Consider the following 72,089-nt stretch of genomic DNA (forward strand, 5'->3'; position numbering starts at 1 on the left):
TTCACTGTAAAATCTTGTTAAACTTTGTTAGAAGATTCATTTGGTCTTTCACCCTCTTGTCAACGATAAAACGCAACTTTATATTCTATCCTTTGGTTACTAAATCACCAGCAAAGACAACTGAATGGTCCCAGCCTATTATAAATAATATATTTCAAAAGGTTGGAAACACTGTTAATGAAAAACTAAATTGGCAACCGTCCCCTCTGCCCCTCCGCTCTCAGCAGATAAAGGCTTTGTTACCCCGGGTGAGCAAATGCCCTCGGCATCTCAGTCCATTCACTCGCTCACGAAAGCCCCAACCGGGCTGTGAGCAGAGAATTCCCCCTCTTCATTGTAGACAAGGGATCCTTTTCACTAAACCACAGGTGCAGGCAGAAGAGAGAACGAGACAAAGCCAAGGCATGAAAGAAGTGAATGAGACATAGAAACTTCCTTAGTTTTGTGTTCCTAAAAAAAAAAATGCTAAAGCAAATGAGGCCTGATTTCTTTTGTGGACTGTGCTTAGCAAAAGAGGACCAGCTTTTCTTCATTCACATGAGCTGTTTGTAGCTTCAAAACCAAGCACCTCCCCCCACCTCTCTCCCCAAGTTCTTTTTTAAAAAGGACTTTCACTAAGGCCTTTCCTGAGGTCTTCTCTGGATACATGCAATTTATTGCAGTGAACCCCAAACCCTTCCCAAATGGGTACTAAACCGCCACACAGCCTCCAGCTCTGTCATGTTCCACTTAAAATACATAAGTTTAATTGCTTATATTTCTTTGTAGCTTTGGCTGGTGTGAAATTCTCACATGCATACCAAGAACATGGCAAATAATAAACCCCCAGTAAATCACAGTACTATTTTTAATCCAATGAGCAAGAGTTATTACTATCGTGTCTCAATATGTTCGATCAGCACCTGCAGAACAAGAGCCAAAGAAAAGGAAAAGGATACATTTATTTGGGAGAGCTGACAGAGGAGCCAAACTGATTTAACCCTTCCTCTGCACCTGATTTTATGTCAGACCCTTTATGATCCCATTAATTCTCCCAACAACACTGTGGCTGGTAGCTCATTTCCACTTTGATGAAATAACTAACTCACAGAAAGATTCCAGAACCTGATCGAGGTTGCATAAATAAGTGGTAGAGCTAAGATGTAATCCAACAACTTGTCAATATTCATTTTGTAGTTTGCAATGCATTTCACACAAAAAGAAAATGGATATGTGCTCTCTCCCTTCCCTGATCCAGCCAGAATACTCAAGCATTTTTATTAGTGACTCACTTAGTCTCACAGCAAACCTGGTGAGGAAATATCAGTACTCTGTAGGTAAGGAGAGCGAGGGTCACAGCTGGTACACAGAGCAGGGTCCCACTGATGCCAAAGGAGAGGGTCAGGGAGGCCTAAGAATTGGCCCAACTCACCCCATCCTCTTACCAGGTTCTTGACTCCACCACAGGAAAGAACTCAAGGGCAGAGTCACAGTAGAAAGTGAGAACAGGTTGAATATAAAGAATAAAAGATACAGATTTCCAGAGACTGAGCAGGGCCCACACCATTATACAAAAGTAAGAAATACGCACTTAAAGTTCAGTACAGAGTGCAGGCTGACTTAAGAGAGTGAGCAGCTGCTTGCTGAAAGTAAGTTTGATTAAAAAAAAAAGAAATACATACTCCATAGGCAGAGTGCAGGCTGGCTCTAGGAGACTGAGCAGCAGCTCTGCCTTCTGCTGGGATTTGGCATCTATAGTTTTGCTATCTAATGAATATTCAATTAAGGGGGTAGTCCCCACTTATGCAACATAGTCTTGCACATGCTCAGTTGGTCTCTATTTGGAGCATGTTCATTGGTCAAATTCTATCACATTCACCAAGCATATTCAAGAATATTCTGTGCTCACTGGCACCCCTAGTGGAAGGTCATTCAAAGAATAAACTCCACTTAACTGAGCATGCTCAGCTACCAGGGTTATATAAGCCTTCTCTACTGAGCATGCCCAGCCACGGGCTTTGCATAAGCCAGCCTCCTGAAGTCTCAATTTCCCCATGTTGGTGTGAAAAATAGGTCTAATTAGCAACAGTAACTTTACTCTAGAGGAGGACCTAGAGGAGGTGCCCAAGATCTTGAGGAGTGGCTTGAAACGCATAGTTGTGTCCTGTAACCCAAGCCCGTGGAAACTGAGCACCCCCTATCTCACAACCTACATCTTTCTGTCCAGTCTGGAGCTTCACATGCTTTTGTTTAAAACCATCTTTCCAACTTCTGTGTAATCATTTTTGTAATATGGGTTAATCATCTCACAAAAGGATGTACTACAGTTGATTCAACCTTTGACATGTGATTAGACATTTAGAGAAATTAAAAATGTTTTCTATTACAAATGCAATGTAATTATTAATATATTTGTGCATGGAGCTTAGTCTGTATATAAGATTACTACTGCAGGCAAAATTTATAAGATCAAGTATTTTTAACTCCAGGGTAACCACTAAAAATGTTAAAAAAACAAAAAACAAAAAAAACTAAGTCAATAGAGGAGACAAAAGGAAATCATATAAAATGCTCAAACATAGAGAAGACAAAAATGAAGCAAACAAGAAACAAAGAACTAATGGAGCAAACATAAAACAGCTAGCAAGATGGGATTAATCCAGCCACAAAATAGAGACTTTCAATGTGAATGGTGTGAATAAATACATTAAATAAAAGACAGAGATGGTCACATTAGGCTGAAAAAAAAAAAGCCAAACCTATGTTTATGTCATTTACAAGAAACTCACTTATAACACCAAGATCAGGGGTTCAGATCCCCATACCAGCCAGCTGCCAAACAGAACAAAACAAAAACAGTAAAAGAATGAAGAAAGATAGACCATGCAAATACTAAACAGAACAAAACTAAAGTAACTATATCAATTTCAAGCAAAGTAGACTTCAGAATAAGGAAGATTTATCAGGGAAGAAGATGTATATTATGTAATAATAAAAAGGTGAATTCTACAAGAAAACAAAACAATCCTAGGCATATGTGTACCAAATAACCAAACTTAAAAGCACAAGGCAAAAACTGGTAGTTCTGAAAGGAGATGTAGAGAAATTTACAATTATAGTTGGAAACTTCAACACTCTCAGTGTTTGATACAAGACATAAGCAAAATCAGCAAGGATATACATCACCTTGTAAATGTAGAAAACCCCTCACACTCATGTATACACTATAGAACTAACTTTGTTTTCTCTTTATAGCTCAGCCTTAATGACCCACTAAGATTGTATCAAAAGCAGACATCCTGTCTTGCCAGATACATCCTGATACATCTCTCAAAGCATCCTGTCTCACAAAGCAGGAAGCAGCTGTCCATCACACTTGAAGACATCCTACATCCTGTATATATCTCTCAAAGCATCCTGTCTCACCTGATACACTTACCTATGTAAACCCCAGCCTCAGTCAATTGGAAAGGCAATTGGACTTTACCCTCTGTCTCCTGGTTGACATCTTCCAAAATAAAAAGTCTTTCCTTTAAGTTCTGTCTGGCAGGTGTGATTGATGATCCTATGGCAGTGAGCTCTCAGACCCACTGTTCACGTTTACCAACCCAAACAACATCATCAGCCAACTTGACATAACTGACTTGAACAGAATACTCCACTATATGCAGAATATGCATTATGCATTATGTTTAAGTGCATATGGAACATTCACCAAGATAGATCACATTTTGGGTCATAAAACAAAGCTCAACAAATTTAAAGGAATAGAAATTATATAAATATGAATGAAATTAAACTAAAAACCAATACTACCAAAAAATAGCTAGAAAATCCATGAACATTTGCAATTAAAAAGTAAAGTACACTTTTAAATAATCCATGGGTCAGAAAAGAAGACTCAAGGGAATTTTTTTTTAAAACTTTGAACTTAATGAAAACAAATCACAAATGCAGAATTCTGTGCAATGCAGCTAAAGCAATACTTAGCAAGAAATGTATAGCCTTAAATGCTTCTATTAGAAAAGAAAAAAATCTAAAATAGGTAACCTAACATTCTTACCTTAAGAAACTACAGAAAGAAAAGCAAATTAAACATAAAGCAAGCAGAAGGAAGGAAATTAGAACAAAAATTAATAAAATCGGATATAGAGAAACAATAGAGAACATCAATAAAAGCAGGAGCTGGTTACTTAACTTCATTAATAAATTTGTTAAACTTCAAGGAAGGCTGATCCAGGAAAAACGAGAGACAAAAGAGAAGGAACAAAATACCAGTATCAGGAATGAGTGAGGATATATCACTACTGAACTCACAGACAATGAAGGGAAAACAGGAACCAACACCAACAGCCTCATGCTACGAATGTGAAAGTATAGATGGAAAAACCCAATTCCTCTTAAACTGAAAATTACCAAAACTCGCTGAAAAGAAATAGGTCACTGGGAGTACATATCTGTATTTCTATTTCATTTATTGCTGGTGTGAGTTTGAATTATGCAGTGAAGGAAGTGCTTTTTACAAGGGTATAGGGAAAATACAGCCAAAAAGTCAAGTTAAGAAACAAGGGGAACAGAGTCAAACAGGATATCTGTGGTTATGCACCTGGGCCCCGGCCCGAGGCAAAGGGCGGATAGTTCCCAGAAATAGACAAGTCAGTTAAAGTTTCAAGAGTGCCCCTCAGCTGTTTCAAGGACTCCCACTTGACCGAAGTTCACCCCTGGCTTGATTCAAACTAACCAATTAAACTCGCTTCTCGCTTCTGTACCCGCGCTTTTTGCTATAAAAAGGACCCAGGAGCTCTACTCGGCGCGCCAGTCTTTCGAAAGACTGAGTCGCCCGGGTACCTGTGTGTTCAATAAACCTCTTGTTTTTGCATCCGAAGCCGTGGTCTCGCTGTTCCTTGGGAGGGTCTCCAAACCAATTGACCGCCTGCTCCTAGGGGTCTTTCATTTGGGGGCTCGTCCGGGATTTGAGACCCCCACCCAGGGACCACCGACCCACCAACGGGAGGTAAGCTGGCCAGCAGTCGTTCTGTGTCTCGTTTCTGTGTCTCGTTTCTGTGTCTAATCCTGTGACTCTGACTGTCTTTCTGAGTGCGCGCATTTTGGTTTCAGTTTGTTCCGGGTTAGTCGCTCTGGGAGCGAAGTGCGGGTAGCGAACAGACGTGTTCGGGGGCTCGCCACCCGGCAATCCTGGGAGACGTCCCAGGATCAGGGGAGGACCAGGGACGCCTGGTGGACCCCTTGGCAGAGGATTATTGTGTTTTGGTCTCACCGCGTCTCGGGAGGCGCGCTCTGCCATCGGACTCTTTCTTCTATTTCTACGGCACTCGGTCTCGTCGCCGTTTCTGGTTTCTTTTTGTCTTAGTTGTGATAGGTCTTTGCGTCGTCGTTCCCCTATTGGAAATTTTCGAGATGGGGCAAGGTGCCCTTACGCCCCTCTCCCTTACTCTAGATCATTGGAAAGATGTCAAAGCCAGGGCTCACAATCTGTCCATGGAGATCAAAAAAGGAAAATGGCAGACTTTCTGTTCGTCTGAGTGGCCCACATTCGGCGTAGGTTGGCCGCCAGAGGGAACCTTTGATCTTACTGTCATTTTTGCAGTTAAAAAGATTGTTTTTCAGGAGACCGGAGGACACCCGGACCAGGTTGCCTATGTCGTGGTATGGCAAGACCTCGCCCAGAATCCCCCTCCCTGGGTGCCACCCTCCAGCAAAGTCGCTGTTGTTTCGGGATCAGAAAATACTCAAAGGCCACCTACAAGGAAGCCTTCCGCCCCTCCCCAACCCCCCGTCCTCCCGACACCAGATGACCTATTTTCTCTCTCTGAAACCCCACCTTACCCGGCGGCTCCGCTGCCCCCTCTGGCCCCTCAGGGAAACAGATCGGCACCAGGCCGAGCGCCCGGTGATCCTAGCCCTGAGGGACCGGCTGCGGGGACTAGGAGCCGCCAACCTCGCAGTCCGAGAGACGGCTCCGGTCCTGACTCCACCGTAGCTTTGCCCCTCCGAGCCATAGGGCCCCCAGCTGAGCCTAATGGCTTGGTCCCTCTACAGTATTGGCCTTTTTCCTCAGCAGATCTTTATAATTGGAAATCTAACCATCCTTCTTTTTCTGAAAAACCAGCAGGACTCACGGGACTTCTTGAGTCCCTTATGTTCTCTCACCAGCCCACTTGGGACGATTGCCAACAGCTACTCCAGATCCTCTTCACCACTGAAGAGCGAGAAAGGATTCTTCTGGAGGCCCGCAAGAACGTTCTCGGGGACAACGGGGCCCCTACACAACTCGAGAACCTCATTAATGAGGCCTTCCCCCTCAATCGACCTCAATGGGATTACAACACGGCCGAAGGTAGGGAGCGTCTTCTGGTCTACCGCCGGACTCTAGTGGCAGGTCTCAAAGGGGCAGCCCGGCGCCCCACCAATTTGGCTAAGGTAAGAGAGGTCTTGCAGGGACCGGTAGAACCCCCCTCGGTTTTCTTGGAACGCCTGATGGAGGCATATAGGAGATACACTCCGTTTGACCCCTCTTCTGAGGGACAGCAGGCGGCAGTTGCAATGGCCTTCATCGGACAGGCAGCCCCAGATATCAAGAAAAAGTTGCAGAGGCTAGAGGGGCTCCAAGATTATTCCTTACAAGATTTAGTGAGAGAGGCAGAAAAGGTGTACCACAAGAGAGAGAGAGAAGAGGAAAAACAAGAAAGAGAAAAAAGAGAGACAGAAGAGAGAGAGAGACGGCGCGATAGGCGCCAAAAAAAAAAAAAAAAACTTGACTAGGATTTTGGCCGCAGTGGTAGGTGAAAGAGGGTCTAGAGATAGGCAGACAGGGAACCTGAGCAACCGGGCAAAGAAAACACCTAGGGATGGAAGACCCCCTCTAGACAAAGACCAATGCGCGTACTGTAAAGAGAAGGGTCACTGGGCAAGAGAATGTCCCCGGAAAAAGAACATCAGAGAAGCCAAGGTTCTATCCCTAGATGACTAGGGGAGTCGGGGTTCGGACCCCCTCCCCGAACCTAGGGTAACACTGACTGTGGAGGGGACCCCCATTGAGTTCCTGGTCGATACCGGGGCTGAACATTCGGTATTGACCCAACCCATGGGAGAAATAGAGCCTAGACGGACAGTTGTAGAAGGAGCGACAGGAAGCAACGTCTACCCCTGGACCACAAAGAGACTTTTAAAAGTTGGATATAAACAAGTAACCCACTCCTTTCTGGTCATACCCGAGTGCCCCGCTCCTCTGTTGGGCAGGGACCTCCTAACCAAACTAAAAGCTCAAATCCAGTTTTCTACAGAGGGCCCACAAGTAACATGGGGAGATCACTCTACCATGTGCCTGGTCCTAAACCTAGAAGAAGAATACCGGCTGTATGAAAAGCCGGCCTCTCCCTCCATCGACCCATCCTGGCTCCAACTTTTTCCCACCGTATGGGCAGAAAAGACAGGTATGGGACTGGCCAATAACGTCCCACCAGTAGTAGTAGAGCTGAAATCGGGTGCCTCACCGGTGGCCGTCCGACAGTATCCAATGACTAAAGAAGCCCGGGAAGGCATCAGACCCCACATCCAAAGGTTCTTAGACCTAGGGGTCTTAGTGCCCTGCCAGTCGCCCTGGAACACCCCTCTGCTACCAGTAAAAAAGCCAGGGACCAATGACTATCGGCCAGTCCAAGACTTGAGAGAAATTAACAAAAGGGTGCAAGACATTCATCCCTCAGTCCCAAACCCATACAGCCTCCTGAGTTCCCTTCCGCCTAGTCACACTTGGTACTCAGTCTTGGATCTCAAGGATGCCTTTTTTTGCCTCAAACTACACCCCAACAGCCAGCCACTGTTCGCGTTCGAGTGGAGAGACCCAGAAAAAGGTAACGCTGGTCAGCTGACCTGGACACGGCTGCCACAGGGGTTCAAAAACTCTCCCACTCTCTTCGACGAGGCCCTCCACCGAGATTTAGCTCCTTTTAGGGCTCTCAACCCCCAGGTCACATTACTCCAATATGTGGACGACCTCCTGGTGGCGGCTCCCACATATGAAGGCTGCAAAAAAGGGACACAGAAGCTCTTGCAGGAACTGAGTAAGTTGGGGTACCGGGTATCAGCTAAAAGGGCCCAGTTATGCCAGAAGGAGGTCACCTATTTGGGGTACCTGCTCAAAGAGGGAAAAAGATGGCTGACCGCGGCCCGGAAAGCTACAGTTATGAAGATCCCCACTCCCACAACCCCCAGGCAGGTCCGCGAATTTCTGGGCACTGCCGGATTCTGCAGGCTCTGGATTCCTGGGTTTGCTTCCCTGGCTGCACCCTTGTACCCTCTGACAAGGGAAAACATTCCTTTTACCTGGACTGAAAAGCATCAAAAGGCTTTCGACCACATAAAAGAAGCCTTGCTGTCTGCCCCCGCTTTGGCTCTCCCAGACCTCACCAAACCGTTTACTCTATACGTAGATGAAAGAGCCGGTGTGGCCCGAGGAGTGCTTACTCAGACCCTAGGACCATGGCGACGGCCAGTAGCTTATCTATCAAAAAAACTGGATCCAGTGGCCAGTGGGTGGCCAACCTGCCTAAAAGCGGTTGCTGCAGTGGCACTCCTCCTCAAAGACGCTGATAAGTTAACCTTGGGGCAAAATGTGACTGTGATTGCTTCCCACAGCCTCGAAAGTATTGTGCGGCAGCCCCCCAATCGGTGGATGACCAATGCCAGAATGACTCATTACCAGAGTTTGCTGCTAAACGAAAGGATATCTTTCGCGCCCCCTGCTGTCCTGAACCCAGCTACCCTACTACCAGTCGAGTCAGAATCCACCCCAGTACACCAATGCTCAGAAATCCTTGCTGAAGAAGCTGGGACTCGACGGGACCTGAAGGACCAGCCATTGCCCGGAGTGCCTGCCTGGTATACAGACGGTAGCAGCTTCATTGTGGAAGGTAAGCGGAGAGCAGGGGCCGCCATCGTAGATGGCAAACGGACGGTATGGGCAAGCAGCCTGCCAGAAGGGACATCAGCCCAGAAGGCCGAGCTAATCGCCTTGACGCAGGCATTACGCCTAGCCGAAGGAAAAAACATCAACATCTACACGGACAGCAGGTCGCCATTATCCACTGCCCGGGCCACCAGAGAGGAAATAACCCTGTGGCGGCCGGGAACCGGAGGGCCGACGAGGCTGCAAAACAAGCCGCCCTGTCGGTCAGGGTGCTAGCAGAAACTATAAAGCTTCAAGAGCCAATCGAGCCTGCTCAAGCTAGGACCAAGCCAAGAGAGCTCACTCCTGACCAGGGAAAAGAATTCATTTAGCGGTTACATCAGCTAACACACTTAGGACCAGAAAAGCTCCTTCAACTAACGAGCCGCACCAGCCTCTCCATCCCGAATCTCCGGTCCACCGTTCAAGAAGTCGCCAATCGGTGTCCGGCTTGTGCCATGACTAATGCGACTACCACCTACCGAGAGACCGGAAAAAGACAACGGGGAGATCGACCCGGCGTATACTGGGAAGTAGACTTTACAGAGGTAAAGCCTGGCCGGTATGGGAACAGGTATCTGCTAGTATTTGTAGATACTTTCTCTGGATGGGTAGAAGCTTTCCCTACCAAAACTGAAACGGCCCTGACTGTATGTAAAAAGATACTAGAAGAAATCCTGCCCCGTTTCGGGATCCCTAAGGTGATCGGGTCAGATAATGGCCCAGCCTTTGTTGCTCAGGTAAGCCAGGGACTGGCCACACAACTGGGAATAAATTGGAAATTACATTGTGCGTATAGGCCCCAGAGCTCAGGTCAAGTAGAGAGAATGAATAGAACCATCAAAGAGACCTTAACTAAATTGGCCTTAGAGACCGGTGGAAAAGACTGGGTGGCCCTCCTTCCCTTAGCGCTGTTCAGAGCCAGGAATACCCCTGGCCAGCTTGGTCTGACCCCTTATGAAATCCTCCACGGGGGACCCCCCCCCATACTTGAGTTGGGAGGAACACTGGGTCCCGATGATAACTTTCTTCCTGTCTTATTTACTCACTTAAAGGCTTTAGAAGTTGTAAAAACCCAGATCTGGGACCAGATCAAGGAGGTATACGAGCCAGGTGCCGTGGCCATCCCTCATCCGTTCCAGGTCGGAGACCAAGTGCTGGTCAGACGCCATCGACCCAGCAACCTTGAGCCTCGGTGGAAAGGCCCGTATCTGGTATTGCTGACCACCCCGACCGCAGTAAAAGTTGATGGCATTGCAGCCTGGGTACATGCTTCTCACCTCAAGCCTGCGCCACCCTCCGTACCAGATGAATCCTGGGAGCTGGAGAGGACTGATAATCCTCTTAAGTTGCGCATTCGGCGGCGGCGGAGCAAGCCTACCAAGTAATAACCCTAACCAGCCCAACACCCTCACCTGGCAGGTACTGTCCCAAACTGGAAAGGTTGTCTGGTTCAAGACAGAAGTCCACCCCCTTTGGACTTGGTGGCCCTCCCTTACCCCTGATATATGTGCCCTGGCGGCGGGTCTCGAGGCTTGGGATATTCCAGAAATTGATGCACCGGCCTCTAAAAGAGTCAGGCCTCCTGACTCAAACTATGAAAATGCTTATAACCAGATCAAATAACTCCCCTTGGTTGACCACCCTACTGTCAACCATCGCCGGGCCCCTATTACTCCTCCTTCTGTTGTTCACCCTTGGGCCCTACGTCATCAATAGACTAGTCCAATTCATCAATGATAGGGTAAGTGCAGTTAAGATTCTGGTCCTTAGGCAAAAATACCAAACCTTAAATGGCGAAGATAACTTTTAATTCCGCTCTAAGATTAGAGCGATCCACAAGAGAAATGGGGGAATGAAGGAAGTGCTTTTTACAAGGGTATAGGGAAAATACAGCCAAAAAGTCAAGTTAAGAAACAAGGGGAACAGAGTCAAACAGGATATCTGTGGTTATGCACCTGGGCCCCGGCCCGAGGCAAAGGGCGGATAGTTCCCAGAAATAGACAAGTCAGTTAAAGTTTCAAGAGTGCCCCTCAGCTGTTTCAAGGACTCCCACTTGACCGAAGTTCACCCCTGGCTTGATTCAAACTAACCAATTAAACTCGCTTCTCGCTTCTGTACCCGCGCTTTTTGCTATAAAAAGGACCCAGGAGCTCTACTCGGCGCGCCAGTCTTTCGAAAGACTGAGTCGCCCGGGTACCTGTGTGTTCAATAAACCTCTTGTTTTTGCATCCGAAGCCGTGGTCTCGCTGTTCCTTGGGAGGGTCTCCCTGAACTGACTGACTACCCACTGCGGGAGTCTTTCAGCAGCTGTTTGGGAAAGTCATCTGGGAGTTTCATATAAGAGCAAACACCTGCTTACAGTATGACCCAACACTCTCTCTTATGATATTTACTCAGGAGGAATGAAAAGTTATATCACACAAAAACCTGCACACAAAAGTTTATAGCAGCTTTATTCATAATTGCTAAAATAGATATATGAATGAAAAAGATATGCACATTCATACAATGGAATGCTGCTAGCAATCAAAATACAGAACTGTTGATTTGTGCAATGACATAGATGAATCTGAACTGCATTTTGCTAACTGCAAGAAGCCAGATCTAAAAGGTTACACGCCATATAATTCAATTTATCCGGCCTTCTGGCAAGTGCTGTAGGGACAGAAAGCAGACGAGTATTTGTCAGGTGTTGGGTGAGGTGGGGGAGGCCTGTTATAAAGAGGCTGCTAGGGCATTTTGGTGATGGAACTTTTTCATTTGTTACTTGCATTAGTTGAGACATGACTACAGTTTTGTCAAAACCCATAAACTCTATGCCATAAAGATTTGACTTAACTATATGCAAATCTTTAAAAAGTCAACCAGAATATCAGGGGTACCAAGGTGTGTGACACAACTACACTAAATGGGTGCAGGAAAGGAAACTGACCTAAGTAACTCTTGGGTTGTGGTGTTTGGCAACACAGTCACTGTAAAGGTTAAAGACAAAAAGAACTTCATTCGAACATTTTCCTCTAGGTGATAAATTTGTTTCTCACTGGGGTATTTGTTAGCAATTCTGAAACAAATTTGCATGTAGACTAGAGTTGAACACATTAGTAAATATATTGTAGATAATGAGAGCTATGCTTCTCACTATCAGACCAAGCAGTTACAAATGAGCATGAGGGAATCTAGAATGAAGCTGTGCTGCCACGCTGGAGTCAGGTTTATCAGTATGAACCCACAGACACACACACACACACACACACACACACACACACACACACAGATTTATATATAGGAATAAGTGTAAGTGTGTGTGTACACGTGGGTTAGTATCCACACACATATTTCTTAGCTCTGTCTGCTGTGAGAGCCCAAATGCATTGACCCCTCAGTAGCAACAAGCACACCTAGAGCCCCACACGTGATTTCTAATGCCCTTCTCCATTCATTCTCCAGTAAAAGAAACCAGGGCCCCTTAGAGCAATGGCTGGTTCCAGAGCTAAGAGAAAATACAGGTGAATCTGAAGGACCATGTGCCACCAGAAAGTGAGGAAGTGCTCAAAGAAACAAACAGGGCATGTCAAAAGGACACGTGAGTCAACTGAAAGATTTCCCCAAGGCCAAAGCTGGAACAACTTAAACAACTACATAAATAGCGATAGTGTTGAATTAAAACCCCCCAAATAAAATTAATAGCCATGAGTCCACACTGGCATAAGAAAGATTAAAGAGATAAATGGAATTAAAAAAGAAAGAAAGAATGAGAGACAGACAGAGGGAGAGAAGGGAATAGATAAATCTTCCTTACAGAAGAATTCCAATTAATAAACTTACTAGGAGTGAGGGAAATAGGAATTACCATTAAAACATCAAAGTAATAACGGCGGCAAACAAGATCTGCTGATACTGCTAAAATGAGTGGGTGGGTGGGACTTTAAGGAGAAACAGGATATTTGTAAAACCTCAGAATATCCTTTCCAAAATATTTATTACTTATGGTTGTCTTAATATGTTAAGAATTTAACAAATGCTTTGAAACTCCCCCATTCTCCTAGGAGGTGGGACTAACTCTTCACCCGTTGAGTGGGGCTGGACTTAGGGGCTCTAATAAGCAGAGCACAGAAAGGGGACAACAGTCATGGGACGGGACAGAGCCCACCTCTGCCAGCTCATCCAGGTGAACATCATGGTAACAACTTGTGTTGACATCATGTCTCCCAAACTGACGTGATGAGAAGGGCACACCATTTCTGCAGTCCTCCTGCCCAAATCCATAGTTGCAGTCTAATCATGGGAAAATGCCAGACAAACCCAAACCGGGAGCATTCTACAACATACTCTACCAGTACTCTTCAACAGCACCACGATCATGAAAGATGAGGACAGATGAAGAATCCATCGCATACCAGAGGGAACTAAGGAGACTTGGAAATTAGGCCTGGCTTAGATCCTGGGACAGAGAAAGGGCACAAGTGGAAAAATTGGTGAAATCAGAATAAAGTCGGCAGTTCTATGACTACTGTTGTACCAGTATTAATTTCTCAGTTTTGATAACTATTCTATGGTAACCTGAAATGTTGATATTAGAGGAAGCAACTCTTGTAAATCTAAAACTATTTCAAAACAAAAAGATTTTAAATAGAGCCGTGATGAACATGGAAGTACAAGTATCCCTTCGACATGATGATTTCCATTCCTTTAGGCGTACAGCCAGTAGTGGGATCGTATGGATCATATGGCAGTTCTACCTGTAATTGTGTGAGAAAACCCCATGCTGTTTTCTATAATGGCTATACCAATCTACAGTCCCACCAACTAAGATATGGAACCAACATAAATGTCCATTGGCAGGCTCCTGGATAAAGAAAATGTGGTATGTAAACACAATGGAATACTACTCAGCCATAAAAAAGAAGGAAATTCTGCCATTCACCGCAACGTGGATGAGCTTGGAGAAAAGTATGTCAAGTAAAATAAGCCAGGAACAGAAAGAGAAATACTGCATGTTCTCACTTCTAAGTCAGAGCTAAACGAGAGAGAGAGAGAGAGAGAGAGAGAGAGAAAGAAGCTGCAATCATAATAATACATTGAACTTTCAAAAGGAGAGAAGAGACCTGTGGTTACTAGAGGTGGGAAGAGAGAAGGAGGGGGGTAAACAAGAAATTGGTTAAGGGCCACAAAGAATGATCATATTTTGTAATGATGAATATACTAATTATCTTGATTTGATCATCACATATTGTACACAGGCATTCAACTCTGTACCCCAAAATATGTATTATGAATTATGTTTCCATTTTAAAATATTGTAAAAAAAAGTAATATGAATGAATCTTTTTGCTAACAATGAATTGAGCTATAAGACAGAAATATTAAGTATTTATGCAATCCATTAATGAATTGGTATTTGTGACCACGATTAGTTCTCATGAAATGTGTCCACGTTTAAAAAATAAATAAAATAAAAAATATTAAAGTATTTTGTAAATTTTACAGTTGAGATGAGGAAAACATTGCTCTTGAAATTTTTACATATTCAAAGAATTTTCATATGTTTGCTATTGTATTTCTACCCTTGTGAAATTTCTGCTCCTACCAGCGTTTTCCTGTGTGTCCAGCTGCATACTTGTGATTGAGATGAGGTTGTGTTAAGGATGAGAGAACACAGACTCTTGAATGAGAAAACCCAAGTCCTAGCTCTATCACTGATACGACTGTATGATCTTGGGCAGAGTACTTAATTATTCAGGCTGTTACCTAATCTGTTAAGTGAAAGAAGCCATTTCTACTGCATCAGACAATTATGGAGACCAAACTGAAATTCCGTCCATTTTTAATATTAGAATGTCTGAAAATTATATTTGTATTAAACATTTTAAAATTTATATAAAATTTATATTTTACTTATATTTTAATTTAAAGTTATATTAAAATATATACAATTTACATTAAAATATATGAAAAGTATAATGTAAAGCCCAGTGATAATTACACAAATCATAGAATCTGGAAATACATGCTGTAGGATACAAGTCTGACTTACAGCATCAGGAACAGTGTTTTCTAACTACACTACTCTGAAGCTCGGTGGTCTGCGATGGCCACCAAGAGCTACCAGGGCACAATAGATCCCACTTTGGAATATTCCAATGTGCATTGGCATGTTAATTGCTCTGAGAATTCTACTGCAGTCAAGGCTAGTTAGTATTACTCAATCCAGCATTATCTAAACTTCTTTGACTAGAATACATCTTTAGCAGATCCTGGCCCTACAGTTCCCAAGACCTGGTCAGTGTACAAGACAGAAGAGTGACTCCGTACCTGCCTGTGGGGGAAGTGGGCATGTGTTTCTTGGAAGTGGAGGTTACTTAATTACTTTAGCAGAAGTTAAGTTTGGTAAAAATCATAGAGGTAGAAGTCACATCTGGACTGGCAAGCACGTCAGATGTCAACTCATGACCTTAGAGGGAGGACACCTATTAGAACATACAATGGGCAAAACCACAATAATTCAGCATAAATTCCTTGGCACTGCCAAGGCCTACATATATTATAATTCCTAGCAATGCCTGGTCTCCCCTGCCTTACCTAATATTCTCTTGGACATATTATTTTTTAGAGTTTAACCATATAGATTTCTTCTTTCTCTCAAATGCAAGTCACTCCTCCCATGTTATTCCTCCCAGTAGATTCATAAGCAAAATCTATTTTTATTTTTATAGGTTTGTTTGTGTCTGAAGTATTGGATAGTTCCTGGAAAAGAAATAAATTCTGGTTGTTTTCAAATCTATGAACTTTCCTGTAGATGTTCCCTGGAGCACTAAGGCTTTTTTTATGTTCTTTAAAAAAAAAAAAAAAAAAAAGGCCTAAGTTTCAGTTGCTTACGTGAGCCAGGCAATGTGGCATTTTAAAGATGCATGTTGTTTTGGGGAAAATGTAGACTGGCTAACACTGAAGGTACATCGACTGGCTGTGCATGGATATTTAGGAAACTGACCATTGGAGCTTTCTATGAAGCAACAAACTAGATCCAATATTTATTATATCAGAAGGAACAAATTTTGGGAGAGAATACAAATTCACTTTTCATTTCCCAGTGATTTGAAGGAGAGAATTGAAAATCATTTCTAATTAGTATTTTACTCATACCACATTTTTTCATGACTTGTGTCTGAATCCTCCTTTTTGGGGGTGGGGGGGTTGAGCCATGTACAAACCGAAAAGTGAACAGTCGTCCAAAAAACACACCTCTGTGGCTGCTCGTGTCCAGTGTGGTGCAGGAGGCTTCAGTGGGCCGAGCAGAGACCCTTGCCCTGGGATGAGCAGGCTTCATGGTGTGCTAGTGGGAGTTTGTGATTAGGGTAGAGAGTCTGGGTTTAAGTCAGGACTCTGTACCCCCACGGGTGGGACCTGCTGCCATTTACTAAGCTCTGAGCCTGAGCTTTCACATCTGTAAAATGGGAATGACTGCCATACCTCACTGGATCGTTGTGGGGGTTGGGAGGAAAATGAAGTATATGGTAAACTGCAAAGGCTCTGACATGTACCAAAAACCTTGAAAATTATCCTCGTTTTTGAAGAGCAATCACTTTTCATAACTATCTCTGCCTTGTTTGAGGTACATTTGGAAGGAACTGGGCCAGCTCTGTAGCCTGGAGTTTGGGGAGGGGGTTCCCAGGGAGGGTCATGGTTCACTGGGAGTTGCTGGGTGGGGAACTGTCAAGTAACCAGAGTGGGGGGCCCGCCACCTTGGAAGCTGAGAAAGGCTGAGCTTCAAGGTCCAGAGAAGAGGTGTCTGGTCTCCAAAAGTCCCACTCAGAAGTTTCTCCAAGGGTGGCAGGGGCCGTAGAAGTGCTGGATGTTGAACATTGGGGAGAGAATGGGAGAGAGCAGGACAATCAACGGCAGATTTATAGAGCGGCTCATGAGGCTTCTGAAGAATGGCCCTTACCGTAGCCTCCCTCCATGACCCTGGAAAGGGTCCTACTAATGGATTCACAGATTTACATATTTGTTGATATTGCAAAATTTTCAAATATCATCTATTTTAGCTTCATTTGGTTAGGGACACTGTCTCTTTCACCCTCAGGCCCTCCCGCACACTTCGGTAGAGTCAGCAGCATTGGTAGGACTGTGGGCACTGGGGAGTTAAAGTGGGGGATACATATACACTGGGTTTAGTGGAAAGGATTTGCGTGGTTCTCAGTCATTTCCTCTTACAATTGGGTTGCCTCTAGCTTTCCTAGAGTAAGAGTGGCTTTTCAGAATCAAACTAACCTCCTCCGGGTCTCTCTCTATGTGTCTGGACCCAAAGATCGAGGCCAGAAGTCACACGGTGACAAGAGCATTTCCTAAGGTGCCTCACGCTTGACATCTGTGCCAGGTGGAGGAGAAAGGAGATGCAAGATGTTCAGAGCAGAGGTAGCTGGGTAAACATTAAGAAGAGAGCTCTACATGCAAGCTTTAGATTCTGGACGTGAGACACAAGAAGCTTTGGGGTCATTTGAAAAGAAGTCCCCCCATCTTGAGAAGAGACTCAACTACACAGTTAACACACACTTCTTATTTCCTTTGTAATGGAAGTCTCATGTTTCTCTATTTTAGTGCCCAAATCTGCAGTATCACCACCACAAGGCATGCCTGTGTGTTAGGTCAATGTTTTATACGATCTAATATATCAAAACGTGCCTCAGATATCAGACACAACTTGTCTGAATGAAGTCAGTTGGGACCACAGGCAAAGATGCTTCCAAATAGCAACACAGAGAAAGCCTGAGAAGCCACAGCCCCTGAGACAAACTCCTGCACCAAGTCTGGTAAGTCGGGATATCACCTGTAAGAGCAATTTTTTAAAATAAATTTATTTTTTTATTTAATTTATCAATATACAATGTAGTTGATTTTCATGTCCCTTTATGGATTCTTCTTTTCTCCTCCCTTGCCCCGCTCCCACTGAACAACATCATATCTGTTCACTTGTCTTAACAAGTTTAAGAAATTGTTGTGAGTGTTGTGTTTTCTTCCCTGCCCCCCCATTTGTTTGTTTGTTTGTTTGTTTTTAGCTCCCACAAATAAGTGAGAACAGTGGTATTTCTCTTTCTGTGCCTGACTTATTTCACGTATTATAATTTTTTCTAAGTTCATCCATGTTGCTGCAAATGATAGTATTTCATTCCTTTTTATAGCAGACCCCAAAAGCACAGGCAACCAGAGGAAAAATAAACAAATAGGATTATATCAAACTAAAAAGCTTCTGCACAGCAAAAGAAACAATTAACAGAGTGAAAAGACAACCAACAGATGGGGAGAAAATATTTGCAAAATATACATCTGGCAAAGGATTAATATCCAGAATATACAAGAAACTCAAAACAACTTTACAGCAAAAAAACCCCAAGTAACCCAATTAAAAAATGGGCAAAGGAGCTGAATAGGCATTTCTCAAAGGGAGATATACAAATGGTCAGCAGACCCATGAAAAAATGCTCAACATCACTCAACATTCGGGAAATGCAAATCAAAACCACACTGAGTATACCATCTCACTCCAGTTAGGATGGCTAATATTCAAAAGACTGAGAATGATAAATGCCGGTGAGGTTGCAGAGAAAAAGAATCCCTCATACACTGCTGATGGGACTGCAAAATGGTGCAGCCTTTATGGAAAATGGTATGAAGGTTCCTCAAACCATTACAGACAGATCTACTATATGACCCATCTATTCCACTGTTGGGAATATACCCAGAGGAATGGAAATTATCATGCCAAAGGGATACCTGTACTCTAATATTTATTGCAGTGCTATTTACAATAGCCAAGCATTGGAACCAGCCCTGTAAGAGTAATTGGATGATACAATTATGTGTCTCAAAACAACACAGCAGTAGCAAAGTTTGGTTTAGATGTTAAGGTGTAATCTGTGATTAATTTTTATATTTTTTAAATTATTGATCCTACCAAAATTCAAATATGATTTGAAGTAAGTATTCTCACTAAAAGAAAATGAGCTGAAAGAAGTGTTTATGGCATTTGTTAGGTTTTTAAAGTTTGTTGACTTTTCTTTCCTCATTCGAAATAAACACTCTAATTTGCACACAATTTTGAATTTGCAATTTCATGTTTGTAATTGTGTGATTTTGTTTTTAAAGAGGATTCCTCAGCATTACATAAGCTTCAGGACTCATGAAACTGGGTTGGCCCAGAGGCTCTTAAAGGCAGGGGTAGGCTCCAGTCATTGAAGCAGGGCTGGATCAGTTAAAAACTGGGCCAAAGCTAAGGCCAAACATTGAGGTTGAGGAGCCTGGAGTTACAGCCCCAGTCCCTGGATGGGGCACTGCAGTGGAGGAAACCTGAAGATAGGTCAGAGAGGGACATGGCCACAACCCGGCTGTGTGAGCATGGGTAACACAGGCCTGACTGCCCTCCCAGACTGCTGTGACCTCCTCTGAGAATGCGAGGGGAAAAGAACCTGCAGGTGGGGATTTGCAGGCAGCCAGCCAGGGAGGGCACCTGCATTAGTCTGCTCGGGCTGCCTTAACAAAGCCCCACAGCTTGGGCAGCTTACACAGAAACTCACCCTCACAGCTCTGGAAGCTGGAAGTCTGAGGTCAAGGTCTGTGCAGGTTGGTTTCTCCTGAGGCCTCTTTCCTTGGCCTGACCCCTTCTCCCTGGGCTCAAGGTCCTCCCCGAGGATGGCCTGGACGTGGGGAACCCACTGGCTGAACTGATGTTCTAGCAGGAGTGCAGGCCTCAGTTCAGGCCACGTAGGAGCCGGGTGATATAGCTGCCCTGTGTTTCTGTGATAACCATTTCTCTTCTCTGTCCCTTTCTTAGCTATCGCTCGATGGTGGCTTTAATTCTGCTCTGCTTCAATCTCCTTTTGGGATGCCCTGTAGCACAGGCTCCCACGCAGGACCACGGATCTGAGGCCCAGCTTCACAAAACCCACCAGGTCCTGGGGAAATATGGACACCCAGCCTCATCAACAATCTCTTAGAAGACCACAGCCAGGTGGACTCGAGCAGTTCCCTTGCTGGACTCCAGATAAAGTCACCTGGTAAGGAGGTAGCTGGACAGGATATGTGCCAGTCAGCTCAGGTTGCCTTAACAAGTGCTACAGATAGGTGACTCAAACAGCAGATATTGCTCCCCCATAGTCCTGGAGTCTGGAAGTAAGAGGTCAAGGTGTCGGCAGGTTGCTCTCCCCTGAGGCCTCCCTCCTTGGCTTGTAGACAGCCGCCTTCTCCTTTGGTCCTCATATGGTCATCACTTTGTATATATATATCTGTGTCCTCATCTTCTCATCTTATAAGGACACCATCCTATTGGATTAGGGCCCACCCTAATGGCTTCATTTTACCTTAACTACTTGTTTAGATGCCCCATTTCCAAATACAGTCACATCCTGAGGCCCAGGGATCAGGACTTCAACATCTGAATGTTTAGGGAGACACAAATATGCCCATAACAATACCTCAGGTTAGGTGGGGAGAGGGGATATGACCCCATATGCTCCCTGCTAAAAAAGAAAACTAAGTTTGAGACTATTCATTCTGAGTGAATGTTTGATCAAATAACTACGTTTTGCTTTAAAAATGCCACTTTGGGCCAAGATGTAGTATTGGGGACCAAATTTATCCTCCTGACTGAAAGAATTAAAGAAATGGGCAAAATGCTTGAAAACAATGGTCATCAAGACATTAGATATTAGGCAGTGGAAGACAGTAACCCCCCAGATTGGAAAATCTCCAAGGGAACCCTATGATTGCCTCAGCATGCACATAGGGAAACGTCCCAGGCTGTGGGCAGGGCAGGGAGCCCAGGAGCAACCCAGTGTCTCCTGGAGGTGGGAAGATGGAGCATGGAATCAAAATGCTCGCCTGCCTACATGTGGCAAAGCAGAGTCCCAGAGAGGACAGAGCTGCACAGAGAAAGTGCCAGGGACCTGCAGAGGGAGCCCCACATCTTCAGGTGAGCACAGATCTGCACACAGGTGTGAGCAAAGTACTCGGGCCAGGTAAGAAGCAGTCCCTAAGCTCCCATGGAAGGGAGGGGAGAGTGACAACCTTTTTTTGCCCACCAGACAGACTGAAAAACCTTATAATCTACAGGATATTGGTTCCAGCACACAAAAGCATTATCAGTGGGCCAAAACTATTTCTAGTCCTAGGGCTGTTCCCACCTAACAAAGCTTTAAAGTAAGGTCTAAAAGAGTAAAACAGTTTCCAATTATCTACTACATCCCAAAACAAAGTTCAAAAATCATTACAGCAACAAAACATACCCAGCATCCAGCACCCACAAGGTAAAACTCACAATGTTTCCTATCTCACAAAAAATTAACAGATGTATAAAGAAGAAATAACTCCTGTAATGATAAAAACCAACCCAGGAATGACCAACAGATGATAAAATAGTAGACATAGACTTTAACATGGTTATTATAACTACATTCTACATATTCGAAAAGCTAGAATAAGATGGAGCATGGATAAATACAGACATGGAAGATGTAAAAGAGACAAAGTAAGACTTCTAGAGGTGAACACTAGGCTACTGGTTATGGAAAATGCTGTGGATGGCATTCACAGCAGATTAGACACTGTTGAAGGGAAGGTTAGCGAAATGGAAGACAGAGCTGTAGAAGCTACACAGAGACTCGTGTGGGTACTCAGCCTGTTTGTGGATGATAGCCACACTGAGCCAGCAGCAGACAGTGACAAGTGCATGTTTGGTGACAGACATCCTTGGATTCCAATGGCGGCTCTGTCATTCCCTGTCTGTGACCAGGGGCTCATTCCTTAACTTCTATGACCACCTCTTTCACATTTTAGAATGAAGATGATAATGCTTCCATCTTGGGAAGATTTGGACTGTGAATGCTCTTTGTAAATTGAAAATTCCTAAAAGGTGAAGGCTTTTCAGACTGAACTTGGAAGACCGTGTTGTACATGATAAAGAATATTCTGCTTGACATCACACTCAGCTACTTATGAGCTGTGTGGTGAACACAAGTCAACTTGCCTTTTTGAATCTCAATTCTCTCACCTGTTCACTTCGCTGAAAATGCTTACCTTAAAAGTCATCTCAACATTCTAATTGTAAGGCTTTTTATTTGCAGATGTTCTGCACTTTTAGGAGAGGATGGGGGTATGAGTGGAGGAGAGAAAGAGGGAGGGGAGGGCCAAGCATTATAGCCCCAGATCCAAACTAGACTAGATAAAAACAGATTTTCCTTAGTTCACCTCCAGTCATTATCTATAAATAAATACAATAAATTAACTAAAGGGAAAAGCCAAGAGTGTCATCCAGGGAGTCCCACCCCATCAGATTAATAGGATCAGTTTCCTTGTGCAAAACCCCATGACCCAAAATAAATCACGTTTGGAAAATTATTGAGAAACTGAAAGACTTTTTATTTCAGACTACTTTTTTTTAATCTTATGATTACTTAAAATATGTAAATTCCTTGACATTTATTAAAGATTGTAGGTCTTGACATCTTAATGGGTAGATCCACATGAGGATCCAGTGCTGAAGCCACCATCCTAGGGCACACTCAGTGTCCATGCTGTGCCAGGGGTGCTTAATGGAAGTTCTGGTATTTAAAACATACGAAGTTCAGTATTTCTCACATTTTACCAACATTTTTTTAAAAATTTTTTAAATTTATTTTTATTATAACATAGTTGATTGTGCATATCTGTGGGTTACACAGTTGAGTATCAATATCTATGTGCAGGTGTGATGCTCAAATCAGGCAAATAATTACACTCAACAATATACAATGTAATTGTTGTTTGTGGCCCAGATTGTAAATTTTCCATTGATTCTTTCTGTACGACAAAAAAAAATTATTTCGGATATAATTTTATTTTAAATTACATAACTCAATAGTGCTGTGGTTACCAACATAGACTCTGGGACATCCAGGGTGGGTTTGGTTCTTGACGTGAAGCTGACCAGTGTGCACTGGTGGCCCAGTGTGGCCTCCTCTAACACGGGGGAAGTAATAGTATTTATCTCATAGGCCTGCCGTGAGGATTAAATGTTTTAATATTTTTAAATTGGCTAGAGCAATACCAAGGATCTAGTAAGTCCTATATAAATGTTTGTTTTAAAGAAAGTAAACCGGAATAATTGTTCAAATGTTCTGCAGAATGACATAAACAAACATATCATGGTTATGAGACAGCTCCTCATATGTTAATTATGGAAGAAATAGTGGACAAGTTCTCCCACCCTCATTCTGAATAACCCAAGTGATTTATTCATGGGAAAGAAAGCCCCATTGAAAATAGTCCTAAAAAATAAAATGCCTAGTAATTTATTTTAAAAAGAAATGTGAAAAAGCTATCAGTACAAAAGTCGTCATGCTCCAATAGAAAGAAGTATAATATTCTTAAAGAGGAGACCACACATCATTAAAGGTCAATTCTATCTAGCTTAATCATCATATTTAATGCACTCTCGGTAACAAAAAAACCCAAGCAGCTCATTTTAAATTTCATTTAGAAAAACAAAGCTGAAAGATGTAGAATTCTGAAAAACAAGAGAGGTTATAAAGAGATACCAGGTTTACCGGGCAGTGAAACGTACTTTAAAGAAGATAATTTAAACAGATTGGCATTCACATATGAATACACCTACAAACAGAACAGAAATCTCAAAATAGAATCAGATACATAGGAACATTTGGCAGCTGGTAACACTAGGCATCTCAGATCTGTGGGGGTCCTACAGCCCCCAGCGCACAGGAAGCATGCTAGCAGGCCAGCCTCTCACACAGCCAACACCACAGCTGCAGGTGAAAGCTCCCCAAGGGCCATGCCTGCTTCAACTTCCCCACAGTGTCCCCTGAACCTCACGGGTCTGCCGAGCTTGAACATCCAAGGTGGGTGGGCGTCCCCACACAGCCTCCTCATGGCCACACCTCAGGCTCAGGGGCCACATGGCAGTCAAGTATTTGGACTTGGGGAGCTGACCCAGGGGTGACCACCCACTTCTTTATCAAAGCCCAAACCACGAGGGCAGGGAACTCTGGGTCCCCCAATCATGGGATGTAGCCCCGTGTGCGGAGGAGCTCTGGGACAGCTGAATTCCTGGTCCCATAGCTGGCCACATGCCTGGGCAGCATTCCTTCTGTGAGTGCTCAAGGTGGAGAAAATGTTTATTGTGCATTTTAAGTTCATGTCTGATGAAGAGTAGAACTTGGAGTCAGAAACCTTGAGAAAACCATTTCTCAAGCTTTCAGATGCTGTTGTAGATGTAGGTATCGGAGCCTACAATTGGCTTTCTCAGAAAAATGCCGTAATGACATCTTGGCTATGCAAAGCAAGACAGAGTCCATCCTGGAAACTGGACGACTTGAGATGATAGCATTCTAAGGATATAAGCTGTTCTGCAGAGTAATGCCACATTGGTGTTCTTTAAAAACAGAGTCTTAGCTCTGCCATTTGCTTCCCTGCAGAAACGATTGCCTTTCTAGATGTTTTCACTCTAGAAAGTCTCTCAAAAGTATTTCTCCCAAGATATATTTCAACAGGTGTGTTTTAGTCTGCTGGGGCTGCTGTAACAGAATACCACAGATCAGGTGACTTCATGCATGTTTATTTGTCACGTTTCTGGAGGCTAGAACTCTGAGATCAGGGTGCCAGCCAGCATGGCTGGGTTCTGGTGAGGCCCCACATCCTGGTTTGCACACAGCCACCTTCTCACTGTGTCTTCCCATAGCAGAAGGAGAGAGGAAGAGCTCCCTGGTCTCTCTTCCTCTTCTTATAAGACCACCACGGGGGCTCCACCTCATGATCTCATCTAATCCTAATCACCTTCCAAAGCTTCCCCACTCCAAATAGCAACACATCAGGCTGGGGTCTGGGCTTTAACATACAAATTTGGGGGGGCACAAACATTTAGTCCATAACAGCAGGCGTGTTCCGGATGTGTATACATGCCCTTGCACACAGGAGATTGGGAGCAGGGACAAGAAGGGAGGGGGTCACGGGCACCTTCTCTGTAAAACGTCCCTGAGTTTGCAAAACATCATCCACGTACTGTGAATATATTTGTGCAATTGCCTTTTGAAAATGATGTAAGAACATGCCCGGAGCGTGCAGTGGGGACTTCCTCTGAATTTGAAGGCAGGACGTGGAGCTTGGGAGCAGGTCTGAGAGGGAAAACCCCTAAACTAAGGGAGGAAATATTTTCTTTCTCTGGACTTCAAGTTTTCAGGGTCCTGTGTTTTGAGTAGGGGAACCACCCCGGGCATTTTTTCGGAAGAAGGAAAGAGGGTTTCTATTCTCCAAAGCAGGTCGAACTCTGGCTTACAAATGTTCTCTAGGAGCACATTGCGGGGCTGAAACAGATGGTTTCTCATCTCGGCTTCTCAGCTGGGATATCCCTCCTGGATCCTTACATATTGTGGCCACATGTGACCACCTGCTGTCCTGTGAAATGTGGCTAGCACTTCCCCGAAGACTCAGTAAAGGAGAGCAAGTGTCCCCTGTGCAGAGCACCACCCAGAGCACCTTTAAGATCACAAACAGGTCACAGCCAAATGTCTGAACACTCAATGCCAAATCCCCAAGTCCTAAATTTCGGATTTCAAATATCAAATCAGGAAAAATTCATCTTCATCTCTACCTCCTTTGCTTTGTTTACAGGAGGACGCTAACGGGCTCAGAATGCTGGAGACACATTTAGTTAATATAAATTCTCATTCAATTCTCAGGGCAGAAAGCGAACAGAAGAAGGTTCTTCCTCTAATGTCTGGCTCTTCAATGCTTTCGTGCCTTGAAGGGCTTGGATGGAAATGTGGAAAGTAAACAGATTTGAGATGTTTTAATTACAAGATTGTGAGTCTTCCAGTATTCAGACTTCTTAAGATGTTGCATGATCTAACTCAATAATGAAGTACTTGGTGCCTTGCATGCTGGGAGAAAGATTTTATGTTTTGTAACTTAAGGAAAGAGGAGGCATTAAATATCACTGTGCAAAGGGTTGTGCAAAATTTTAGCTTAGAAAAAGTACAAGTGCAAAAGAAAAATAAACGTGAGGAGACCTAAGAAATTTAGACTGATACAGGGTTAGACGAAGCTGTGTTCACGAAGACAGGAAAACAGTGTTGAACCGGCATATGTGAACAAAGAACTGACAACATTAAATGAATGGGTGCATTTGAAAATAGAGAGAGAGATTAAGATTTGAGATTTCCTGCAGGCCTGTTGTACGTGGTCAATAAGTGTGTGTCAAATGAATAAAATGCTGAAAATAAATGCACTTCTGGAAATTTTAACATCTTGGGAATGAGGAGGTTAATATGGAATCAGGGGCAGTATTCCAGTGTCTTTTGTAAATGTGTGCACAAGATCCTAGATAATTCATATTATTTAATTTTGTGACTCGGGTTTGAATTTCACTGGCCCCTTATGAGTTGTGAGAAATGGGGTCAGTTATTCAATCTCTCTAAGCTTCTGTCCACCTTATGTGAAACCTGCAATGGCGCCTGCCTCATGGGTTGTGAGGTTCAGTGGTCTGATACATGTACAGGGCTTGGCACATAGCTGAAAGATATTAAATATTCCTATCCTTATCACCATCAGCTATCACTAGGGGCCACTTGATGACTTAGGTTGCCCCGTGTTGAGATTCAATCCGGATGAAATATTACCAACACAGACGTGAACGCTCTACATGGCTGTCGATTTTAAACACTGATATTAGCATGCCGTTGAAAAAAAAAATGTTTAAAAGTCTTTTAAGAAGAATAAATAACAACACCTACAGAAATTTTTTCTCAATGGGAATTTCATTCATCTAAAATCAACCCAGAAAGCAAATTCTTCCACTTGCTTTTGGTCTTACCATTTCCAGATCATTCTAGCTGAAGCTCTTGATGCCAAAACCCACATCAAAGCAGACAGAGGAAAGCGGAGGCCTGCAGGAAGGAGGAGGCAGTTCTGGGTCAACTCTTTCCAGCGCTGTCAGCCCTTCTTATTAACATTCGCAGCATATTTCTTAGAGCAGACATTCAATTAGAATATGGAGTGCAGACGACGGAAAATGCAATAAATTTTCTCTCCCTGTCATTGCTTAATTGACTGTCCTCTGCTTCCTCAGATGGAACCTGTGGTCACTGTACTGGGTGACTTTCTCTCCAGGAGCTCGGAGAGAAAGGCCTTTTCAATGTGAAGAAATCAACACTTTCAGACCTGAAATAAACGTATGATTGTCTATATGGTCATACTCACTCCAACAATGCAAGCTGCTAAACAGAATTCCTTTTGTTTAAAATGGGCATGGAGACGGGCTGAGCCCGTGGCGCACTCGGTAGCGTGCTGCGCTAGCAGCGCGGCGACGCTCCCGCCGCCGCGGGTTCAGATCCTATATAAGGATGATCGGTGCACTCCCTGGCTGAGCGCCGGTCACCGGAAAAAAAATAAAAATAAAAAAAAATAAAATAAAATGGGCATGGAGAGGTTTCTGTACAAACACAGTTACCTCAATTGATATTGAAGGACACAAAAGAAGAATAATATACACCTTAAGCCACATAGCTTTGCAAGTTGCAGACCCACTGCTACCCTAAGTGCCCTTTGAGAATGTTGGCTGCACGGGCTTGGGCCGCACAGAACCGAACTGAAATAGCCAAGATCGGGGTGCTTTGGAGGTGAAGGATCCTACACTTGGCTTCCTGTTTTGGGGTTCCTTACAGTGCCACACAAATGAATGTCAAGGCTGATAGAATCTTGAAAGAGCTGTAGAAGAAACCAGAAGTTTAAGGAATGTCATCGCTTTTGTACACAATGTTATAATACTAATGAAATTAATAAAAATCGAATCAACATAAAATTTAAAAAACTCTGTGGGCTTAAGCCACTATCCACACACTTGCTCACTCTTTCAGTTGCTGATTCTTTCATTAAAAACTATTCCCAGAAGCTCATGACAGGAATGGCCTTTTGCTGGGCTCGGAAGACACAGAGATAAATAAAATAAACACTAGATCATTTGCACTCTATGGGTGTGTGTGAAATATCAGTGAATGGATTCTACAAGCCATGTAAGTGCACCGAGGGGACAGTGGTTACTTCTCCTCAATCCATCCCACGCACCGTCCTTAGGAAGGAGCTGTACTGCTCATACACGCTCAAGTCCACGCACACCGATCTTTCCCATCTCTACCATCCAAGTCACAGGCTGCGGCTGGTGCATTGATCGGCAGCTCTTGGATCCTGTGCCAGAGCCCTCCTGGTGCAGGAAGAGCACCATTCTCCAGGATGGAAGACCGCCCCCGACCGCACCAGGGTTTCTCCACTTTCCCTCCATGTGCTTGCAAACCGAGGATGTGTCTTAACATTTCCTGTGCAATGGCAAAAAGTGTTTCATTGTTGCTTTCATTAGTATTTCCCTGATTACCCTGAGAATAAACATATTTTCTTATTTTATAGGATATTCCTATTTGGATGCATATGTATATCTATACCTTCAGTCTTTATTTTACTGGGTTCTTTGCTTTCTTTTTGATTTAGATGAGCTCTTTGTAGTTACACGGGCTGCAAGTATTTTAACTCATCATGCCATGTGTTTTGTTTTTTTTTTTTTAGCTTTCTCGATGTTGTGCTCTAGCTAAGGTGTTTTCCTCATGTATTGAACCCTGAGGGCTCTTACACTTGCTGTGATAACAGGACTCAGAGGTGAGGCAGGTTTCTGCAATACAGAACTCACCAGCCGCACAAGCACTGGAAACATGGAAGCCTCAACTGAGATATGCCGTGAGCGGAAACCACACACCAGATTTTAATGACTTGACACAAAAAAGTATTTTATTATTTTAATACTAATTACATATTGGAATTATAACCTATTGGATACACAGGATTAAATAAAATACATTATGAAAATTCATGTCACTTGTTTCTTTTTAGTTTTTTAAATGTGGCTACTAAAAAAATTACAACCACTGGACGCTGAGCTAGAGACTGAGTTCTGTCACCATAAACCAAATCGCTTTTGTCTCTGGGCTGCAGCAGATAAAATATTATGTCCATTTTATCCAAATGTCAGCTTTTCTGATGGCCAAAGGCTGCCTGTCAGTCACAGCCAGGGCTTCTCCTCATACAAGCCCACTGACAAGCAGATCGTCTCCCCCTGCGGCTTTTCCTTAAGAAAAAGGAAACTACCCCTTTCATATCTGTCTGTCCTGCTTTAAGTCACCTGTCCCTTTCCAAATGACTCACTGAGGCCAGTGGATGGCAAGGGTTGATAAAGTTGGGCAAGGCCTCCTGTACAAACACCTGCATACCTGTGACAGCCACAGAGCCACTGGTCCCAGGTTGGGCTGAGGGAGGGTGTCCCCAACTAGGAGGGGTCAAGGCAGAGGTGGGTGCTGGGGTCAGCCACAGCCTTCACCGCATGCCCTTGCTCACATGCATGTGTGTTTACTCCTATGTGATCTGTCAATCATTTTTTCTTCTCCCACGTGGATGATCAGTTTTCCAAGGAGCTTTTCTTGAGTGGTCCCTCATTCATTCATAAATCGAACTTCTTTGTTTGGGTTTGCTTCTGTGTTCTCAACTGGGTTCCTTTGGTGTATCTGTGTAACTTTGTGCCAATGCCTCACTGTCTTAATCCCTGTGGTTTTATAATAAATATATCTTGATATTTGACAAGGTTAAGTCAGCCTCCTAATTGTTTTTATTCTTTTGAATGATTTTGATCTTTCTCATCCCTTTGCTGTTCCATATATACTAGACTTTACATCATTGTAGTCATACACACACACACAAGTGCATGCTGAGATTTTTTTTTTTTCATGCTGAGATTTTTAATAATTGCATTGAATTTATCGATCAACTTAAGTAGAATTGACCTCCTTATAATATTAAGTCTCCCTCTTCACGAGTATGTTAAAGTTTAGGATTCCTTGATGTCTTTCAATAAAAGGCAAAGTCATCTCTTGTTATGTTTATTCCTGGTAATTTATATATTTCTTTCTTCTTTATTGTTCACTAGATTCTCAGGTTATCTTTTGCTCCTTTAGAAACAATGCATTCCATATTCAACATTTTTTTTATTCTAGCAGTGCCTCCTTATGAATTCTAAGTTAGTTTATTATATTTATTCTATAAGCAAAGCACACTCATCCCCACACCCTAGGGGCAAGGACAATTCTATGTAGTTCTGGAAATTAACCTTAAATTTCTAAAAATTTATCTCTTCCTATAAAAATTAAACACTAATTTCTACCAGTGATTGTTTTTCCTGCAATAAGAAAGGATGGAGATGACCCGAAGAGCCAATCCTGCCATCTCCTGCACTCTCTCAGCAGCAGTTGCCCCATTTCTAAAATGGGAAAAGGACACCCCCTCCGTACTGGCAGGTCAGGGTGTAAGACCACGACAATGAGCTGCAGCAGATCCCGGCAGGTATCACAAGCCCCGTGAATGGAGGAGGGTGGGAAAGTCTCCATTTCCATCTCGCAGAACCACCACCCTGCTGGTCTCCAGGGGAGTACAGCTGGTCTTCCAGCACCTTCCATACCATGTGGCCATGGTGACTCTTTGCTCGAGGGTCTGAGCGACCAGCTACAGAGGGAGGCTGCTGGAGCCCTGGGGCCAGCGACCCTCGCAGACAGTCCTGCGCCTTCCCAGAGCTGGTCCTTTTCCTTCCTCTTCTTCTGGCTTGTGCTAGATTCCACACCTGCCTGAGACCTCCGAGCCTGAGAGTCCACTGAAATGTCACTCTTTTTTATGGTGTGTGTGTGGATGGAGTCGGGGGGTTGGGGGATTCTGAAGAGGCGTGAACCCCGACTGTCCCAGCTGATTCCAATCCTCCCCGCCTGAGCACAGCAGAAACCCCTCCTTTCAGCATCCTCAGGATTGATTCGTTTCTCAAGGCTGAAATGAGACCTCCGTCCTAGGAGGAGGCTTTCCTCGCCAGACCCGGCCCAGCCCAGCCACCAGCTGCCCATGCTCTGCCTGCACTGTGCTCGGCACCAGCAGGACCGAGCCGGCACCTTTGTCCACGTTGTTCTTTCTTGCTCATTGCTGTGTCCTCCATGCCTGGCAGACCCCGGGCATCCACCAGGTGCTCAACAGACATTGTGGGATGGGGATGGTTATTCATTTTAGTAGAGATTATCGTCGAGAGCACAAACAGATAGGGTGTCTGCCCCCGTACAGCTTGTAATCTGCACAAGACAGGCGTAAATCAAGATTCCCAGACTAGTTCTTACAACCATGGAAATCTCACAAAGGAAAGATGCAGATTTGTCATGAGAACATTCAACACAGAGGCCTGATCTAGTCTAGGGCTTTAGGGAGGCTTCCTTTGAAGTACAAATCCAAGGAATAAGTTCAGTTGAGGATGAGGTTGGGAGAAAGGGTGGAAAGTACTGTGACAAAGGTTTGTGCAAAACAAGGGGATGTTGACACGCTGTGTCCAAACAACTGAAAGAACACCACCTCCTTCAGGGGTGCTCCACCTGCAACTAAAAGTTCACTTCCTTGAGTTGTAAAGAAACGAATGCACACAGACTCAGATGTCAGATTAGAACATTTTGTGGTCTCATTGCCTGGGGTGTGCCAAGGTGGAGGTGATGTCATATGTAATATATCAAAGGGAAGAATTAATATTCCCCATTTAAGGTAAACTTGCCAGTGACTTTGACGTCTTTAAACATTTACAAAAGTTTAACTTAGAAGAAAAAAAAAAACAACCTTAGTTTTTCTAACAACGAGAGAAATGAGGCCCTAAATATAGTTTTTAAAAGGATGCTCTACATTGGAGAATACATTTAAAAAGAAAGTTTTGGTTTCTTAAGCCTTTGCTATCCATTTAAGTAGCATTAAACAGAGCAGAAGAAGCATGGATTTCAAAGGCAGTGAAAATAAAAACCCAAAAAAAAGGACATTATCAGAATATATTTCATTTAAAAATAAACATGTGATTCTTTATAAAACAATATAATGTAAAAATGAATTAATTCAGATTTTTCTATATTTTAATGTAAATTGGCTGAACATAAACACAAAAGCAGAACTATTTTTGCTACCTCTTTCATCAGTCAAGAAATTTCTTTTTCTCTAAAAGGATTAAAAAATAGGTTAATATGGCTATTTAAATTTATATTTTCAAAAGACTTAGTAATGAGTCCAAAGTATTCAGAGATACTGACAGGGCAGGGAATAAGTCCATGATATTAGGAAAGGGACATAAGAGAATGAAAAAGCAGATGTCCTTGTGCATGTGTGTCTATGTGTAGGAATAAAAAGTGCATTTTTTTTTTTTTTTGGATATGATAGATTTGAGGTGCTAATGAGAAATCAGCGATATTGAAAGAATGCAGTATTGAAACCTCAAATGGACATTGCTACAGCTGCACATTTAGGCGTCACCTCCACACAGGTATTTAAGGAAGTGACAGTGGTGACTGAACTGGCCCAGAGATAGTAAGAATCAAAAAGAAGCAAAACAAAAACAGTACCTTGGTAAGTTCAAAAAGGTAACTACCCCCATGCTGGCCAGGATGTGGAGAAAAGAGAACCCTCCTACATTGTTGGTGGGAATGTAAATCAGTACAGCCATTGTGGAAAACAGATGGAAGATCCTCAGAGAACTAAAAATAAATCTACCCTGCAACCCAGCTCTCTCACTACTGGGTACAAACCCAAAGGAAATGAAATCAGTATATCAAAGAGACACCTGCACTCTCATGTTCATTGCAATATTGATACAGCAGGTGCTCAGTTTCCCTGGGCTCTGGTTCCACAACATGCCTCTGAGTTTCCAGCCACCCCCTGAGGTCTCAGGCTGCCTCCTCTGGGCTCTCCCCTGGAGGAAAGTTATTGTTGACACTTAAATCTATTTTTAGCACCAACTCAGGGGAGCAATGAGACCACAGGGAGCTGGCTTATGCAAATCCAGTGGCTGGACATGCTCAGTAGAGAGTACAGAATACTCCTGAATATGCCTGGTGGGTGATAGGGTCTGACCAATGAACATGCTCCAGGAAGGGACTGACTGGGCATGTGCAGGAATAAATGTTACGTAACTGGGAGCCACCCCCCTTAACTGACTATTCCTTAGATAGAGAAACTTTAGACGTGGAGTCCCAGCAGAACGCAGGGTTGCTGCTCACGTTCCTGGAGGCAACCCACACTTCCCTGGCTGCGGTGTGCATGCTTTACTTGGTATCTAACTTACTTCCAGCAAGCGCTGCCCACTCTCTTGAGCCGGCCTGCACTTTGTACTGAACTTTGTTTTTTCTCGCTTTAGTGTTAAACTCGATGTCTGTACTGAACTTACTTTCGTGTTAGACTTGGTGTGGGCCCTGCTCAGTCTCTGGAACTATCCTGTGCTCTCTCTGTGGAACCTGTATTTATCTGTTATATTAAACTTGTTCTCACTTTCTACTGTGACTCTGCCCTTGAATTCTTTCCTGCGGTGGAGTCAAGAAACTGGTAAAAGGATGGAGTGGGTTGAGGCCGGCTTTCGGTTCCCCCAGACCCTACCTCTGACATCACCAATAACCCATGACCTCAGTCTAATCATGAGAAAAACATCAGATAAATCTCAGTTGAAGGACATTCTACAAAATATCTAACCATACTCACAACTGTGATGATCATTAGAGTCACAGAAGATCTGAGAAACTGTCACAGCCAAGAGGAACCTGAGGAGATGGGAGGTCTAAATGTAACTTGGGGTTCTGGATGGGATCCTGGAATACAAAAAGGACATATGAAAAAACTACAGAAATCTGAATAAAGGATGGGTTTTAGTTACAAGATGTGAATAATTGTTTTAAGTTTAAAAAATAAGCATACACTAAATTTTTATGAAGGTCACTGTGCTTTAACATTCAACCAAGAGTGGGAAAATATAGAATTTATTTTTCATTTCATTACCTTGTCACATTTTGAAAAATAGCACCACTTATTACAATGGAAGACTTTTTTTTTCTTTTTTGTAAATTCATGTCGTGATTCAGGGAGCAGATATGTGTCGAGTTCATACTATATCACAGGCAATCTGCCAGTTTATTGAAGATGCTTGGCAGAAAAGAGCAGACTTCATATGAATAATTTTATCACAAATTAGAGATCCCATATCCAAGGGAGCGGTAGGGCCATAAGTCAGGCACAGATTAATGCTACAAATTTCAGAGGAAACAGTAGTGGAAAATCCTCATGGTACAACTAGAATTTATTTTATTTATTTGTTTTTTAAAGATGACCGGTAAGGGGATCTTAACCCTTGACTTGGTGTTGTCAGCACCACGCTCAGCCAGTGAGCAAACCGGCCATGCCGATATAGGGATCCGAACCCGGGGCCTTGGTGTTATCAGCACCGCACTCTCCCGAGTGAGCCACGGGCTGGCCCTGTACAACTAGTATGTAAACTGGGTGGTGAAAACGGACATATACAAGGAAGCAGTTGAGGACATAGGAGGAGGAACCAGGCAAACTGAGCCTGGGTAAGGGAAGGGTGAGCCCAAGAAAAATACAGAGGCGGTGAGAGGGGAAACATCGCCAGGGGCAAGATCACAGTGCCTGGTGCTCTCAAGTTTGGGTTTAATGAAGTAAATGTAGATGTTCTGGAAGTTGGCATATCCTGCAGCCAAAGATCCAACTTTAAAACCACCCACATTTGCCCTATGAACTAGGTCAATGCCCCCAAACCTGAAAAATAGGGCAGTAACACACCATCATTCCCTTTCTTCTAGGGAACGAAGCCCCTTCCAGATTGAAATACAACAGAATCGGAGAGGACTGCCTGGGAAGATCCCAGCAGGCAGAGCCAGGACTCTACTCCAGCATTAGGAAAGGACCGTGAGTCTGCAGAAAGTGGAAAAGGCAGGTGTGAGGCAAGGAGAAGTGGGAGGAGAAAGGCAGATGGGTCGATGGGCAAGATGTGCTTTCTAGCTTGTACAGAAGCAAGTTGGAAATGGAGATGCAAGCTGCTAACTAATCAATTAAGTAAATGTGGTCACCAGAAACCAGCATCTTCCCAAATTGTCCCCAGCCTGAGTGTTCTATACTGAAAAGAGAAAGCGGAAGATAACATGGGACTGATTTTTTTTAATTATTTTTTTTTTCTTGATCATTGATTCAAAGGCATGTATAAGGAATAATACCGAGATACCATGTGGCCCTGTTATTCAGTTTCCTGGAGTTTTGTCAGAACATAGCACACTGCTTTTCAGAGTGGCTGTAACATTTCACATTCCCACAAGCGATGTCTGAGCCGTCCAGTTTCTCCACCTCCTTGCCTGTGTTCAATAACCTCCACTATTTACTTCAGTCATTCTTAGGAGTGCGTCTTAATATCTTACTGTGGTTTTAATTTGCATTTTCTTGTAGGCTAATGATGTTGAACATTGTTTCATGTGCTTATTTGACATCTGTATATCCTCTTCGGTGAAATGTCCTGGTTCCTGTCTTTTTTCTACTTTCTAATTAGATTGGGTTTTGGTTTTTGCTGTTATCATTGTCTTTTGTTTTACCGTTAACTTTCGGGAGTTCTTTCAGTATTCTACATACTAGTCCTTTGTCAGATGTGTAGTTTGCAAATATTTTCTCCCAGTCTGTAGATTGTCATTTCTCATAAGAGTATGAGAACATGGAACACAAATTTTTAATTTTTATGTAGCCCAGTTTTTCGTTAATGGGTTTTGATTTTGGTGTTCCTTCCTCTTCTATTTTTTGGAAGATATTATGTAGAACTGGTGTTAATTCTTATTTAAATGTTCAGTGCAAATCTCCAGTGAAAGCTTCTATACATAGAGATTGCTTTCTTAAAGAGCTTTAAATTGCAAATTTAATTTCTCTTACAGTTAGAATTACTTATATTACCTGTTTTACCTTGGCTGAGTTTAGATAGTTTGTGTTTTTGAGGAATTAGTTCATTTCTTTTTTGTTAAATTTATGGGCATAAAGTTGTTCTTCGTATCATTACCATTTTAATGGCCACAAGATCTGTAGAGAGATTGATTTTATCCCTGATATTTGTGATTATTCATATCCTTTCTCTGTTTTTATCATTTTTATTAGAGGTTAATACATTTTATTGATTTTTGTTGAAGAACTAGCTTTTTGCTTCATTGATTTTCTCTATTTTTTTAATTTAGTTTATTTCCAGTCTTACCTTTATATTTTTTCTTCTGCTTACTTTTAGTTTTATCTTACTCTTCTTTTTCTTGTTCTTGAGTTAAAAATTTAGATTATTTATTGTTTTTATTGATTTTATTTTATTGTTTATTATTTTAGATTATTAAAACTTTTTTTCTCTAAATGTGAGCATTTAGAACTTCTTTAGCTATTTCTCACCCATTTTGATGTGCTGTATTCTTATTCAATTTTATGTGTTTGTTTTTTTTTTATTTCCTTTGAGACTTTCTGTTTGACCCATGGACTGTTTAGAAGTGTGTTATTTAATAGGCATGTGTTTAGACATTTTTTCTGTTATGATTTGTAATTGATGCGATTATTGGAACATGTTGCATATGATTTCAATTCTTTTAAATTTATTGAGGTTTGTTTGACAGTTCAGGATCAGCATATGGTCTACTTGGTTAATATACCCTGTGCACTTGAAAGAAATGTGTTGTTGTTGAGTGTAGGGATATATTTATACAGTCACATGTCACTTAATGACAGGGATACATTCTGAGAAATATGTCCTTAGGCAATTCCGTTGTTGTAGCAACATTTTAGAGTGTACTTACACAAACCTGGATGGTATAGCCTACTACACACCTAGGCTGTACTGTATAGCCTATGGCTTCCAGGCTCCAAACCTGTACAGCATATTACTGTACTGAATAGGCAATTGTGACACAATGGTGTTTGTGTCTCTAAACATAGAAATAAGTTCTAATGATATACAATTGAGCTAGGCATCTATAAATTAACATTAATTTACTGCATGTTATTAAATGCCTAGAAGAAAGGAGATCAAATGTCCTCAACTCAAAGAAATGATTAAATTTTGTAATGGTGAATATGTTAATTATCCCAATTTGATCATCATATATTGTACACAGGTATTGATATTCAACTCTGTACCCCACAAGTATGTATAATTAATTATATTTCAATAAAAATAAATAAATAAATGAAATGTCTGCTAAAAAAAATGAAAGGAAAAGGTATAGTAAAAATGTGGTATGAAAGGTAAGAAGTGGTACACCTGTATAGGGCACTTACCATGATTAGAGCTTGCAGAACTGGAAGTTGCTCTGGGTGAGTCAGTGAGTGAGTGGTGAGCGAATGTGAAAGCCAAGGACATTACTGTACACTACTGTAGACTTCATAACACTGTATACTTAGGCTACACTCAATTTATCAAAAGTCTTTTTCTTCAATAATAAAGCAGCCTTAACTTACTGTAACTTTTTTAATTTATAAACTTTTAAAATTTTTAAAACTCTTTGACTCTTTTGTAATGACACTTTGCTTAAAACACAAACACATTGTACAGTTCTACAAAAATATATTCTATCTTTATATCCTTATTCTGTAAGATTTTTTATATTTTTTAAAGTTTTTATTTTTTATTTTTTTTTACGTTTTAAAATTTTGGGTTAAAAACTAAGACACGCACAAATACACACTAGGCTGGGCCTGCACAGGGTCAGAATCATCAGTGTCCTCATCGTCTACCTGCACATATTGTCCCACTGGGATGCCTAAGATTTCACTAGGCCATAGGATTTTTCAGTGCCATTATAATCTCATGGGACCACCATGGTACATGTGGTCTGTCATTGACCAAAACGTTGTTATGTGACACATGACTGTAGATCTATGTATACGTATCTATAAACTAACATCTATATATAGATATAAATATATTAGATCCTGTGAGTTGATTACACAGCTCACACCTTTTATATCTTTGCTATTTTTCCACCTAGTCCCTCTAACAGTTGCTAAATTGGAGTGTTGAAGTTTCTAATACAATTGTGAATTTGTCTGTTTCTCCTTTTAGATCTATAATTTTTTGTTTCATGCATTTGGGGGCACATCCATTTATTGTCATATGTCTTCCTAGTGTTTTGATAATTTATCATTATGGAATGTCCTTTTTTTGTCTGTTACAATTTTCTTTTCTTTGGAGTCTACTATATCTAATATTTATATGGTTGCTCTTACTTTTAAAAATTAATTAGTTAATCGTAATTAGATAATTTTTCCATAGTGTATCTTTTCCAGTCATTTTACTTTCAACCTACTCATGTTGTTGAATTTGAAATGGGTTTCTAATAAACACTAGAGAGTTGACCATGATTGTTTTTGTTTGTTTGTTTGGTTTGGTTCATTTTGCTGAACTCTGCCTTTAATTGGTATATTAATGCCATTTACATTTAGTGCAATTATTGATAGATTAAAGCTTACATCTGCCATTTTATTATGTTTTCAGTTTGTTGCTTCTCATTCTTCTGTTTCTCTCTTATTGTGTTCTTTTGCTATTCTGTCTTGATTTATCTATTTTGCTTTTTGTGTATCAATTTGTAAAGATTTTCTTAGTGGTTTTTCTGGATATTACAATATCCATATGTGACTTATCACAGTCTGTTGTTATGAACATTTCACCAGTTTGAATGAAGTATGGAAACCTTACCTCCATTTAGGTCCTGAAGTCTCCCCACTTTAAAAAATATCATTGTTTTAAGTATCAGAAGGAATCATAATTTTTTTTGCAGTAATCAGATATAGTGTAGAAAGCTAATGAGGAGAATATTCTTTTAATATTGTTATTAATTTTTATTTCTACTCTTTTCATTGTTCATTGTTTTTTCTTTCCTTTTTTAATTGAAACATAGTCAATTGTACATATCTGTGGGGTACAGAGTTGAATGTCAATACCCATGTACAATATGTGCTGCTTTCAAGTCAGGATAATTAGTATATTCAACATTATCATTGTTTTTTCTTTTTTCCTGACACTCTAAGTTTCCTTCTTTTATGATTTCTGTTTGAAGAACTTATTTTAGACACTCTTTAGGTTAGATCTGCTTGCAACAGATTCTTTTAGTTTTCCTTCATATGTGAATATCTTTATTTCTTGCTTCTTTAACCCAACCCAAGGTTGACAATTTTTTTTTCAGTACCTGAAAAATTTTGGACACTTTTTTTTTTGGTCTCTATATTTTCTGGTCTCTATGGTCTCTATTAAATATAAATCTGCTGTTATTTGAACCAGTGTCCCCTGTGAGTAACACATCATTTCCCTCTGGCTGCTTTCAAGATTTTTATTTGCTTTTAATGTTCTAAAGTTTATTACATGTTCTTTGTGCAGATTTCTTTGAGTTTATTCTGCTTAGGGTTTGCTCAATTTCTTGGTCTTGAGGCTTGTGTCTTTCTCCAAATTTGGGGAATTTTTAGTCATTATTTCTTTGAATACTCTCCAGTACCAGATTTCTTCTCTCTTTCTGAGACATCAGTGAAACACAATGTTAACTCTTTGTTATTGTTATTGTTTCACAGGTCTTTCATAGTCTGTTCATTTTTTTAATCTATTGTATTTCTATTGTTTAGATTATGTATATTTAATTGATCTGTCCTCAAGTTTACTTATCATATTCTCTGTCATCTCCACTCTACGATTAAGGCACTCAGACTTTGTTTTCCAATTTCAGTCATTACATTTATCAATTCGGATCTTTTTTGATAACTTCTACTTCTTTGCCAAGACTTTCTTTTGTTTGTTTGTTTTATGTATATATTGTTTCAAAGACTCTTTAGTTTCTTGTTGAATTATTTATGTGATGGTTGCTTTGAAATCCCTGTCAGGTAATTCTTAACATCTTATTCATCTCAATGTTGACATCAATTGATTGTCTTTTCTCATCCAGGTTATGATATTACAATTTCTCATTTTGTTGGGCAATTTTCTATTTGTGTTTTGGACACTTTGCCATTATTTTTAGGAGTCTCTGGATTCTTTTTTAAAAACTTTTCCAGGCAGGTACCCTCCTTAGATTGAGCATGCTTCTATTGGTAAAGGACACCTGAGGAATGTAGGAGCTCAATGTCCTCTCATCGGCATCAAAATGTTTCCATTCTTATCATCAGAGCCTCACTTTTTTCTAACCATTGTTGTAATTTTAACATAGGCAGTTTGACAAGCCTCCAAATCAAGTGTGAGGTACTTCAGCAAACCCAAAGATCAAACTTTGATGAAGATTTTTAGAAATATTCAACGAGAAGCTGCAAGGGATATTTGATGTTCTAGGGACAGACATCAAAATTCTTTGGTTTTCTGACCATGCCTTGTTCCGGAAGTTTAAATCCTCAAAATTGTTTCTCTTTTTTCTTATGCTTTCACAAGTAGTGAGAACAAGTTTGCCCTGCCCATAATTCTTGTATCCTAAAGACCTTCACAATATACTTTTCAGTGCAATAGTCTCTTTTGTCTACCAAAGCTTTGCTTTCTTTCCATTGGCGCTTTATTCCAGGCAACTTAAGGTGAAAATTAACGTGACCATAAAGTTGCAACTACCAGTGTCCAATTTTTGACAAAGGTAAAATTAACCCTGCCTTCAAATCCAACCTGGTTAGATAAGCAATCCTAATATTCCTTTTTTGAGGTTCTTATTACCTCCAAATTCTTTCTAACACCAAATACTGTATTAGTGAGTGCACATTTAGGGAAACAGAGGCCTCTCTAGATATTCTGAGTAATGATTGTTTAATACATGCAATTAAAGTCTGATATCACCATTGGAAAGTCTGTAAGAGAAAGGTCAAAAAGACATTTTCAAAGAATCTAATGTGCGTCAATTGAAGGGAAACCAGTGCTGATGATCCCAGCTGATCACAGTGCCAGAGGGACTGATTATCAATGGGACTTTTGGAGTCAGGAAAAGCTACACTCAGTGACCTCAGCTGCTGCCTGGAGCTGGGCAGAAGAAAAATAGCTTCTCTTTCTCTTTTGTCTACCAAATGGTGTGTGAATGCCTCACATAGTTGAAACAGAAACTGGAAACTCAGAGCAAAAGAGATTCTGAAAAACACCAATCAAGAAAGTGCAGAATGTGAAGAAATTAATGCTGCATGTTCAACAGGGCATCCAGCACAAAGACCCCTCACCTTCTCCCATAGCTTCTCTAGCTGGCTTTCCTCCAAGGGCAGCAAAAACTGACATCAGTTTGGTTCCCCCGCCCCCCATTTCACACTTAATTTCTCCCATGCTTTTATTCATGATTTAAATTTGAAATGCGAATGTCTTTAAATTTCTCCCCCCCGCCCCCACTCTCTGGGACTCCAAAGTGCACACTTTTATTCATTATTTAACATTTTAAAAATATTGAGGAAGGACTGTGATTATTTTCCTTCCCTTGGGTAAATGTGTCTTGCCCTTCTTTTCAACACAATGTTTTCCAAAACTCAGCTCTAATTATATTAATTTTTAAAAACCCTGTCAAGTCTCCTTTGAATCTAGCATTTCTTATCTGGCATCAAGATTCTTTCCAATCTGACCACTACTTTTCTGTCCAGACATATTTTATTTTTCACTGCTCTACAACACAAACCTTAAATCAAGTATAAATGGGTCTATTACTCAATACTATCTAAGAAGTTGTTCCTGCTCCTGATGCTAATTAAAGTCTTTGCTCGTTTCTCCCTCTGCAAAGGCATTTCACATACGTGTATTGGTGTTGACTTTGAGCCACACCTGAGCCACACCCTGCCTTAAAGAGACCCACAGTCCAGTAGGATATATAAACAAGCAAACAAGTAATTAAAACTCAATATCCAGGTGCAATAATAGCTCAGAATGCAATGTGATGGGGCATGAAGAAGATGCAGGCCACCCTCGTTAGGAGTCAGTTGTAAGTAAGGTTCCTGGTCATGCTGGTGCCTGGTCTGGCTTGTGCTGGATATGTAGGAGAGAGTCGGGTAAGAGAGAGGATTTTAGGAATAGGTTCTAAGACAAGAGGAAAGGGGAAATTTGGCACGTTCAAAGAACAAGTAGACCAGGATAGAGAGAATAAAGGAGTCCCTGTCTAAATATGAAAAGAAATGAGGTTGGAAGCACAAACAACAATCCTTTTATTGAAAATTGTGGTCATACTTCAAAGCCTGGGCATCAACTCAAAGATAATAGATAGCTTTTGGAAAATTTTAATCAAGGGGTTACATAAAATTTGAATTTTATGAAGTGACACAAATAATCCTGTAAAGAATAATTTGGACGACATCGAGTTTAGGCACTTAGGAGGTTGTTCCAATAACACATGAAAAAAAATGATGAGACCATTGAAAGAAAAATGATTCAATGACGCTCGTTAAAGCATGGAAAGGAAGACTTTATTCAGGACCACTGCAGCGAGAATTTGAAGGTGGGGGAAAGAGATTGGGCTGAACTTCAAATCCAGCATGGGCAAGTTGGAATTTGTAGCCAAGGGTCAGTGGATGGAAAATTACTAAGAAGAAATATCAGGGGGATAGGGGGTCCTGGCTTAACCAACCACACAGGTTTCTCGCTGCAGGCAGGCCAGGGTGACCCGATATCAACTGGGGGATTGTGGAGGATAAGGAACCTGATCAGATATCAAGGATGACCTGATATTGGGGGGGGGGGGAGGCAGTTCTTGCTAAACTGATAGCAGAATTTTTGCTAAAACTGGATTTTACAAGGACGTGCACAGGTGTACCTAGGAGAAGTTTCAGGAGTCTGACCACATTTTGGTCAAGCAGAGAATCTTGGCTGGAACCTCTACTAAAGCATTTGAGAGTAAAGAAGAAGAGCAGGAGATAATATCAAAATCTTTGGGAGAGAAACTAGATGGTGCTGTGGTGGAGATGGGGAGTCAGAATCGTACACCTGCGGAGGTGGTGGACCAGCCGTACAGATAGATGACAACCAAAGATGAACATCATGAGGAGAAGCTGAATTCCTTCAGGATTTGTTGAGTCTGAGGTTTTTGTAAAAGCTGCAAGCAGAGGCATCTAGTAGATATCCAGCTGAATATGAGTATGGAGCCTAAGAGAGAGGTATGAAATAAAGATACTGATTTGAGAATTACTATGGACTCATGACTAAAGCTTTCACCTAGACCATGCCCCTATCCCCAAGGAAAGTGATATTTCAAATCAGTAGAAGAGCTCTGGCTAGGACCACCAGAAGAAGACTGAAGTGATGATGTAACAGCAGGACCTCCCATATTTGATCATATTTGATCCTTTTCCTCCAGGGCCGGAGCAGGCCTCTGCCTTGGAGGAAGTCTGCAAGGTAAACTTGCTGGCTGAACAACTGGACTGTGCTTGTCTAGCAGAATAGAAGATAAGCATAAAGCCTAGCTTAGCATGCATTTCTCTGAGTGCTCTTATTTCCCGTGGTTATTTGATACTCTGAACCTTGGTTATGGAGTAGGATGACATTATTTACATAAAAGTAGAGCAGTCTTCCAGACAACCGGAGCTGCAGACTTTCTATGAGACACATACGATCCAGACCCTGAGAAACCAGGAAGGACATCAAGGAAGCTATGCTGACTCCACCATGAAGCACATCAAAATCCTGCAGGCACCTGAGATAATGTCAAGGACAAGAACAGAAAGCAGATGGAGGCTGGGTGAGATCTTGCACCTGGCTTCTCACATGGAGCCCCCCACAGTTCACATCCCCCTCCCTCCTGCTTTTCACTTCCCCCTTCTTACCCATAAAAGCCCTCAGTTAACTTGAAAGTATGACATGGTTTAGTCTGCCATCTCTGCAGGCCTGAATACAACTGCCTTCCCTTTGCACCACCAAAAAAACAAATAAATAAAAATAAAATGAAATAAAAAATAAAATCGGTGGAAGAGGACTGCAGTAACATAGAAAAGTTATGAAGAAGTAGGAGAAGCAGAAGGATAAAATTAATTTGAGGAAGACAAGGCAGGAGAGCCCTTTAAGAAGGAAGGAACAACCAACTATCAAATGCAGCAGAGACGACTGAGAGAGGCAGAACCTGAAAGTACGACTGAACTTGGCAACCACAAGGACACTCATAACCGTGATGAGAAGAGTGCCCGTTAAATAATACAGATGGAATCTTCGCTAACATCTCCACCCACCGTGCTCCTATTTATTGCACATTCCAAGCCCAGTCATTTGTTAGAGATGCCAGAACAGTCATGCCTCACTATTAAGGCTAAGCTATATCCACTCTAACAAAGCTTATAGTCTTCAAGTAATCCAATGCCTGCCAAAACAAAATTCAACACACTTGAAAGAAAGCAATCACAATCCAGTCACTAAAGAATGTAAGATTCACAGTTTTTAGCCTCCAACTAAAACTTTTTAGATATGTGATGAAGCAGGGAGCTGTGACCTATAACTGGGAAAATTTCCAGTGAATGGACCAAACCAAGAAGTGCCAGAATTAATGAATTAGTAGGCAAGGACAATGATACAGCTATGATAAACACGCTCAAGAAAGTTTTTTTTTTTTTTTCAAGAAAGTTTTTTAAAGGATGGACAAAACAGAAAGAAAAACTGAAGATATGAAAAAGTCAATTCAACTCCTAGAGATAAAAAAATACTACATTTGAAATAAAAAATATAACTGGGTAGGATTAACAGCAGATTAGTAGCTGCAATAGAACAGAGGAAAAAAGACTAAAAATTTTTAAACACACAGTCTCCTTGAGTTGTCAACAATACCAAGTGCCCTAACATGGTTAAATTTGCAGTCCTGGATGGAGGGAGAAAAATTTGAAATAATGGACATTTTTTCCCAAATTTAATAAAAACTACATTTCCATATGTACAAAAATCTAAGTGAATCACAAAGAAGAGAAGCACAGAGAAGACCGTAGCAAAGCACACCATCATAAAATTGTGGAAATCCAGAGATAAAGAAAAAAAACTTAAAAAGCAATCAGGAAAAAAGAAAAAAAGCAAAAGCATTACATACAGGTGACCAAGGATGAACATCATTAGTAGCTTCTTGGCAGAAGCATTGAAAATCAGAAGAAAACGAAATGATATTTTTAAGGTACTGAAAGAAAAAAGGGAACCAACCACAAATTCTACTTCCAGTGAGATGATTCTTAATAAATGAAGTTTATATAAAGACATTTTTCAGACAAATAAAAGCTGGGAGAATTTATAGTTTCAGGACCACTCTTATTCAACAATGTATCAGAGGTTCTAGCTTATCTTATGAGACAAAGATTAAAAAGGAAAAAGTTTATAAAATGAAAGAAATTTTGAAGATGATATAATTGCATATATAGAAATTCTGTGGGCTCTATTAAAGACTATTAGAAATTATAAGTGAATTTATCGAGATTGCAGGATTCTAGGAGAGTGTACAAAAATCAGTGGTATTTTAACAAAATAACAACAAATAAAAAATAAATTTTAAAAAAGTTGTATAAGATAGCACAAAAATACAAAATACACAGGAACAAGTTGAACAAAATGTGTGCAGACTTTCACACTAAAAATTATAAAAGTTTACTTAGAAAAATTAAAGATTAAGATTTAAATAAATTAAAATTTATGCAAAGTTTGCTTGTTGGAACACTCAATTACAATATGCTTTGTCCTCCAATAGATCTACTTATTCAACATATTCCCAATAAAAATCTCAGCAGCATGATGGTGTAAATTGATAAGATAATTTCACATTTCATAGAAATGCAAAGGTTCTGGAATAGCCAAAACAACCTTGGTGAAAAAACAATTTTGGAGGATTTACACTGTATAACTTGGGGTCTTGTAAGGAAGCTACAGTGTGATATTGGCATAAGGATGGACATTCGGATCAATGCAATGAAATAAATGGCCCAGAAACAGACAAGGACACACGGTCCGTAGATTTTGCAATGTTGCTGGGCCTTTATTAATGGCCCTCTCCCAACTATGTGCACATTCCTTAAATTGAGTAAGATGCCCCCTGTGGCTGGAACTCCATGAATATTTATAGAAATGGCTTCGATTAGAAAATTAAATAAGCAAGGAAGACGCTTGTTTCTACAGGAAATTAGATGTGTGTGAGAGTGAAACAGGAGCAGCAGGAATGTCCCCAGTGGGTCATGGGGCAGGTGGGCACAGGCGCAGAGGGCCGGTCAGCCTCACAGCTGCAGACTGCCCAGGATTGGATCCTGGGTCTCTGTTTTCCCTCCTCCCAGTGTCTTCATTCCTCACAGTGGCTCAATGAAGATGTCCAGGCCTAAGAAGTCAGAAGATTTCTCACAGAGATGAGGCACGTGCACACCTGTTTGCAGAGGGATACAAGGAGAGTTCAGGTTTCTAGTCTCGTTTCTTTCCTGTCCTTTACAGAGAGGATTTAGAGCTTAAATGAAAAAAGAAAAAGTCCTGGTTGGAGAAAAAGGAAACATGGACTATTGTTGGAAAAATACAAAATTAATTCTTTCAGTAGCTTGTTTTGCCTTTAGAATAGAACCTGCTTATTGTACCAGCTTTACTGATAATCAGCTGCTCTACTCCCGCTTTTGTAAACGTGCTTGCTTTTCACAATGACTACTGTACTGGCTACATGAATGCTGAGAGAACAAAACTTAAAAGAACCTGGAAGAGTCCTCCTATATAAGCCCTGTAATACCTGGATTCAAGGCTCAGATTTTGAAGCACTAGCTCATCTGGGCCTGCCATGAATAAAATACCTGACTCTCCAACCCTCTGAGTGCCACTCGCTTCTCTGTCAAAGTCCATTCCCTGTAACACTATAAATGGCTAAATTTCTATTTCCTCTCTTTTCATGTGGCTAAATTTTAGATGACTGGTTTGGCAGCTGGAAATAAGAGGAATGATAATTTCCAATGTGGAGACTATCAGCAATTCAGCCTCCATCTGTGCTGCCACGTGCTGGCGCTGCCCTGGTCAAGGCCACAAAGGCATGCTGGAAGTCCTATAGTGTGTGAGCTCATGGCTCTGACAAGGAGCTGGCCAAATCCTCTCCAAAGTGTTTTTATAACAGCAATTATCACGTTCACTATCTAAATGGGAAAGCTGAGCATATACTGGAGGAGGACAGGGATGCCCTAGAGGCTTTTCAGTCTCTTGTCACAATATGCCATGCCTGTGCTGCTGCAGTCTAGGGGACCTGTGATTAAATATGCTGACTAGGAGATAACTCATGTTTCACATAGCTTATATGAGACCAAAATCTTCACTGGGGTTTTACATTGGTGTGTAAGAGTGTGGTAGTGATGTTTGAGAAATTGGCATTTTTAATAAGGGGGGAAGGCAGTTTTGCTTTTCCACTTAAAATAACGGAGTATAAGTATCTTGTATCTGAAAACTGTGATATCTTGTTGATAAGGAATGATATTCAGCTAACCAGGGAATGTTATTCAGGTGATGAACATCAAAATCAGGTGAGATAAAAAAAAAAAAAAAAACCTTTGTTGGGACAGTAACAAGAGAGCTACGTCCCTCTCCTCCAACTCTATCCCCGTCCTCTTCCAGCCCCCCATCCGTACTGACCTACTTTCCTTACTGTCTACATTTTCTAGACTTTTGTATTAATGATATCAAGCAGTATGTACTTTATTTTGACTGAGAGTCATTCATATTGTTGTAAGTGTCAATATTTTATTTCTATTGCTGAGTTTATTCTGTTATATGGATATATTACAATTTTTTTTATCCAGTGTTCAAGTCTTTGTAGGGGCATCTACTTTCATTTTTCTTGGGAATAACCTAGAAATGGATGGCTGGGTCTTTTAATAGAGTCATATGCTAGGTTTAGCATTTTAAGAAATGACCAACCTGTTCTCTAAAGTGGTCACACCATTTACATTCTAGCATAGGAGAATTCCAGTTGCTCCAGAGCCTTGTCAGCCCTAAGTATGGACAGTTTTGCAATGTTAGACACTTTGATATATGTGTAGCGATATCTCATTGTGGTTCTGATTTGCCTTACCTTTAAGACTAATGACATTGAGCATATTTTCTTGTGCTTATTTACCATTTATATTTCTTCTTGAGTGAAGTTCAAATTTTCTCCATTTTAAATTTTTTGGTTTTATTTTTATTGAGTTCTTCATTATCATATGTATGATTTACAAATACTTTCTCCTAGTCTATCACCACTTTTCTCATTGTGGAAACAGTATCTTTCAAAGGGCAGAAGTTCTTAATTTTGATGTGAAATTCCATTTATCCATTTCTTCCTTTTGGCTTATATTTTGATGTTGTTTTTAAGAAACATTGACCTAATACAAAGTCACAAAGATTTTCTCTTTTTTAAATGTAAAACTTACAACTACAAAACTTCAAGAAGAGAAAAAGAGAAAATCTTTGTGAATAGTTTTGCATTTAAATCTGTGATCAATTTTGAATTAATTTTTGCATATTGGGTTTTAAGAAAGTTTATTTTTGTGTACGAATGCCCCCTTGTTCTCATATATTGTTGAAAAGCACATAGTTTCTCTTTTCATCCATTCAACTTTGTTAAAAACAAATTGGCCATATTTATACATGGTGGTTTATTCCTAGACTCTGTAGTCCGGCCCATTGATCTATTCTTCTGTATTGATGCCAATACTCTTGATTACTATAGATTTAAAATAAAGTTTGAAGCCATATAGTGTAAATCCTCCAACACTGTTTTTTTGTTTTTATTGTTTTTTGTTTGCAAAGTTGTTTTTCTAGGTCCTTTGCACTTTTATGTGCACTTTTATTAATGTTAGAATCAGCTTTTCAATTTGAAGTCACATCGAAGCTGTAGATTAATTTATGGAGAATGGAAAAATTTACAATGTTGACTTTTCCAATAAATGCACATGCTGTAGCTCTCCATTTATTTAGGTCTCCTTTAATTTCGTGAGAAATGTCATATAGTTGTCATTGTGCACATCCATACTTGGCTGACCCCTGGCCAAAAATATGACGTACTTTGGTAAATGTTCCATGTGCACTCCTTGAGTTTTTGTTTCATGGATTACGAAGCCTTATTAATCAGTGCAAAAAAATGTAAGATTGCCATTTTCTTGATGAAATGACACCATGATCGATATGTAATGACCCTTTTTATCCCTGATAATATTACTTGGTATGAAATTTACTTTGAATTCAAATAGCCACTCCAGCTTTCTTTTTATTGGAGTTAAAGTCTATCTATCCTTTAACTCCTAACCGATTTGCATCTTTATGTTTAAAGTGGCTTTTATGTAAGCAGCATATAGTTGGTCTTGCTTTTTTGTTCCATCTGACAATCACTGCTCTTTAACTTATGTATAATTATTATTTTGGAATATTTATAGATTCACATACTGTTGTGAAAAACAATGCAGAGAGATCCCGTGTATTAATTACCCAGTTTCTTCGATATGTAATATCCTGCAAAACTATAGTACAGTATGGCAGTAGGATGCAGACATTGGTATAGTCAAGATGCAGAATGCTTACATCATCACCACAAGAATCCCTCAAGTTGTCCTTTTATTGTCATGCTCATTTCCTCTCACTCCACTCCCTCCTGAATCCCTAACAACCACTAAATCCAGTATCCATTTTGATAATTTTGTCATCTCTAGAATGTCATATAAATGCAATCATATAGCATGTAAACTTTTGGAATTGGCTTTTCTCACTCAGTGTTATTATTCTCTGGAGATCCATCCTAGTTGTCGAGTGTATCAGTAGTTCATTTAATTACATTGCTAGGCAGTACCCCATGGCACGGATGTATAGGTTTGTTTACCCACTCCCCAATTGTAGGACATCTGCATTGTTTTCAGTTTTTGACTACTACTAATAAAACTGCTATAAACTGGTTTTTGTGTGGACATAAGTTTTTATTACTCTGGGATAAAAGTCCCAAAGTGAAAGTGCTTGTTCATATTGTAGTTGCATGCTTAGTTCTGTAATAAAGTGCCAAACTATTTTCCAGAGTGGCTGTACAGTTTTGCATTATCATCAGTAATACACATGATCACGTTTCTCTGAATCCTCACTGGCACTATTTTAAAAATTTTACCCATCCTGATAAATATGTAGTAATACCTCAATGTGGTTTTAACTGGCTTTTTCCTGAAGGTTCATGATGTTGAACCTCTTTTTGTGTGCTTGTTGGCCATCTTTATATCCTTTTTGTGATATGTCTCTTTAATGTGTTTTGCCCATTTTCTAATTGAGATTTTTTTGTTTGCTTTTTACTGTTGACATTTTAGAGTTCTCTATGCATTCTACATACCAGTCCTTTGTCAGATATGTGGCTTGCAAATAATTTCTTCCAATCTGTACTTTATCCTTTTATCATCATAGTAGAGTCTTTGCTGAGTAAAAGTTTTCAATTTTTGTGAAGCCACATTTATCAATTTTTCCATCTATGGATTGTGCTTTCAGTTTCAAGTCTAAGATCTATGCCTGGCTCTAGATATTAAAGCTTTTTTCCTATTTTTCTCTAAAAGTTTTATAGTTTCATGTTTTACATTTAAGTCCGTGATCCATTTTGCATGGATTTTTGTACAAGGTGTGAGACTTAGATTGAGGTTTCTTCTTTTGTCCGTGAATCACCAATGTCTCTAGCACCATTTGTTGAAAAAGCTATCTTTTTTCCATTGAATTGCTTTTGCACCTTTGTGAAGAATCTGTTGGGCATATTTGTGAGGGTCTAGTTCTGGGTTCTCTGTACTGGTTCATTGAACTATGTATCTATCCTGCCAAACGATACCAAATAGTTTTGATAACTACAGTTAGGTAAGTCTCAAAATCAGGTAGACTGATGCCTCCTACTTTATCCTCCTTCTTTAAAATTTGTTTAAGCTATTCTAGTTCCTTTGCCTTTCAATATAAATTTTAGAATAATCTTGTCTATACCTGTAAAAGTTTTGCTGGGGTTTTAATAAACATTATTTTAAAGTTATATGTTAATTTGGAGAGAATCGACTTTAAACTATGTTGAATCTTAACATCCATGAACATGGTATGGCTCCTTATTCATTTATATCTATTGTGATTTCTTTCATCAGCATGTTGCAATTTTCTGCATATATACCCTGTTCATTTTTGTTTAGATACACACATATTTTTGAGAGATTTAAATTCTGTTATTTACATGTTCATTTCAAGATATAGAAATATTATTGATTTTGTATGTTTATCTTCTATTACGTGGCATTCTTGAACTTACTTTTTAGTTCTAGAAATATCTTTAGAAATTCCTTTGGATATTCTATGTAGACAATCATGGCATTTTAACAGGGGGAGTTTTACTTCTTTATTTCTGACATGTTTGCCTGTTATTTATTTTCTCATTTTATTATACTGACTAAAACTTCCAGCACTATGTTGAATAAAGATGTTGACAGCAGGCATCCCTGCTTTGTTCCTGACCTTAAGGGGGAAACATTCACTCTTTTCTCACTAAGTATAATGTTAGCTATAGTTTTCTCATACATTCTTTATCAAGGTGAGAAAGTTTAAGTTTCCCTTTATTCTTAACTTGCTGAGCTATCGTTATTAATGCATTTTAGATTCTGTCAAAGGCTTTTTCTGCATCAAATGATATGGTCATGTAATTTTTCTTTTTAGGAATATTATAGTGCATTACAGTAATTGATTTATAAATGTTGAACCAGCCTTTCATTCCTGGAATAATCCCCACTTAGTCATGGTGTATAATTTCTCTTATAAATTACTGAATTCTATTTGCTAATATTCTGTTAGGCACTTTTGCATTTGTATTCATATAGAATATTAATCTATAGTTTTTTGGGGGGTGCTATGTTTGTCTGGTTTTGATAAGAGGTTAATATTAGTTTCTTAATATAAATTAGGAAGTTTTCTCTCCTCTTCTCTTCTGGATAGATTGTGAGGAATGGGTATTCTTATTAAACATTTGGTGTAATGCTTCAGTGAAACAATCTGGGCCTGGAGATGTTTGGGGGAAGGAGGGGGGTATAATTGCAAATTCAATTCTTTTAACAGTTATAGGGCTATTCATATTATCAATTTTATATTGGGAGAGTTCTGGTAGTTTGTGCTTCTGGAGGGAAGGGCTCAGTTCTTCTAAACTCAAATTTATATGTGTAAAGTTGTGCCCAGTGTTCTTTTGTTATTGTTTTGGTGTCCACAAGGTCTCTAGTGACATCCCATGATTAATTTTTCATCTGCATAATTTGTGGCTTACCTCCTTTATTCTTTGTCAGTCTTACTAGAGGTTTGTCAATTTCACTGATGATTTTACAGAACCACCTCTTTGTTTTCTTAATTTTCTCTATTGTTTTTCTATTTTCAATTTCACTAATTTATGCTGTTTTTTAAAGGTATTTATTTAGTGATATCAATTTACATCTGAAAACTGCTTTAGCAGTATCCTGCAAATTCCTATGTATTGTATTTCCATTTTCACTCAGTTCAATATATTTTTCAAATTTGCATCCTTTGAGATTTACTTTTTGAACAACCCATAGATTATTTAGAAGTGTGTTGTTTAGTTATCAAGTATACGAAGATTTTCCTGTTCTCTTTCTATTGTGGATTTCTGGATTTTGTTAGGTTTGGAGAACACACTGTATGTTTTCAATTTTGTAAACACTGTTCAGGTTTATTTTATACTCCACTATGTCATCTATCTTTGTATATTTCCCTGGATACTGGGGGAAAATGTGTTCTGTTCTTTGGGATGGAGTGTGCTATAGATGCCAGTTATAAACTTTTGGTGGATAGTATAGTGAGTTCTTTTGTGTCTTTGATGGTTTTCTGTTTAGTTTTTCTATCAATTGATGAGAGAGGATTGTTGAGGTGCCCAACTATAATTGTGTATTTTTCTCCTTCTCCTTTCGGTTTTATCAATTTTTCCTTTGTATATTTTGCAGCCTTGTCTGGTAGTGATTATGCTAAGATTGCTATACTTCTTGGTGGACTGACCCTTGTATCATTATAGAATGTCCATCTTTGTCTCTGGTAATGTGTTTTTGCTCTGATGTATGTTCTCTCTCCTTTTTTTTCATTGATGTTTGCACGATATATCTTTGTGAATCTTTTTATTTTCAGCTTGCTTTCATAGTTATATTTGAAGTGAGTTTCTTATAAACACTGTATAGTTTGGTCATGTTTCTAAACCCACTGTGGAAATCTGTCTTTTAATTGCTATATTGAGACCATTTAAGCATTACATGATTGTTGAGAAGTTAAGACTTAAACGTGCCATTTTATTCTTTGTTGTCTGTTCTCTTTGTTTATTTATTTTATTTTTTATTTTTATTTTTTATCTCTCAGCTTTCTTTTTCCTGCATTTCTATGCGTTACTCAGTATTATTCAAAGATGTTCTAGAATTTTACTTTTATTTATATGTACTGTTTTGGAGTATACCCCTTTGTATAGCTTTTTAGTGGTTTCTCTAGGTATTAAATAGATAACTTATCATGGTCTACTAGTGTCATCATATTACTAGTTCGAGTAAAATATAAAAATATTACCTCTTTTGGTTTTTTTACCCTTCCTCATTTATAATACAGGTGCCCTGAAATATTTACATTACATACATTAAGAATCACATCGGATAGTATTTTGCTTTCACCCTCAAACATTATTTAGAAAACTCAAGAGAAGAAAAGCATATTGTGTTTATCCACGTTTGCTTACTGTGTTTTTTTCTTCCTGATGTTACAAGTTTCCTCTATTTATCGTTACCTTTCTATTATGAGAACTTCCTTGAACCATTCTTTTAGGGTAGGCTGATGGTGGGAAATTCTCACAGTTTTACTTTATCAGAGAATGCTTTGATTTCCTCTTCATTCATGAGGCATATTTCCAGTGATTCTGGGTCTATAAATCTTTTCTTCCAGCACTTGAAGTTTTGCATCACTTCCTTCTGGCCTCAATCATCTTTGATGAGATATGAATTGACTTTATGTTATAGTTAGGAAGCTGTGTTCTCTCACAGTTTTTAAGACATTTTCTTTGTGATTAGTTTTTACAAATTTGATTGCAATATGTCTTGGTGTGGATTTCCTTGAGTTTATCACGTTTGAGCTTCCCTCAGTCTCTTAATCCTGTAGGACTATTTCTTTTTCCACAATTGGGAAATTTTCAGCCTTTATTTCTTCAAGTACTTTTCAGCCTCTCCCTCTTCTTTCATTTTGGTAATCCAGTGATATCTGTATTGGATATTTGTAATTGTCCCACAGATTCCTGAGGCTTTGCTCATTTTTTTTTCTGTCTACTTTTTCTCTGTGGTTTGGATTGATCAATATCTATTGCTCTATATTCCATCTATTGTTCTATCATCTACTTCACTGTTTCTTTTCTCTGTCCTTCCATTACAATGTTGAGGGCACCCATACAGGACTTGTTTTAATTACTGTATTTTTCAGTTTAATGGTTTAGGTTCTTTTATATATTTTCTCACTTCTTTGCTGAGACTTTCTATTTATTCATCTGTTTCAAGTGTGTTTGCAATTGCCCTTTAGAGCATTTTTGTGTTGACTGCTTTGAAATCTTTGTCACATAATTCTCTGTGTTAACATCTATTGATTGTCTATTTCCATTCAGTTTAAGATCTCCTGGTTCTTGGTATTAGGAGTAATTACTGATTGGCATTTTGGGAATTATGTTATGAAACTCTGGATCTTATTGAAACCTTCTGTTTTACCTGGGATTCTCTGACATCACTCTGGCAGGGGAGCTAGGGAGAGAGGTCATTGTCCTGTTACTGCCAGGTATATCTAGAAGCTCTGGTTCCCTTCCCCCCCCCCCCATTAAAACCCAAGGTAGGCAATGCTCCTTTTTGCTTCTGGGTGGATGTAGGAATTCTGGTTGCTGAGAGGTGGTAAAAGTCCTAGATTTCTATTAGGCTTTCTCTAACACAATTTCAGCAAGGAGAGGGAGGGCAGCCACATCACTGTTGTGTTGGAGAGTAAGTTCCAGCCCCCATATGACCTCTACTCACTCTTTGAGGGAGTGGGCCAGTGACCATCCAGCAGGGATGAATGTCCTGACCCCCTGCTTGGCCTTCTAACACCACTCCAGAGGGAGATTGAAGCATCTCATCACAGTTTAGCAAAGCATTTGACCTTGGGCATCAAAGGAGGTGGCTCTGCCATCTTTCTATAGGGTTTGGCTGAAGTAGAGAAATTATAGTGTAAAAGATTTTTGTCTTGCTAGGCGCCCCCTTCCTGATCCTATAGTTAGAGAGAGCATATTTTTCTTTGGATTTTTGTCCATGCCCATTAGTATTTCTGGATTGTTGGCCTCTTTGGTTTCAAGTCTATAGTATATATGAAAGGAGAAAGCTCATAAACCTCACCATGACATCCTTCCCAGGGTCCTGAGGTCCCCAAGTCCCTGGCCAGTCTACCTTCTTATCTCCAACATTTACAATCGTCTTATGTTTGCTTTATACATAATGCCCAGGGATTTTAGTTGCGCTTAGTGGAGAATAAGAAAATATATATCCCTACAACTTCCCAGAAATAGAAGTCCCATTCTCTGCCTTTTAACTGAGGTGTCTAGACCATTTACATTTGTCGTGACTGTTGGTATGACTGGGTATAAATCCATGCTCTTGCTATTTGCTCTTGTTTATTTCATGTGTTCTTTCTTCCCTTTTTTTTTTTTGCCTTCTTTTGGATTAATTGAATATTTGTAATTGACTTTACTTGTTGGAGCAATTTTAGATTTTCCAAAAAAAATTGAGAAGTTAGTATGGAGAGTTCCTATATACTCTGCACCACTTCCCCCCATTAACATCTTACGTTAGTATGATATATTTATTACAATTAATGAGCAAATACTTTTGTTCATCAATTATTATAAATAAGCTAAGTTCACAGTTTAGATTTTCTTAGTGTTTACCAAATGTCTTTTTTTTTTTCCTGTTCTCAGACCCCATCCAACATCACATTGCATTTTGTTGTCAAGTCTCCTTAGGCTCCTTTTCACACTAACAGTTTCTCATAATTTCCTTGTTCTAATGACCTTCACAGTTTTGAAGAATACTTGTTAAATATTTTCTAGAATGCCCCTCTACATTGAAATGTGTCTGATATTTTTCTCATGGTTAGACTGAGGCTGGAATTTTAAGAAGAGCATAGAGTTGTCTCACACAATGTGCCATTTTCATCATGTCATATCAGGAATGCATACTTTTTTTTTTTTTTTTGTCTTTTTCGTGACCGGCACTCAGCCAGTGAGTGCACCGGCCATTCCTATATGGGATCCGAACCCACGGCGGGAGCGTCGCTGCGCTCCCAGCGCTGCACTCTCCCGAGTGCGCCACGGGCTCGGCCCGGAATGCATACTATTCACATGAGTTAATGTTGACCTCGGTCACCTGGCTAAGGCAGTGTTTGTCAGGTTTCTCTGTGTGCGAGGCTTCCTTTTCCTCCCCCTTTTCACACTGTACTCTTTGGAAGGAAGTGACTATGCATAGGATACATTTAAGGAGTGAGGATTTACGCTTCCCCTCCTTGAGGATAGAACGTCTACATAAGTCATTTGGAATTTTTCTGCATGGGAAATTTGTATCTTCTCACCACTTTTGCTTGTTTGTTTTAATCACTTATTCATGTCAGTGTAAATATACTCATGGATATTTTTTATTTTATACTCTAGGTTATAATCCAATACTATTTTATTTGTTTGGCTGCTTAAATTGTTCTAGCTTTGACTATTGATTTCTGGATTGATTCTATCGTGGTCTGAGAGCACACTTTGTGTTTTTTATTCTTTAAAATTTGTTCAAGAATATTTTATAGACCAGAATGTGGTTTACCTTGGTTAAGGTACCATGAGAGCTTGAAAGGGATAAATATTCTGCTATTATTAGATTAATATTCCATAGATAACAATTAATTCAAAATGACTGATGGTGATGTTCAGAGCAACTATATCCTTATTTTCTGCTTGTGTGATGTATCAATTACTGAAAAAGGAGTGGTAAAATTATCTACTGTAATAGGATTTGTCTATTTCTCCTGTAGTAGTACTAGGTTTTGCCTCACACGTTTTGACACTGTTGCTAGAACATACACCTTAAGGATTGTTTTGTCTTCTTAGAGAATATTTTTGTCATTATGTAATGTCCCTCCATATTCCCAACAACTGTCCTATTTCAAAGTCTGCTTTGTCTGAAATGTATTTAGCTAATCCAGCTTTGTTTTTATTAGTGTGAGTATGGTATAAAGTGGGTTTATTTTAGACAATACTTACTTGGTTCTTGATTTTATCCACCATGACAATCTCTGTTTTTAATTGATGTATTTAGATCATTTATAGTTAAAGTGATTATTTATGTTATTTGTTGAATATCTATCATTTCTGTACCACTTTCTATTCCTTGTACTTTCTCTTTGTTTCTTTTCTTTTTTTTTTTTTTTTCCTCCTTACTAATTTTTGTGCCCTCTCTGGTCTTTTTTCTCTTTTTTTAAAGATGACCAGTAAGGGGATCTTAACCCTTAACTTGGTGTCGTCAGCACCATGCTCTCTCCCAAGTGAGCCAACCGGCCATCCCTATATAGGGATCCAAACCCATGGCCTTGGTGTTATCAGCACCACATTCTCCCAAGTGAGCCATGGGCCGGCCCTCCCCTCTGGTCTTAATTGGATATTTTTTATGACTCCATTTTCTCCTTTCACTTAGCAGATCAATTATACTTATCTTTTTTTAATGTTCTTAACAGTTGCCCCAGAATATGAAATATACATTTACAACTAAACTAAGTCCACTCTCAAATAACGCTATAATACTTCATGGGTAGTACAGGTCTCTTACAACAGTATATTCTTGCATTCCCAATCACTCCCTCCTGTTCCTTCTAACTTCATTGTCATTCATTTCATTTATGTATATACTATAATCACTCAATATGATCATTAATTTGAACAAATAGTCATCAATCAGATTAATTAAAAATAATTCCTCCTTTGGTGCTTTTTTTTCTTTCTGTAGACCCAGGTTTCTCAGCAATATCATATTTCTTCTCCCTGGAGAACTTCTTTTAGGATTTACTGTAAGATCTACTGGCAACAAATTCCCTTAATTTTTGTTTGTGAGAATGTCTTTATTTCTCCTTAACTTTTGAAGTATTATTTTATGGGATATAGAATTCTAGGTTTCTAGTTTCTTTTTGTTCTGTTGTGTTTCTCAATCTTTAAATATTTCACTCCACTCTCCTCTTATTCTCACGGATTTTGACGAGAGGTCCTTATAATTCTTACCTTTGTTCATATATGTGTTAGGTGTTTTCCCCCTCTAGCTGCTTTTAAGATTTTCTCTTTGTCTTTGGTTTTCTGCAGTTTGATTGTGATATGCCCAGGTATAGATTTTTTATTTTTATTTTTTATTTTTTGCTATTTATCATGTTTTTTATTTTCTAAACTTCCTGGATTTGTAACTTGGTTTCTGTCATTAATTATGGAAAATTTGAACCTATTATTACTTCAAATATTTCCTCTGCTCTTTTCTCTCTTCTGATATGTCATCAATACCACATGTTAAACCTTTTGAAACTGTCCCACAGTTCTTGGATATTGTATTCTGTTTTTATGTTTTTACTTTTGCTTTTTTCTTTGAATTTAAGTTTGGAATGTTTCTACTGACCTAATCTTCAAGCTCACTGATTCTTTCCTTGCCATGTCCAGTCTATTGAAACATTTTTATTTCTGTTATTGGTGTTTTTTATTTCTTGCATTTAGTTTTTTAATGTTTTTATGTTTTTGGAAACAACCTTCACAAGTTTTTCTCAGTGAAACAGCTAATCCATACCATAATAAAAAGAAAAGAAATACTCCAAATAAAACCATTATTAAATTGTGTTTGGAAACATCACTGATTTCTATAAACTAAGGTCATTTTTAAAGAGAAGTTTATTTCAAATTAGAATAAGAAAGATGGCTGTTATCCATAGCATCGGGGATTTTATTATGAGAACGCTTTCCGATTTTGCAGAACATAAGGTGTGAGTAGGCTCTATGAGTATTTCAGTGGTAATGCAGCAGGAATAGATAGGAAGTTGTCCTTAATAGCTCAGATTTCAGCCATCATACAGTCAGTAACCTCATGGAGAAGACAATCCCTGCAACAATTTATGAGGTAATTATTATTACTGCCTCCTATATACTGGTGCTCAGAATCAGATGAAATTCACATCCTATGTGGTGGAATCAAGCCTAATAAGCTCCAAAGCCCACACACACACCCCATGTGAGGCTCCCACCCATTCTGCAATCTGCATCTTCCCTGTATCTGGGGAGTAACCAACACAGTCCTATGGGATAGCTGTATCAGACCCTGAAAATGCCACCAATGCAGGAAAACTGGAATTTCTCTTTTTGGGGGAGACAATGAGGTAGCTTAGATCAGATGATGTGATCTTCCTGGGAGGCAGGTGCCTCCAAAATCTCTGCTGTTGATTATGATTTTCTTTATTAACCAACAAGATGGCCAATACTTTCTTCTCTATTATATTCTTTGGTACCTAGTTCCAAGAAAAAAAAATAATTCTACTGGAAAAAAATCAGCATATGTGATTTTAGTTTCACGTAAAGGAAAAGGAAAGTTAAGTTAGACTAATAAAAGGTGTTTTCCTTGAACAGCTATTTGGCAACAACTTAGAGAAGAACTTTGAATAATTGAGCACACCCTCCTTGATACAAGATATTTGAGCTGATAAACCGAGATTGTGTAACACTAATTTGCTCAGTCCTGAGTAATGCATCATATGTTTACTCCACCCTTCCTAAAAAAATTAGAACTAAAATAGGAGATTTGCAAAAGGGAATCATAACTTGTTGGTTGTAACCTTAAATGGTTTCAGAGGAATCCTGTTCTACATTGCAAAGCTGTGCGGTTTTACCAAGCACTGTCCTTGAACAGCTGTTATTTTTTAAATTCATCTGACAGAACATTTTCATGTGGCTCAGAAAGGTATCAATGACTTGCTTACCCTTTAGCATTTCATAAAATTGAAGGTAGAGAGAGGGATTTGGGGGGATTATAAAGGACATCTGACTAAAGCATTACTCAGAGTTTGGCTTAGTTATTAAAACAATATTCTGCATTCTAGATCTATCTAAGTGATGATATAATTTACTTTTGAGAGTTGCATTAAATGTCAGTATAGCTTAGAGGCAAGAAGTGAGGTGAGATATTTTAAAGCCAACAATGAAATAAAGGCAGTGGTTGAATTGATTCTTCACTTTCAGTCAGTGTAACAGGACACTAAATGGAAAATCCAGCTGAGGCACCACCTTCCAGCAGATGTCAAATTGTAAAAAGAATTTTAAAATAATATATTTTTAAAGAATTTTAAGATAAGGTTTTTAAACTATTTTTAAATAACATACTCTTAAATATTATTAAGTAACATATTTCTAAAAATATATTATCTTGCAGGAACAGGTTATTGGACTCTGAAATTTGTAATAACGATGCAAATGAGAGTGCAGATGGAGAGAAAAATTTTATGCGAGGATGTCTCTGGAGAACACGCTGCTGAGACCCTTTCTCCTCCCCAATCAAGGCAGAGGCATAAATGGGGTGTCTGCTCCCTTCAGATCTTGAGAGAAGACTCTCAAATGTGACAAGTAGAGCTTTGATAGGGTAACCAGCCATCTGCTTGCCCAGAACTGAGGAGCTTCCTGAGACATTGGACTTTCAGTTTCCAAACCTGAAAAGTCCTGGACAAAACAAGAGGAGTTGGTCACCTTCACATTTGACCCTGGAGTCGAGGAGGGGCTCATGGTACCAGTGGCTGATCCATGAGGTGATGCTCCCCAGTCATCATGCTAGGACTTCCTGCCTCCTTTAGTCTCCAAATCTCCTGGGCTATCATTTGAGCCTTTCTCCTTTCTTCAGACTTCCAACTTGTCCTCACCCTCAGCTGACGACTGGAGTCCTATTTCACTAAGAAAACACAACAATGGGAGGAGAACGTCCACAGGCACTTCCAGCATCTCCTCCACCACAGCGAGCCACGTGCTCTGCCCTCTGTCCTTCAGCTGCGGAGCTGCCTCCGCCTGCTCCACTTGCTGTGGAATCCATCTCCTCTCGCCCGGCTGAAGACACCTGCCAGTGACTCCCTTCTCTGTCCTACAGTGTCAGTTTTTTTTCTTTTAACTCTCTCTTCTAGGCTGTTCTCACCAGCATAAGGCACATTATCTCACCCATCTTAAAGCACATGATTCCACAGTCCCTGCCAGTCATCTGCCCATGTCTCTGCTTCCCCTTAAGTAACCTCTCAAAATTCTCTATTCTAACCATGGGCATGTCCTTTCCTCCCATTCTTTATTAACATCACAGTCAGGCTTTTGTCCCCAATGTGTCACCAAAATTACTCTTGTGTGGGCCATTAATGACAGTTGTTTTGCTAAATCCAATGATTGAGTCTTGGTCTTGTCTCCTTTGACACATTTATTATTCCCTCCTTCTAAAAATACTTTCTTAATTGGCTTCTAGGAGAGTATGCTAATCTCACTAAAAATTCTACAGGTTGTAAGTACTTATTTTGTATGCAATGCTGTATTCATTCTTTTGAATGATATTTTGTGAGCACAAAATGTATTTTCTGCTGTCCTGTAGACACACCATGGATGCCTTACTAGCAGGTCCATCTCCTCCTGCTTTGTAGGATAGAAAAAGTTGAACTCGGACTGAAGATCAACATGCTAGAAAATATTTTGGACAGGGTATATTGACTTCTAAATCAAGAATCTCTTTTGTAAACTGAAGTTAACGTGAAACTCCTAATTGCTTTTAAGGAACCAGAAAATTCTCAGAGCTTGCGAGAGTTTTTCCTCACAAGATGGGGGAAAAGTTCTCATGCTGAAAAAATTTTAAAAGAATAGTGACAGACAAAAAATAAAATTGAAGTCAGACAACATTTCATAAGCCATGCTGTTCATTGTTCACAATCTCAAGTGTAGATCCAGAAAATCATGCAGTTAATCCATGTCATTGATGCCAAACAGGAATGGCATCTCGATTCACACCTGCATTCAAAGATAGTCCTGTCCTCAAAAACGTTTCTCAGCTCTGTGCTAGTGGACAAGACTTCTCTAGACAGCATGCTCTGCCTGCCACGGCAGGTGCTGTAGAGTGCTGGGTAGCAAGGATTGCTTTTACTTTTGCTTACAGTGCAGGGTGGACTGTGGTAAATTTTTTATTTCAACTTGACTGGACCATGATGCCCAGATGTTTGGTCAAACATCAGTCTTGATGTTCCTGCAAAGTTGTTTGTTAGATGTGATTAACATTTAAATCAGCATTCTTGGGGTAAAGCAGATCACGCTGTATAATGTGGTGGTCCTCATCCAATCAGTTAAATGAGTTGAAGGCTTTAACAGCAAAGACTGAGGTTTCCCAAAGAAGAAGAAATTCTGCTTCCAGATCGCAACACAGAAACCCTCCCCGGGTCTTCAGCCTGCCGGCCTGCCCTGCATATTTCAAACTTGCCAGCCCCACAGTCACATGAATCAATTCCTTAAGATAAATCTCTCTCCCCCACATTGGTTCTGTTTCTTTGGAGAGCCCCAAATAATACAAGTGGTGTGTGTGTGTGTGTGTGTGTGTGTGTGTGTGTGTGTGTCTTTTAAACACTTGTCTGAGGTCAGGTTCCCTGGGAAATGGTCTTTCAGCTAAAGATTTTCAAGAGGAAGTTTACTGGTGAATGCTCTTGGGATGAACAATCAACGGGTGTGAAGGCAATAGGACTGGGGAAAGGGAAGGCTTGAATGCAATGTTGTCATAACCCAGGAAGCTCTGAGGTTGGAATGGCCCCCAGAGGCATCCTCTGTGAGGCAAGAGGCCAGACCTTCATATCCCCAACCATCAACTAGTTTTTGGATGTGGGCGCCCCTGGAGAGAAGCAGAGTCTCGGGCTCACTTTGGCTTAGGCCATTCCTGGGGCAGCATTGGGTTGTGGCTGTCATCCCTCAGTCCTGTCAGCAGCTGGGAGAAGCACTGCATTCCTAAGCAGGGGCTCTGGGTCATGCACTCCAGCATCCACCGCAACGTTTTACGATTCCAGTGTTCCAGCTGAGGCAGAAGTGTTTGTTGACATTTATTTAGCCATTTAGTAGGAAGTTAAAAACATTGTTTTTTCAAATAATTTTGGACACATCAGATACTAATAAAGATAGTACGGAGTTCACCCAGCTTCCCTAATGTTAACATTTTACATAATCCCAGTAAATTTATCAAAATTAAAACATCAGCAGCACAACACTGTTAACGAAACTACGGACTTTATTCAGATTTTCTTAGTCATCCCTCTAATGCCCTTTATCTGTTTAGGACAATCAACGATATTATATTATAAGCAGTTGTCTTGTCCGCTCAGCCTTGACAAAGACAAAATGGAACAGACAACTAAAGATGATTTTATTCAGGTGATTGCAATAGGAAGCATGTTCATCTATGAAAACCTTCAGAAAAAACGTGGGAACCGGGGGTATGGCAGAGGCAGGTAGACAGGTGGTCATACTCATCAGGGAGGCTGGAGGTGAGAGCAGTGGCCAGGTGGGGGCATTTTGCAACCTGCAGACTTCTGGGAATGCAGGGTGCAGGTGAAGCTCAGCATTGTCTGTCTCTCCCATTTCTCACTCTTCCCTTGTCTTACATGACCCCAGTGTCTTGAAGAGCACTGGACAGGTATCCTGCAGAATGTTCCCAGTTTGGGTTTGTCTGTCTATGATTAGTTTGGGGTTATGGCTTTGGGGGAGCAGGGCCACACACGTCAAGTGCTTTCTCATCACATCACTAGGGCATTTGGGATCAACATGTCTCATTACTAGCTATGAGGACCTTGGTTGCCTGGTTAGGGTGCTGTATGCCTGGCGTCTCCACAGTAATGTAACAATGGCTTCCGTTCTTAGGCACTTTGTTTTGGAATGTCAGTCATGCTGCAGGGACCAGCTAGGCTTTGGGGCTTCAGATTAGAATGAAACCTGCTCGTTGCCTCCAAGCAGCTTATACTGTTGCACAGGGAGAGACAGGAGTATAAACTGGGAAAGGGCAAAGAAGTTTTGACTGGGATGGAATTCTCCCAGCCCTACATGCCCAGTGGAATCCCAGGTTGAAAGAGTGGGAAGGTCCACAGTAGAGCTTGCAACATGGTCACTGTTGCAGATCCCCCAGGCATCCCTTCTGCCATTGCAGTTGGCATTGATCAAAATCAACACTGTCTCCTGCACCTGTGCAGCTGTAGACTGCCAGTAAGTTTTAAGAGTGGATAGCAGCTTTCGAAACAATGAAGAAAACGTAACATGTAGGATCAAGGCTGCATTAGAGGAAGTATGGAGTCTAGACTGGGGGAGGTGAGATTTCCAGTGGAGTGACAGTGGAGAAGAACACAAGGGAGGTGAGGATGCTCTCTACGCAGAGGCACAAACCGGGATCACAGCCAGTGTTTCCAAATCCTGGAACACCCTATGTAGCAATAAGGAAGTAAGAGAAAGAGCAGGGACCACATCAGAGAAGTCAAGAGACATTCCTGATCCTTGCTACCTTCTGAGTCCTTAGACAAGCATTCCTGATTGTACCCCTTCTATGTTTGTTCAATCCATTTTTCCTTCCCAATCGATTACTTTCATTCCAGCCCAGGTCTCCTTCAAGGGACCTCTGTGGCACGCTGGCTTTTTCCTGTGTCAATCTCACCAATCCCATCTCTGTGGACAATGTTCTTTGTAAAACAAATATCCAACCACCATGCCTTCCTCCACCCCCAAATACCCTTCCCAGTGCCCAATAGACATTTTTCTATCTTCTTGACAGAACCCCCAAGTCCCTTGCCCTCTTCCAGTGCCTGTCTCTCCATCTTCTCTCTTCATGCCAGCAACAATGTGTTACCTGGGACTTCCTCCCTGCCACTGCTTCTCACCTTGACACCTTTCATCTTTTTCTTGGACAGTATTTTTTATTGCAACATAACTGATTATATATACTTGTGGGGTACAGAATTGAATATTACTACCTGTGTGCAATATGTGGTGATCAAATCAGGATAATTAATAAATTCATGTTTACAAAACGTAATCAATCTTTGTGACCCTTAGCCAATTTCTCACTAATCCCCCTCCCCTCTTCCTGTCCCACCTCTAATAACCACAGTTCTGTTCTCTTTTTTACTGAAAGTTCAACGAATCATTGTGATTATTGTTTCTTTCTTTCTTTGTTTACTTTTTTTTTTAACCTCCTCCCTACTAGTGAAACATGAAGTATTTCTCTTTCTGTGTCTGGCTTATTTCACTTAACATGATTTTCTCTAAGTTCATCCATGTTTCTGCAAACAGCAGAATTTTATTCCTTTTTATGGCAGAGTAGTACTCCATTGTGTATATATACCACATTTTCCTTGTCCAATCATCTGTCAATGGCATTTAGGTTGGTTCCAACTCTTGGCTATTGTAAACAGACCTGTGATAAACATGGCAGTGCAGGTATCCCTTCGAAATGATGATTTCCATTCCTTTGGGTATATACCCAGCATCAAGATTGCTGGACCATGTGGCAGTTCTATCTGTAGTTGTTTGAGGAACCTCCATACTGTTTTCCGCAGTGGCTATACTACTTTACAGTCTCTCCAGCAGTGTAGCAGGGGTCCCCTTTCTCTGCATCCTCGCCAGCATTTGTTTTTCTCTGTCTTTTGGATAATAGCCCTATAACTGAGGCTAAATGGTGCCTCAGTGTGGTTTTGATTAGGATTTCCCTGATGCTGAGAGATGCTGAACGTTTTTTCATGTGTCTGTTGGCCATTCGTATATCTTCCTTTGAGAAATGCCCATTCATCTCCTTTGCCCATTTTTCAATCAGGTCACTTGTTTTCTTACTGTTAAGTTGTCTCAGTTCTTTGTATATTCTGCATATTAATCCCATGTCAGATGCATAATTTGTGCCTTTCATCTTTTAATAATTCTCTGTGTGCACTGCCCAGGGCTTTCTCCTGAACTTCCTGGGCCTCCCTCCGCTAGGCATCATGCTATGTGTACCTGTCACTCATCAACCACGGGACAGCATGGACAAGGCACTCAACCCCTCTGAGCCTCAGATTCCTCATCTAAAAACATAAAGAAAAATCAGTATGTACTTTTGATGATGGGGGAATAATCTCTGAACATTGTTTAGCAAAGTTCCCAGCACATACTAAGTAGAAGTAGCTTATTCTTACTGCTCGTGTTGCTGCTTCTTTGGTGGTTGTTAGTTTCTGTGACTGTCTCCCATATTGGACTGTGAAATTCCAAAGTGTGGTACCTATGCCAGAATTATCTTTGAATTTCCACCAAATAGCACAGTCCCTGTTACATGGTTGCTTTGAATAAATATGTAATAAAGGAAGATGGAAGAAAAACAATAGGTTGATTATATTCTTTTTGTAACACTATCAAACCAAAGTTCCTCTACTCATAAAATCAATTTCACATAAAAAATGTGAATCACTGATAAGCAGTGATGATCAACATTTAAAATATTCGGATAGATCTAACCAAAAATATGCGATTTAGGGGAAAGAATCAGAATAGAAATAATTGCTAAACTCTGTTTTCCTTTAACAATGTCTTTCCATAAACATTCATTTTAAAAATAATGAGGCAGTGGAAGAACTTCTGAATGGAAAAAGCTCTGCTTAGCCAGAAATGCCAAAAGATTTCTAAATTCTAGACCTTCTCTCAAGAAATGTCTTAATCACTGTAAAATAAGCTCTTGGAAAATGCCTAATGTTCATCCAGACACATTCCTTGATGCTAAGAATGACTGCAGGTTCCTGTCTGACCTTTCATCTAGGGTTTCCTATCGAGAAAATACATTAGAGAAGCTACACAGTGATCCCTGAGATGCCAGGAGGGTGAGCAGGGGCTGGGCTCAGTGCCACCCAAGCCCTGGGGACAGCCAGCAGGTGTCAGGAAAGTGGGCTCAAAGAGAAAGGCACCATCACAGAGCACAGTTCTTTGATAAAAGAATTTTCTGCTCTGCAGAGGATTTAATTCATAATGCAGTTCAGTAGGAAGTCCCATAATACATTTAAGATATAATTTGTGCACATTTGATTTCCACTGAAAATTTTAAAGTTGGGCATGTCCAGTTCAGCCCTATCAATATTTAATAAACAGATACCAAGCATCATACTATCCATATTACCCTCGCTTTTGCAACAATGTTTCCCTACCATCAGAGTAGTAACATGGTGTAAATATTTTCCACCTTTCCACCTTCTGTATTTGCTTGTCTCTATAATGAAAACCTTAAAAGAGTTGTTTCTATTCTCTGCCTCCAAGCTTTATTCTTCTGTTCTCCCATCCCACAGGCTGCGTTTCCTTCCTTTCAGTGAAAACCTCTCAGCAGGGTCACTAATAAATGTCACTTTATCAAAACTAATAGATTTTCAGTCTTCATCATACCAGCCCTTTTGGCAGCACTCGACACAGCAGATGCATCACTTTTTTAAAAATGCCCTGTTGGCATGGTGTCATGACTCCACACCTCCAGCTTTCCTCCTATGTTGCTCCTTCCTCTGCCAAGAGCTCAGTCTCAGACTCCAATTCCCAACCACACTCACTCCTTTGAAGCCAGCTTTATGTGCTGATAACTTCCTAATTTTTGCATCTCTTGTCCTAACATTTCTCCTGCACAGGATTAGCACATGCAGCTGCCTACTGACTTCTTCACATTTGGATAACAGCTGTTCAGCCTTGATGTCTCCAAAACCCCAGGCTTACTTCCCCAAACCGTCACGCCTGTTCCCTCCCACAGGTCCCCTGTACCAGGAACAATCTTCCCCAGGTGGCAATGCCGAGAACCTCAAATCCTCATGGGCTCCTCTTTTCCTCTAGTCCCTCACATGTTGAGGCACCTCTGTCGCCAGCCTCCTGGTGGGATCTGTCTACACTCCCTGGCTTCCTGCCGATTAACAGACACTGAGCTCCCACGCCACCCTGGGCCCTCCAGTCACTCCAGGAAAACAACTTTCAATGGCCTTTTTCATAGTTAGAATAAAGTCCAGTTTAGGTCATTTATGTCTTTTAAAGAATTTCTCCATGTTGACACTTAAGGTGTCAAATTTATTGGCATAAAGTTTTTCTTAATAATCCTTTATTTCCCTTATTAATATCTTTAGCATCTCTATTGATGTCTCTTTTTTATTTCCCTCCAGGGCTACAGAAAAACAGAGAAGGAAAGAAGAGAAATCAACCATCAGGCCACCGGTCTTTGAATCTTGGCTTTGTTACTTCTGATCTCCGTGACCCTAAGCATATTCATCACACTCCTTGTGCCTCAGTCTCGTCACTCTCAGATAGTCACCTGCACCCTACTCCTGACGGTGTTTGGGAGGACTGTGAATTAAGATTTGAAAGCCCTGGTGCTGGTCTGACTTGGCGTCTGCACTTAACACACGTGGCTCTGCTTTTCGGAATGGAGCACGTTTTGACCACACTTGCTGAACATGGCTCTTCTGGCCAGCTTCCTTGGGCAGGTGCTGCTGTCAGCTCTAGAGTTGTGCACACCGCACTTCATGCTGGGCTCTGGAGTCAAAGTCCTGGATTCACATCACAACTTGGTGTCTCTCTTTCTGAAATAATTTTTCCAGGAAAATTAAGCAAATGATGAAGTTTTTTTTTTTTTTTTTTTTTTTTTTTGCCGTGTTTCTGATACCTTCCTCCTCTCTTCTCCTGAAAACTTGCACATCCTGCAGGCCCATGGGAAAGGTTCTGCCTCCAACCCCCATGGGCTTCCTCTCCTCCTCCCTCCAGCCCTGAGACAGGCATCATGCAGACTCTTTGGCTGCAGGCATGAGGAATTCAAGCAGGTGGACTTGGGTTGAAAACGTGTGAGGGCACTGCTAGCACTGAGGTGGATGGGAGCCAGGCATGCAGGAGTTGGGCCCTAGAGAGTGGGAGAGTCACTAGAGAGTGGGAGAGTCACTGGACAGTCACTCAAGACTCTAGGTGGCTCCAGCTTGTGCTTGTCTTTTTGGCACAGAAGTTTGTGATACTTCAACCAAGTTATCCACCACTAGCAGCACTTAATTACTTTCTCAGTCTTTATTTCTATTTTTGATCCTGTAGCAAACTTACTAATTTTCCAGCTCAGTTGCCAAGGGGTGGGGTGGGGAAAGGAAGAGGGGCTAATTGGCTGAATTTCTGCCATCTGCATGTGGGTAGAGGTCCACCCAGAGCCCCTCTTGGATCCTGGATATAGCCCATGCATCCGTCAGTCAGTTGGTCACCCTGGGTCTATGCCCACCAGCTGTGCTCACCCAATTATCTTGTGGTTACCTTCTGTAGAACAAGACCCTCTTGATAAAGGTGATGCCCAGCAAGCTCATAATGAACATGCCTGGACACTCCCATCCTCATGCCCTTCTGCTCACAGCCAGCTTGCTCCAGATTTGAAATGTAGGATGGGAATGCACACAGTTGGCTCTGCACAACGCCCCCCCCACACACCCTGAGCTGACAAGGGCGGGTGTGGGGTGCACTGGGCACACTCCAGTGTCACGAACACATCTGAAACATGCAAACATCACGTGCAGGCCAGAGGGACACCCGCTTTTCACCTTGGGTCTCAATTCATTAGGGTTAGATCATTGAATAATTGATCATAACTTTATCAATTTCCTTTATTCCACAGGGATTTATTGAGCTCCTGCTATATGCCAGGAGAGTAACAGGTGCTGAGCATGTGACAGAAAACAAAAGAGACAAGGATACCTGTCCTCCTAGAGCATACATCCTAGGGGGTGAAAAACCGTCAGTGAGACTGAAATGAGATAAAATATATGCAGAACAGATGGCAGACGTGCTAGGGAGAAAATGGTGAAGGAAGCATCCAAAATGCTGGGCAGGGGTGGGGATTAAGTCTAGAAGGGCGAGTAGAGAAGGTATTGCTGAAAGGAGACTCTTTCTTTCATTTCATTGTAAAAACATTCTCATGAGCTCTACCCTCTTAAATTTTTAAGTGCACAGCAAGTTCCATTGACTCCAGGTATGACACTGTACAGCAGATCTCCAGAACTTTCTCATCTTGGTTCACTGGAGATTTATACCTATTGATTAGTATCTCCCCTTCCCCACGTTCCTTACAACCCCTGGTAACCACCATTCCACTCTTTGGTTGTGCTGATTTGACCACATACACCTCACACAAGCATAAGTGGAACCATGCTGTATTCTTTCTGCACCAGGCTGATTTCACCTAGCTAGTCATAATGCCCCCTGGGTTCATCCATGCTGTCGCATACAACAGGATCCCCTTCTTTTGAAAGGCTGAATCACATTCCATTGGATGGATAGAGCATATTGCAGCACTATTCACAGTAGCCACGGTGTGGAAAGAGCCAAAATGTCCATGGATGAATGAATGACTAATGAAGAAAGACTTTGAGTAAAGAAAGGCCTGTTGGAAATTTGAGGCAGGCTGCAGGGAGTCTGCAGAAGACCCAGGAGTGGAGGGGACTGGGCAGAGCCTGAGCAGAAGGGAACGAGGGGCATCTGGGAGAGCAGAGGGAGGATGGGACCTGGTGGGGCAGCAGATGCTGCATACTCTGAGCAAGACTCTCATCCTCCGAACAGAGGAGTGACCTGGTCAGGGTCACTTTGTCACAGGATCAATGATGTAAAAGATTGGAAACCAGAAGCTTCCAGTTCATTTAACAGAGCCAAAAAGCACTGTAACCTGGGAAATTATGATACTGTTTCTGATACCATAAGCTTAAACTGTGTCCCTGAGAAGAGACCACTACACGGAGCTCATACCTAAAGTGACATCCTGATCCTGAACTCACATGATGGACACTTTAAGCCAACAGCAGAGGTTGCACTTCAAGCTTCCAAGTGAAGCTGGAAAAAGTTAGTTTTCTCTGTCTACCCCATTTCCCGCCCCTGCATGGCTCTCCCCACCACCAGAGCCCCTTCTGTGCAAATGTCTCTTCAGGGAAATGTCACCGCTTCTAGGGAGATTTCTACAAACCCAGAGGTACAATTAATCCCCCTTTGCTGTTTGCATAAACTGCAAACGTCTCTGTCACTCACATCTCTGCACCGTAACTCAAGGTCCCTGGGCCCCTTCTCCACCCTCGAGACTCTGGAGGGGCAAGTCTTCTTCTTGTGCTGCTTAGAGAGATCCTGTCACATCCGACTGTTTTATTAAAGTGCAATAGGAAAACTTGAGCTATTTCCCCCCCAACACAGAATGAGAGGGAGAGATCAAAGAGAAGTTGAAAGGGGGGCATTTCAGAATTGTTGATGGTAAGCTGCCCCCCCCCATTCAATCTGATCCTCATCAGACGTTGAAGGATGGAGAAATCCCATGGGGCCAGGATTTAGGGAACAGGGCAGACTGCACGTTTTCCAAGAGCTGAATATATAACCCTCCCGCCTCCCATTGTTTCCAACTATTTCAGTAGTAACAATAAAATTCATTTTTTGAGCCTCAGATCATCTATATGATGCTAAAATTGTGAAAGGATATTCCAAGAATAGTGAGTTGGAAGGTTCTAATTAATCGTGGGATAACTGTTCTATATTAAAACCTGGCATTTTTTAGGAAAAAAAAATAATTGCAACAGATGAATGAAAGATGTTCATTAAGTATGAGGCAATGGAAATGTTGACACAGTCATTACAGAAGAGCAACTTCCTTAGAGAGCAGTGAGAAACTCAGAGTTTGCAGACAAGAAAGTCATTGTTTCCCACACACGCGAAAATCTTGAAAAGTTAAAGTCAGAGAAAAAGATCATGACTTAGAGTTTTAAAAAGAATGCAAAGCCTTAGCAGCAAAATGTTTAACAGAAATATATAACAAACAATATTTATTTTCCTATAAAATGCATAAAACGTGAAAAACAAACTTGAATGATTGGAGGAAAGGGATGTTTCCAAGACAAAGGACTTTAATAAAAGCAAAATCACCACTGGAATATGCCACGGGACCCATCGAAAGCAGGGCAGAAGTGGCTTTTCACATGGATCTGAAAACCCAGAGATGGAGGTTGTCGATGTGCATATGATGAAGAAATCAGACAGCTGGATGGGGCTGGGCCCACCTGCCTTCTCCCGTTACAAGTCAGTCTTACCAACTCGGTATTGTTTTTCACAAGATAAAACCAAACTATGTTTCACCCTAAACCAGAGTCATGAATCTTCCTCTCATTTGGAATGAGATTTAATCTCTGGGACCTGAAGTTCATTCATGAGGGTGAAGCAGCCTCTTAGACCCAGCAGAGCAACACCTTTCCTTA

This window comes from Cynocephalus volans, chromosome 2 (genome assembly GCF_027409185.1).
Source record: "Cynocephalus volans isolate mCynVol1 chromosome 2, mCynVol1.pri, whole genome shotgun sequence".
Lineage (NCBI taxonomy): Eukaryota > Metazoa > Chordata > Mammalia > Dermoptera > Cynocephalidae > Cynocephalus > Cynocephalus volans.